The sequence below is a fragment of the Impatiens glandulifera genome, chromosome 2, assembly GCF_907164915.1.
Source record: "Impatiens glandulifera chromosome 2, dImpGla2.1, whole genome shotgun sequence".
Lineage (NCBI taxonomy): Eukaryota > Viridiplantae > Streptophyta > Magnoliopsida > Ericales > Balsaminaceae > Impatiens > Impatiens glandulifera.
In genome coordinates, this window is record NC_061863.1 from 43,385,420 (window position 1) to 43,450,102 (window position 64,683).

At 30.5% G+C, this 64,683-nt stretch overlaps 6 protein-coding genes across 8 annotated transcripts; 4 read left to right on the forward strand and 2 right to left on the reverse strand.

The window, feature by feature from the left end:
* The first annotated feature begins 5,227 nt into the window (after positions 1–5,227).
* Positions 5,228–8,452, forward strand: LOC124923665 (4-coumarate--CoA ligase 2-like). Its single transcript, XM_047463630.1, has 6 exons — positions 5,228–6,357; positions 7,313–7,511; positions 7,587–7,732; positions 7,812–7,879; positions 7,946–8,048; positions 8,138–8,452. Exons 1-6 carry the CDS (start codon positions 5,260–5,262, stop codon positions 8,246–8,248), a joined length of 1,725 nt encoding a protein of 574 aa, XP_047319586.1. The 5' UTR covers positions 5,228–5,259; the 3' UTR covers positions 8,249–8,452.
* Positions 8,453–8,512: 60 nt separating this feature from the next.
* On the reverse strand, positions 8,513–11,112 carry LOC124923666 (TOM1-like protein 1). Of its 2 annotated transcripts, none has more exons than XM_047463632.1 (4): positions 11,073–11,112; positions 10,205–10,769; positions 9,800–10,051; positions 8,513–9,123 (listed from the first exon to the last, which is right to left on the reverse strand). In XM_047463632.1, exons 2-4 carry the CDS (start codon positions 10,721–10,723, stop codon positions 8,713–8,715), a joined length of 1,182 nt encoding a protein of 393 aa, XP_047319588.1. In that variant the 5' UTR covers positions 10,724–10,769; positions 11,073–11,112; the 3' UTR covers positions 8,513–8,712. The 2 variants fall into 2 exon arrangements, with proteins under 2 accessions (XP_047319588.1, XP_047319587.1); XM_047463631.1 differs by having other exon boundaries at positions 10,963–11,092.
* Positions 11,113–21,837: 10,725 nt separating this feature from the next.
* On the forward strand, positions 21,838–24,629 carry LOC124924910 (nonsense-mediated mRNA decay factor SMG9-like). The gene is made up of 8 exons (XM_047464892.1): positions 21,838–22,107; positions 22,210–22,318; positions 22,426–22,541; positions 22,666–22,785; positions 22,882–22,971; positions 23,526–23,668; positions 23,950–24,211; positions 24,304–24,629. Exons 1-8 carry the CDS (start codon positions 21,874–21,876, stop codon positions 24,457–24,459), a joined length of 1,230 nt encoding a protein of 409 aa, XP_047320848.1. The 5' UTR covers positions 21,838–21,873; the 3' UTR covers positions 24,460–24,629.
* Positions 24,630–24,726: 97 nt separating this feature from the next.
* On the reverse strand, positions 24,727–30,011 carry LOC124924908 (D-xylose-proton symporter-like 2). Its single transcript, XM_047464891.1, has 14 exons — positions 29,648–30,011; positions 29,474–29,571; positions 28,749–28,827; positions 28,525–28,584; positions 28,280–28,346; positions 28,065–28,189; positions 27,284–27,385; positions 26,800–27,168; positions 26,458–26,505; positions 26,287–26,349; positions 25,599–25,679; positions 25,398–25,496; positions 25,180–25,317; positions 24,727–25,092 (listed from the first exon to the last, which is right to left on the reverse strand). Exons 1-14 carry the CDS (start codon positions 29,699–29,701, stop codon positions 24,961–24,963), a joined length of 1,515 nt encoding a protein of 504 aa, XP_047320847.1. The 5' UTR covers positions 29,702–30,011; the 3' UTR covers positions 24,727–24,960.
* A 2,811-nt stretch (positions 30,012–32,822) lies between these two features.
* On the forward strand, positions 32,823–37,724 carry LOC124927850. The gene is made up of 3 exons (XM_047468337.1): positions 32,823–33,502; positions 35,040–35,575; positions 36,539–37,724. The coding sequence occupies exons 1-3, from the start codon at positions 33,333–33,335 to the stop codon at positions 37,444–37,446; spliced, it is 1,614 nt and encodes a 537-aa protein (XP_047324293.1). The 5' UTR covers positions 32,823–33,332; the 3' UTR covers positions 37,447–37,724.
* A 5,793-nt stretch (positions 37,725–43,517) lies between these two features.
* Positions 43,518–45,870, forward strand: LOC124927020 (gluconokinase). Of its 2 annotated transcripts, none has more exons than XM_047467355.1 (5): positions 43,518–43,615; positions 43,941–44,091; positions 44,190–44,235; positions 45,087–45,166; positions 45,345–45,870. In XM_047467355.1, the coding sequence occupies exons 2-5, from the start codon at positions 44,073–44,075 to the stop codon at positions 45,761–45,763; spliced, it is 564 nt and encodes a 187-aa protein (XP_047323311.1). In that variant the 5' UTR covers positions 43,518–43,615; positions 43,941–44,072; the 3' UTR covers positions 45,764–45,870. The 2 variants fall into 2 exon arrangements, with proteins under 2 accessions (XP_047323311.1, XP_047323312.1); XM_047467356.1 differs by having other exon boundaries at positions 44,193–44,235.
* Positions 45,871–64,683: the final 18,813 nt, after the last annotated feature.

Below are 64,683 nucleotides of genomic sequence, written 5' to 3' on the forward strand. Positions count from 1 at the left end.
CGGAATATTTTTTAAAATTATATAATAGTTTTGTATTATAATTATATTTATATATTTTTTTAGGCTGGTCTTGTACTATTATACCATACATATTGTTCGGATAGTTTGGAAAGCTATCATTGTCAAATTTACTGGAAAATATTGTAGTATACTTAATAAATGAATAAATCACATATCATATGATATCATAATAGTTGGGTTGTTTAATCTATATGATTTAAATTAGAGTTTTAAATTTTAAATATTTTATTTTACAAGATAAAAAGACAATATTGTTTGTTATAAATTTTCATAAATCTAAATGGGCCTAATTAATTTATACATTTAATTGAAATACAAATAAAATGATATATTTGAATTAAAATTTTAATTGAATGAATAATTAAAAAAATATTAATATAAATACAAACTAAGTATTAAAATAAAAAATATAATACTCTTATACTTCGGTAAAACAACTTATCTTATCACATCTTATCACATATTTTTTTCTCGTGACCTTACACTCTCATTTTGGACAATCAAATATTTGATTCATATTTTTTAACATTTAGCATCGTGACCTCACATTTTGACCAATTCATATTTTTTAACCACTTTCAATTGATATTGACCTGTTATTCTTCGACAAACCACGTCTCAATCACACTTGTTTAAATGATTGTACTTGTTTTGTTTTGTTATGTCGCAAATTCGAAAGATACATATAACATTTTTTATTTTATTTTTTAACCGTTTTGTTTATGAATATGACAACTCACAATCCGACCTAAATATCCATTACTTTCACATATATATCCAAATTAACCAAAACTTTCGCCCCGAAAATTCAGACACTTTGAAATTAAGCATTATTATTATTATATATAATGAGAAGTTTTATAATCATATATAGTGGTAATAAATGTATACGAAACATTTCAAATGTAGTTGATGAAAAATGCAATTCGGTAGCATTAAATAATTTTATGCTTACCTTACCAAAAAATAGTTATCTCCTTCAATTATTCAAATAGACATTTAACGTTTTTGATTTTCAACGTTACAATAAACTAGCTACATTTTACTGATCATTTTAATTATGACTTCACAATTTTAATTTGATTCCGATGATAGTTCATATACATTTGTAAAGTTGGTTGTCTTTTGTCAAATTTGTTACATAGTGATTATAGTGCTAAATCACTACTAAATTCATTAGACTTCAGGAGACAATCATCCACGATAAATTCCAGCATAAAATACGGTAAAATTGTTTTAAAGAAGATGCATCGAACATATATCTTGAATCAATCTCTTACTTCATGATTTCATTTTTTTTATTTTTTTATATTTGTATATGATAGTGTATCATACTTTTATATATTTTATATAATTTCAAAATATAATTTCAAGACATTTAAATATTTTTTATAATTTCTAATAAACAAAGTTACTTGTACGGTCATGGATGATTTGAGGCTTAATTTAATTTTTAATTATTTGTTTGCACTTACACACTTTATATGTATTAGAAAAATCACAATCCATAGCAAGAAATGCTATAGAGTACAAATTTGTAGCAACTACAATATTAGGGAAAAATTATAACTCAACTAATAGTAACAAAATTGAATTAAACCATCCTCAACTCCCTCTTTTGAGGTAGTGATAGATGATACAAAGTGAATTGATTAATGTGGAAGAATTATCAAGGTTTTAAGGAATGTTAATTAATATATTATTTTATTCAATATCTTGTAACCATAGATAATTAACTATATTTCTATTATGTGTCCTATATTAAAAAAAAAACAGGGGCGGAGCCACGCATGGGCTAGGGTGGGCTACAGCCCCACCTAAATTAAAATCTTAAAATAAAACATTTTACATACGTCTTTAACATGTGACTTTTAGTCTAGTTGGCTATGTGACCAAACTATGAAAATGAGGTTAGGTGATCTGGCCTCACTTTTAATTTATTATATTTTATGTATAAACTAATTCATAATTATTTTATTTTATATAATAATTATACCTTATTTTTATTTATTTAAATGTAATTAATAATACAAATTATTTATAAGGGTAAAATTAAAATAATGTGTTTTATATTTTTTAATTATAAACTATTTCAAAAAAATTTAAGAAAATATAAATTAATATTAATAAACAAGTTAAAATAGTTACTTTGGTTTGATTCGGTATTTAAATAAAAAATTTGATATCTCTGCTCAAAAATCTAACAAATCTCCTAGAATTGATGTTGATTTAAGTTCTCTTAAACTTGATCCAGCATTACGTATTCCGATATGGAAATATCCTTTTAATCAAAAGGGTGAAATTAGACGAGCTTATATCAAGATGGGTCATATCAACCTATTCAGGATGAGTACCCGCCGACCAAATTTGGAAATCAAAATCGACCGTTCCAAAGTCATTGGTTTAAGAAATTTATTTGGTTAGAAGACTCTTCTTTGAAAGATGCTGCTTTTTGTTTCCCATGTTTCTTGTTTGAACATAAGCAACCCCAAAAACCTACATTTACAATAGATGGATTCAAATATTGAAAGCGAGTTAATGATGGGGATAGATGCTATTTTGTTATGCATATATGATGTAATATTTCACCACATAATAGGGCAGTTGAATATCTTGATAATCTAATGAATATCCTTGTCATATTGACAAAGTACTAAATGCACAGTCTTCAGATGAAAAACAAAATAATAGATTACGGCTTACAACAACTATTGAAAACACTCGGTGACTCACTTTTCAAGCGTGTGCATTGAGAGGGCATGGCGAGTCTCCATCTTCTAATAATCGTGGAAATTTTTTTGAAAAAAAAAAAGCGGAGTATAGAAAGTTAAATTTGAGATGCAAGTTGGAGTCAGTCCCTGGTAATTTTTCATCCTGGCTCCGCCCCTGGGTAAAAACACATAAATCAGAGATAATACAACTAATATAATATTATTATCCTTTTATAAGATTAAAATTTAATAATAAAAAAAAATTACCCTATATACATCATTCTATAAATTAGGATGTTTTCCTTGTATGACATAACTTGTGTGGCCAAACTTTGGATTGCATGATGTGGTACATTAATTTTGGAAGATGAAGGTTGTTAGATTAATTAATGCCCCTTTTATTTGTATTTTAAATTTTGTATTATGAATTGAGATGATATTTTAATTGTTTGGTATGGACTTTGAAATTCCCAAGTCACGTCTCCTTAAAACATTATTAAATATAGTTCAAAATGGTGATTTCATTTTAGCTATCTTAATGAAAAATATATATATATATTTATTTACAAAATTAGATCAAAATTTTTTGTTTTATATGTCAATTTTTCTAATTTTTGTTTGGAAAGAAATTAATTTTTATTAATTAAAAAAAAATTACATATCAAAAATTAAATTGCAAAATAATATCAATAAAATCAAAATAACTAAATAAAAAAATTTATGTGTTAAATAATATGTCATTTTTGCAATAACAAAAACTCTAATGATGAATACCGAACAATCTTGTAATTTTTTTGAAGGCAACTCCAAAGATCTAGATCTGTAACGATGAATGATAATGTACAACAAACTAATTAAATTGTGTCAGAAGAACCTCTACAAAATATTTTAAGTGATATTGAATTTTGTCCTTAATTGAGGGTTGACAGAAAAAATTATTCAAGTGATAATTGATCGTCTACTTATATAGTAAAAAAGTGAGTAATTCGTAGAAATAATGTGAGAATATCTTTAAGAGGGTCTCCGACTGAAAAATCTTATTCGGTGACTCTTTATTGAAAAAATGAAAAACAACTATAGATCTGATAATTTCATTTTCTTTACTACTAAAAAGGAGACGAACATAGACTCGATAAAGCATCACAAACACAATCAGAGGATATAAACAACAAGCGATACACCGAGATACACCGAAGATTGAAAGAATTATTCGAATTACAAAAATTCAAGATAAATAATTCGATCTGAGTAAATAAGATACAGTCGAAAAAGAAAAATATGACCCCTTCTACTCAGGGCCGGCCCCGAGAGTTGGGAGGCCCCATACAAATTCAAATTTTGTGGCCCCATAAAATTAAAATAAATTTAATAATTATACATTTTATAAAAAAAAATTAATATATAACAATATTAACTAGTGTAAAAAAACATTTCAAAATATACATCAAAAATATTAATATAATAAGTTGTAAACAAAAAATACACCATAATAATTTATTAATTAACTAGTATTTGATTCAACAAAAAATATTCCTCCTTGTAATTTTTGATGCAAAATTTTCAATGAAGTCATTATACTCTAAACACTATTTTTCAGTTATATCATAACGAATCCATTCGTGATATATTGTGTATGATGTCTTTATAATAAAAAAAATATAATATATATTTTAAAATAAAAAAAAATTATAAAAATAAACATAAAAATAAGAACAAATAAAAAAATTAATTTAAGAGTATTAAAATATAAATTATTAAAGATGGAAAGCTACTAAAATATAAATAATATAATTATGGTCAGTGATATAAGTGATCGATACAATAAGAATAAATAGGAAATGAGCCTAATATTAAAGAATAAAAAATAATAAAACATTTACCAGAGATAAAAAATTAATATATTACTATATTAGATATTATATGGAGAGAAAAAAAAATATTATATTAAATATATTATAGAGAGATAAAAAATTATTATATTATATATAATAGAGAGAGAAATAAGTAATATATATTATTATATAATATGAAAAAAGAAAAAAATATATTATTATATATAATATGAAATAAAAAATTAGTCATATTATAAGAAAATAAATATAAAAAGAATAAATAAATATAATATTATAAGATAATTAATAATAAATATAATAATATTATATATTAAAATTTTGAAAAATTTGAGAGCCCAAAATGGAGCCTATGCAATTGCTCCTATTATGTTAATGTTAGGTTTAATATTAAAAGAAAGGTATTAATTAAATTGTACATTTGAGAGGTAGATGATATAAAAGAGTTGATGATGAGCGGTAAGTAAAAGACAGCTCACACTCTTTCTTGAACGTGAGATAGACATTCAACGTTGGACATAGTAACCAGCTACCACCGGTCTAACAGTCCACCGGTCCATCCATATCTTATATGATGATGTTTCTCATTTCTCTCATTTTCTTACCTAACCCCCCATCCTTGCCTACTTAAATTACCATTTCTCTTCTCCTTCTTCCCCAATCCACCAAAGAACAAAATGTTGTCAGTTGAAACAAACCAAAAAACAGACATCTCTGTTCCTCCTCAAGATCTTCCTCCTCCTACTTCAGATGAACCCGGTTCCATATCTCTAGATCAAAAAACCCATGTTTTCCGATCAAAACTTCCCGACATACCCATTGTTAACAACATCCCACTCCACTCATACTGTTTCCAAAACCTCTCTGAATTTTCCGACCGACCATGTCTCATCATCGGATCAACCGGAAAAACATTTACTTTCTCCGAAACATATCTCATTTCCGAAAAGACAGCTGCAGGTTTCTCCAAACTGGGTATCAAACAAACCGACGTAGTCTTACTCCTCCTTCAAAACTGCGCCGAATTCGTCTTCTCCTTCTTCGCCGCCTCCATGATCGGCGCAGTCACCACCACCGCCAATCCTTTCTACACCCCAGCCGAAATCTTCAAACAAATGAAAGCATCAAAAGCAAAGGTTATCATCACTCAATCATGTTACGTCGATAAACTCAGAAACTCAAATTCACTGAAACTCGGTGAGGATTTTACAGTAATCACAGTTGATGGCGATGCCGATTCCCCACCTGAAAATTGCATCCATTTCTCTTCTTTACTTTCCAATGAGACTGAATTCCATCCCCCATCAACTCCGATTCATCCCGATGATCCAGTGGCGCTTCCTTTCTCTTCGGGTACAACCGGATTACCGAAAGGCGTGATCTTGACACACAAGAGTTTGATTACAAGCGTAGCACAACAAGTTGATGGAGAAAACCCAAATCTATATTTAAAAGAAGGAGATGTGTTCTTATGTGTACTTCCTCTGTTTCATATTTTCTCGTTGAACTCTGTTTTACTCTGTTCATTAAGGGCGGGAGTGGCGGTTCTGATAATGCATAAATTTGAAATTACTTCATTGTTGGAGCTGATTCAAAAACACAAAGTGACTGTGGCGGCGGTGGTGCCGCCGTTGGTATTGGCGTTGGCGAAGAATCCTGTTGTTGTTGATTATGATCTGAGCTCGATAAGAATTGTACTTTCCGGCGCCGCTCCTTTGGGGAAGGAGCTTCAAGATGCTCTTCTCGCTAGAGTTCCTCACGCCACTTTCGGCCAGGTAAATTTCTTCGTTCATGGTTCGATATTCTGGTGTCCTAGGCGTAGAGGAACCACACCAATCCATCCCGAACTTGGTGGTTATTATAGGTTAAACTAAACTGCATGTTTTAAAAAACTGTTACTATTATTTTGAATAGACAAATATCTAATAGTTTGTAATCTGGTGTATGGATAAGTTCAAGTTTTTAAAATAAATTTGTGACTAATTTATTTATGATTTTTTTTTTTGAAAATTAACCCAAATTACTTTAGGCCCATACATATGCAACTAGTATGTGTGATAATAAATTGAACATAGTTTTAATTTTATTTGAAATATTTTTCCTATCTAGATATGAATTTAGGTATTTGTCTATTTTTCTTTTATATATGAAAGTTAGGTTGGACTGAATACCCTATAAGTGTGTCTCTTTTAAATGTCTATTATTTAATGACCTAGACACACCCACGTGAAAACATGAAAATCCTTAATTGTATCTAGGTTATACCCCCACACGATAACTTGTACTTCATAGTCGAAAGTTTCGATTTTATGAGACCTTCTAATCTTTTAGGTCGACTATTTTCACTGGGCTATATTTTTACTAATAACGTCGGTAAAATCTAAAAAAGTTTATTTTGATTTAAGTTTGTAGTAAGTTTAGTTTGAGTTATTTGAAAATTATTTAAGAGCTTGTTTGATTTTGGGTTATTTTATTATATTTAAAAAAAGAAATAGTTATTTTTTTTTTTATAAATTATAAATTTAAATATCAAATAACATTTTAATAATTTGATTCAATTACATTTATTTGATAAGATCTTAATTTCATAATATAAAGTTTTTTAACTAACTCAACATCAAACCACAATTACATAGTTCAAATTACCAACTAAATATTAACAGATCATGATCTGACTTAAAGCCTCTATTTGATCAATGAATTAGAAAATGGTTTGTTTGAACTTTGAAGGGTTATGGGATGACAGAGGCAGGGCCGGTACTGTCGATGTGCTTGAGTTTTGCGAAGCATCCATTCGAAACCAAATCAGGTTCGTGTGGGACAGTGGTTAGGAACGCTGAGCTGAAGGTGATTGACCCTGAATCTTGTTCTTCTCTCGCCCATAATCAACCTGGTGAGATTTGTATCCGTGGCGCCCAAATCATGAAAGGTATCGTTAACTTATCCACCCCACGATTGAAAACTCTCAAAATGGTTGCATAATGAATGATATAAACACATGCAGGATATTTAAATGATCCTGTAGCAACAGCAGCCACCATTGACGCTGAGGGTTGGCTACACACGGGAGATATAGGTTATGTCGACGACGATGAAGAGGTTTTTATCGTCGACAGGGTTAAGGAGCTCATCAAATTCAAAGGGTTTCAGGCATGCAATAATCAAATCAATTTACATCTATTTGATTTGGCTTTGGTTAAGTTTGGTTTATATATACATATCCATGCAGGTGCCACCGGCAGAACTGGAGGCCCTACTGGTTAGCCATTCCTCTATTACAGATGCAGCTGTTGTCCCGTAAGTAGTATTGATTAGTCGTAATATTGATTGACCGTGTTCTAATGGGATGGAAATTTGGAATAGGCAAAAAGATGAAGCTGCGGGCGAGGTTCCTGTGGCGTTTGTAGTTCGATCTAATGATTCTAATCTTACAGAAGATGCTATCAAGGATTTCATAGCCAAACAGGTAAAATTTGTGTCACATAGGAAACATTTATTCAATGTTAAAGAAATTGTATCTTTTATATTTACTAATAAGCATATAATATAAATTAGGTGGTATTCTACAAGAGGTTGCACAAAGTGTATTTTGTCGAAGTGATTCCCAAGTCTCCTTCAGGCAAGATCTTGAGAAAAGAGCTTCGAGCCAAATTACTTGATTCCTAAATGCGTGATGAAGAAGACGAAGATCAATTCACTTTGTGTTGTATTCACCCTTTTGTTTTAACTATTATGCATCCATCATCATCATATCCATGGTTGGTTCATATTATTTTTTAATTTGATGCATTGAATCTACTATAGCCTTTTAGATGAAACATTTTGTTGTCACTATTTTCTACTAATAAAACTCAGGAAAGAATCTGATATGATATTTTGCTTATTAAAGATGGAATTACATTCCATTATGCCCAAAGTAAATTGCATGTGCAATAATAATGCATTCAATTAATTTGCTTAAAAAATCATATGATGTTGAGTTTCTCCAGCAAGTGCAAGTCAATGTCACATAACAAGTACAATGGAAGCAAACCGATTATAAATTCAAATCATAAAATTAATTCATATGTGAAGTCTGAAAAGGCTTACTATATTTGCATGATTGAAAGGAAGAAGATTCACAACACCATTCAAAATGAGATGAGATCGTTCTTCTTTGCATCATCGGCTCCTTCAGAATTGTTACCCGCCTTCTTACCAAAGATCATCTCATCAAGATCATCCATCATCTCATCATTATTATTATTAACTCCGGCTGCTCTAGAACCAGACGGTTTTCTCACAAGGGTAGTATCGTCTTCTTTCCATTGCAGAGAATCTTCGGGCTCAACTGCAACTGGTATCATTGCAGGTTCAAGCCCCTGTCGAACTATGTCGGGTTTCTTCAAATCTTCATACTTGGAGAGGATTTTCTGCAATTCATCGTTAACATTCAAGGCTTCAAACATCAGAGCCTCGTTTTCCCCTGCTGTCTCGATCATTCTCTGGACAGTGAATTGTGATCGATGGCACTGCTGAACAAGTGCCAGTGTTGCCTCATCCTACCAATATTAGTAAACCAAAGTCAAATGTGAGCTTCATCGTAATCCTACTAACATTGTTTTAATCTTCTAGCCGGATTTCGTAATGAGCTTCTTTGATAATATACCCCTCCATGTACTATTGCAAATTAGTACAGGCTGTTCGTAAAGAATTTACTTATCGATTCGGCCAAAACTTGAATGAAAATAGCTCTTAATAAGAAAAGTTAAGATGCAGTCATATTAGTTCGCTTCCCTTCATAATTAATAATTAATATTGAAAGACATTTTTACAAAAAACATACCAAACAAGATAAATTAACTTAATTTTTTGGTAAGAATAATTATACAGGCTCTTAAATTACGTTTACGAGGTTAAATAATCATCACTTGAACGAATAATGCTCAATCAAGCTCCTGTTTATTACGTACCAACCTGCATATCTAGGTTTGAAGAAGAATTGTAGATGAGACTAAAAATCACCCAAGCATGAGAAAGATAGTACAGATTCAACAACCATTTAATTCATTACTCCAAATATTACCTTATCTACCATTTATAAGCTACTAACTCATTAACCCACTAACTTATTATACTAACTGCCCAAAAAGAATAGAAAAGAAGGTAAAATAAGTAAAGGAAACTAAGAAAATGTAGCCTTTGTGCACTATAAGAGGAAGGAAAAAGAAAAAATACCTCTGAAGCATCTTCGCCAGGCGAAGAGGAGAGAACTGTTGCGAGAAGCTCGGCACTATTACGTGCCACCTCTAATTCTTCCTGTACTTGCTCAACTGAGAAAGTGACAGGTGGCAAAATATCTCTAGATATATGTTGGGCTAAATTATCACTCGTTTCAGAAGATGTGATGATTGAAGGGGTGGGAGTGAATATAGGAGCCAAACTTTCATTATCTCGACCAGGGAAACGTATACCCCTTGATTTCAAACTCTAACATTAACAAACAAAACATAAGTTGGCAATAACATAGACCACACTATTAACTCAGAACTTCAACAAATTATTGAAAACCCTACTCGTAATAACAATATCTTTTCATATGGAGTATTGCAAGATTTGTAGAAAATAAACTATATAAATCACCTTGTAAGTTTCCTCAAAAACAGGCAAGTATCGAAGTTCATCAGTAGATTCTCCCCAAGCTTCAATCAAAATAAGGGCTTTGTTCCTGCTATTGATCACAGTCTGAGGATCATCAATCAACTTCACCATCTCATCAAGAACCCTCTCAGCCGCAACTTCAGAGAAAGCCTTCTCACAATTCTTAACAACTGTTTCAAGCAATACCAAAGCCAAGAACTGAACCCTGGGATTCTTCAACATTATCCGTTTCTTCAATCCACGAATCAATTCCACACTATTGATCTTATCCAGATTAACCATGTCACAAAGTTCGAGATTTGTAGCCCAATCTGGCTCATCTAATGTCTCTGCTGTAGCTTCCTCCACAAGCTTATCAGTTTGATTAGGACCCTGAAAGAGCTCCTTCACCTTATCACTCATGGAACTCATACCAGCAGTCATTTTACGACTAACCTCTGCTCCACCGATCATCAACTTCTCACTAAAGGAGCTAACTTTTTCCAACAAATTGTCACTCATCTTTATCTCTCTTTGCAGATGAAAACACCCAACTAAACGAGTTAACCTATCAACGAGTCAAAACACGAAAACCCTAATTAAACAAAACGGTCAGCGATCATCTATGATCATTGATCAGTGCAATATAACAACGAATATCGTAATATGCATATGATATCAGTTCCGATCACATAAAACATGAAAAAAAATCCAATAATCAAAGAGAAAACAATATAGAATTGAAAGACTGAGATGAAAACCTTCGATCACGAATACCCAATTGATCAGATCTAAGAACAATCAATCAATCGTTGTTCTTTCACGAATTTCTGAACGCTTTAACAAATTTAAAGGAAAGATCTGTGAATACCTTCAGAGGTAAGATTGGACTTTAATCAACTCTTGACTTCCCTTTACAGAGTAAACGACGATTTTCTTTATAAATCAATATTTTTAAATTGTTTCTTAAAATGTAATATCAATTTTATTTATTTATTTATTTTTAAACTCATAAATTATATTTTAATTATTTATTTTTATCTTTTCTAATTACAAGTTAAAACATCTAAATAAAAATAAAAATGAAAATAGAGAATATCTTAGCAATCTTAAAATTATTTTAGGATACTCAAAATACAGACTCGTTTGAGTTCTATAAAATGAGTAAAGAAATAGATTAATTCGAACAAATTAATTATATGGGGTGTCGGACTATCTTTACCAAAAATATAAATAATGAAAGACAATTAAATTTGTTATTTTCTATGAGTTGTTAAACAATGTCGAAAAAATTATATCCTGAACATCTACCTATCAAAATAAAAAAAAAAATTATAAATCAAGGGAATGATATATATAAGAGTATTCGAATCATCTGATACGAAATCGTCTTTGTGCCCTCTCACAAGAGGGAGCTAATAATTAAAATAATAATAATAATAATATATAAATATTATATTTTTACCCCCACCACAAGAGCAATTCATAATAGAGGATCTCCCAACTATTATATATTTGGGATCCTTTGTTACAAAACCATTTTTGTGCCCATGTGCCCTCTCACTCTCACGGGAAGAGGATAATGATTATAAATATATATATATATATTACATTTTTATCCTTCCTTGGACATAGTGATAGTTTTGTAATAGAGGATCCCTGCTAAGGACGGTAATTTAAAACCGTTCCGCGAAAACCGAACCGAATTGCCCTGTTTGAGACAGTTTTTTCCCGAAACCGAACGGAGATGGGACGGGAATGGTATTTGGGTCTCCTGCCCCGATTATGCCCCAAACAATATAACACATAATTAAATATATTAAATCACCAATATATTTATTTATTCACTATATTTTATAAGAGTTATAAGTTTATTTTTTTATAATAATATAAAGTTTTAATATATTACAATATATATTGTATTAAAAAATCCGTTAATATAATATTATTTTATAAATTTTTTTATTTTTTAAAAAATATTTTATTAACGGTGTCACGCGGGGATTCTTCAAAACTGAACAAAACAGAACGGGGCAGGAATGGTAAATGCATTCCCCGCTTCGAACCGCCTTATTTCCATCCCTAATCTCTACTATAAGGAGAAATTTGATGAAATGGCCCTGATAAAGGGTCTAATTCCAAAAAAGATCAACGCCTAATAAACCTTGCAAAAAAGGCCTTTTCGCTCTACGAAATGTTCGTCCTACCCCTCGCACGCCCACTTTATCGTTTATTGACGCGAATTACCACTCTCACGTTTTCCTCTAAAATGTGTTTATGAACTCACACGATAATGATAATTCACGTTAATGGAAATACACGATTTACAACTATCGTGTTTTATTGTAAAACACATTTATTAACTCACGCGTTTTACAATAAAACGCGGTAGTTATAAATCGCATCTTTCATCGCATATATACATAATTTCCCCCCCCCCTCATTTTAAAAAAAAAACTTTCACGACTTTTGACTCTCTCGACTTTCCATTCACGACTCTCGACTCTCTCGACTTTCCATTCACGACTTTCCATTCCAACTTCCAACTTCGTTCAAATCAGTTCAACATCATCATCGATCAACTCTCATCATCGTTCCTCGTCCGTCTCTTCGACCATACGTTTATGTGAGTTTATGGTTTAGGGTTTAAGTTTAATCTGTAATGTTCTTATTATTCTGTCGTTTATATTGATGGATATTGATGTATAATCCTTAGTTGTTAAGGTTTATGTAGTTTTTAGAGTTTATGTGTGTATATGATGTTTCCTATCCAATGTTCTTCACTCACGAGTATTATATCAGCGTATTGTAATGTTCTTATTCTGCATGCATGCATGGTTTAGGGTTTATAATAACCGTGAATTGTTATTCACGAACATTGTACCTATATTTATTGTATGTTTGTACTTTATTTGAACTGTTTGTTAATGTTTTATCCAATTTCCTCATATTCTTTGATGTTGCTTACTTGAGTTGTTATGTTCTATAGTTTAGGTAATTATAATGTTCTATATTGTAGGTAATTATAATGTTCTGGAGTTGTTATGTTTAATCCAATGTTGTTCCTTTTTTCTGTAGATGAAGTTTACCATAATTCCTGAGTTTGTTGGTAGGGTCTCATGGAAAACCAATATCTCAAACATTTCCACCAAGTTTGTTGCAATGGATCTAATGGAAAGGGTAGAACAAACTTAATTCCGATTTTTATTCAAAAGATCCACGTCACTGCGGTTCTCAAGAACGATAATTCATCAAATGCTCCTAAGGAAGAGAAACTCAAATTCATTATCAGTCACAAGTTGAACAACATTGTCAATACCAGTCCACTCAACAATCTTAGAAAACAAGTTGCACAATGTTGAAGCATCTGAGATGAAACCCGATGCATCAACAAACTTGACAAATATAATCCCTTTAGGACAAGAGACTAAAAAATTGATCAAAGACCTTTGTCTATCATCCATCCAACCATCTGTCATAATTGTGCATCCCGTGTCCTTCCAACATTTCCTATAATCCTCAACAATCAACTCCATTGATTTTTTGGCATCTCTCAACAATCCAACACGTAGAGCATGATATGTTGGATGTGTATATCCATGACTCATTGTAATACTCTTATTAATCACTATTTGAAAATAAGGCGAGTTCAAAGCATTAAATAGAATTCCAACATCATAAAATCACATTGCCCAAGCTAAATTAGTGTCATGCCATTTTTCCTAACTTTGTAATGCAATTTTAATACTTGGTTGAGAATGATCAGAAACACCATGTTTGAAAAACTTTTGAAAAGCTTTGTCAACACCTTTTTTCTTTGAAGATGACATTGGCATTGTAACTTCTTCACTATCAAAACTCTCTAAATTTATCGACTTCTCCTTCAACTTTTTGAGATTCTCATAATTTAAGCCTATAAGCTTTTCCCGTACTTCATTTGAAACTTGTTTGTATTTCGCAACATCTCCTTTAATTCCCATTAAGTGTTGCTCGAACCGAGAAATCCATCCACTAGAAATAGTTTTTTCACAAAATGTGCATTGAATTGATCTCTTACCCATATGCTCGAGTATAATTGCATATTCTCAAGCTGCATTCGACTTAGATCTGACATTTGGAATAACGTTTGATTGTGTTGTTGGAGTTTCAACTTCTGATTCAGGACGAGTAACTCCCGAGTTAGACATTCCTAATAAGTTAAACAATTACCTATCAATAATTAAACAAACAAATTAATAAATAATTAACATATATTACAGATTTGAAAAACAGTTATAAATAATTAATAAACTGAAGCCAATAATGTTAGGTGCAGTTCAAAGTCAGATGGAGTTGTTGAGTCAAGTTATAAAGAAATCTCAAACATATTTGACACTAGAGGTGGTGCAAAAGGGTTAACAAGAGATTTAGTGGAAAATATCCTGAAAATCACAATAGAAAATTGTAACATTGCCATGGATGCATCTAGAGAAAGAACTTCTTTTTCAGGATTTTCAGGTTGGAGAAACAATAAGATGTTTGCCTCATTGTCATCATATGTCATTTTTCAATCTTTCCGACTTAGATGATTAATAATTAATAATTAACATATATTCGACTTAGATCTATCATCTAGATTACTAAATTGAAGCAGTCAACAATCAACAAATCAGTAAAGAGTAAGCAAATGAGTAAACTCACACATCAAATTGAAGAACCCTAATTATACACTACCTAAATTGAAAAATCCTAATTGAAGAATCCTAATTCTTAGCACTTATTCTCTTATAAACCCAAATACACCAGTCATATATTGATTTGTTTGTTGCTCATAAATGATAAACCAACCCATTATCGGAAATACTACAAAAATTGATAAACTTACTTATGAGTTCCAGTTGAAGAACAACCGTAAATTTGACGAACAACCGTAGATCTGAAGAACATCCGAAGATCTGAAGAATAGTTGTGATCTAAGGTGAGTTAAGGAAAAAAATTAGATAGATCTGAGGAAAGTCGTCTTTTTTCTTTCGTTTTCGAGCTTCTCTATTTCAAAAATGAAAGAAAGAGTTAAGAAAGATGGTATAATCCTAAACTGTAAAAGTAAAACTAATGAAAGAAATAAATTAAATAATATTATAATAATAGTTTATATAATAATATTTCCAATCGGAAAAATCTGGTTTGATTTTCTGGTTAAACCGGACAGTCGGACCAGATTTTGACCGGTACGAAATGTGACCGTTTTGAAGACAAAATCCGAACCGCTCAATAAACCGTTTCGCGATTGGACCTCGTATTTTAAAACTTTGATAAATATTATATTTTTACCCACTCATTGTAAGAGGGCACAAGAGCGGTTCATAACAGAGAATCTCTCGACTATTGTATATTTAGGATCCTTTGTTACAAAATCATTTCTGTTTCCATGTGTCCTCTCACGAGGAGAGGATAATGATTATAAATATATATATATATATATATTACATTTTTATCCCTCCTTGGGCACAATGACGGTTTCATAATAGAGGATCCCTAAGGATGATAATTTAAAACTGTTCCGTAAAAACCGAACCAAATTGCCATATTTGGGATGGTTTTTCCCCGAAACCGAACGAGGATGGGGCAGGGATGGTATTTGGGTCCCTTGCCTTGATCTCACCCCGATTGTGCCCCGAACAATATAAAAAATAATTAATTATATTAAATCACCAATATATTTATTTATTCACTATATTTTATAAAAGTTGTAAGTTTATTTCTTTATAATAATATAAAATTTTAATATATTACAATATATATTATATTAAAAAAATCGTTTATATAATATTATTTTATAAATTTTTTATTTTTTTTAAAAATTATTTTATTAACGGTGCCCCGCGGGGATTCACCGAAATCGAACAAAACCGAACGGGGCAGGGATGGTAAATGTATTTCCCGCCCCGAACCGCCCCATTGTCATCCCTGATATAAAAGGAAATTTGATGAAATGACCCTGATAAATGCTCTAATTCCAAAAAAGGCACACGCTTGATAAACCTTGCAAAAAGGTCTTTTTGCCCTGCGAAATGTCCGTATTGCCCCTCGCGCGCCCACTTTACCGCTCATTAACGCGAATTACCACTATCACATTTTTCTCTAAAACGTGTTTATGAACTCACGCGATAGTTATAAATCATGTCTTTCATCGCATATATACATAATTTGCCCCCCTCATTTAAAAAAAAAAACCTTTCACGACTCTCGACTCTCTCGACTTTCTATTCACGAATCTTGACTCTCTTGAGTTTCCATTCACGACTTTCCATTCCAACTTCCAATTTCGTTCAAATCAGTTCAACATCATCATTGATCAACTCTCATCATCGTTCGTCGTACGTCTCTTCGATCATATATTCAAGTGAGTTTAGGGTTTAAGGTTTAAGTTTATTCTGTAATGTTCTTATTATTCTTTCGTTTATATTGATGGAAATTGATGTATAATCCTTAGCTTTTAGGGTTTATTTTGCTTTTAGGGTTTTATGTGTGTATATGATGTTTCTTATTTAATGTTCTTCATTCACGAGTATTATATCAGCGTATTGTAATATTCTTATTCTGCATGCATGCATGGTTTACGGTTTATAATAATTGTGAATTGATATTCACAAACATTGTACCTATATGTATTGTATGTTTGTACTTTATTTGAATTGTTTGTTAATGTTTTATCCAATTTCCTCGTATTCTTTGATGTTGCTTACCAAGTTTGCTGCAATGGATCTAATGGAAAAGGTAGAGCAAACCCAATTCCGATTTTTATTCAAATGATCCACGTCACTACAGTTCTTAGGAACGATAATCCATCAAATGCTCCTCAAGAAGAACATCTCTAATTCTATGGAGATGAAGTTCATCGTGAATGGAGAGGAGTTGTGCTTTGGAATGAAGGAGTTTTCCTTGGTCACAGGCCTCAATTTTAGGAGATTCCCTGCGGTGAAAACCATTTTCAATCAAGTTGAAGAATGTCCATCTTTAGTTGTCAAATATTTTAAAAGTAATATATTGTTAGAACATGAGACATTCACTCAAAATTTGTGTCCTGCTCTGATAAGGAATATGCATAGAAATTGGGGTTGGTATACCTGGTTTGTCATTATCTCTTTGTCCTTGACCCAAAGTGGATAATAAATATCAAACTCCCCAGCATGGTCGAGGGCATCGACACTTTCCTCCAATTTCCATGGGGAAAGTTGTCATTTAGAGCAACCCTAAAGAGTTTGAACAAGGACTTGGAACACGTTAGGTCGCTATATCTGGAGAAGAAGAAAGCCATGGGGAAGAAGAACAAAGACAAGAATGTCGATATTTATTATACCGTATATGGGTTCGCACTAGCCTTACAAGTGTGGACCTATGGGGTTATCAAAACGTTTGTCCCCAAACTTTCCAGAAATACGATGCTTCAAGCACATGAGCCTGTCTTCCCATGTCCAAGGATAATATAGTACAAATCTAGTAGGAAAAGCACCGCCTCTAATCTACACATTGCCCTGCAAAACAAGGTTGTCAAGAAGGTGGAATTGTCTGAAGAGGAAAAGTTCTTATATACTAGGGAGGACTTTGAAGATATGAGGGTAATTTTTATGATTGCTTATTTGAACTTGATTGTAGAATGAGGAAATTTAGAGATATTCAAGATGTAGTTCCTCCCAAACCTGATATGAGGAAGAAAAGACAAATTAATCACCCTAGCATCTCTCATTCTATTCATGTCAAACCTTCCATGAGAAGAAGAACCCTCATCCCCAGCCCTAGCAGCTCTTATTCTGTCGAGAGCGCCACCGGGACTCAAGAAGATGACGTTGTCTCTCAAATGACTCCAACAATAACTCCCTATGATAGATGTAGATTGAATCAATTGACGAATGAGCTAAATGAACTAAAAACTGAAATGAGAATTGAAATAAATCTCATAAAAGAGATGCTAAACCAACTACAATAACAATTTGACATATATATTATCAGTCACACTAGGGGAGAAACATAGAAGGAGAAGATTGAATGAGGAATATGTGGATGTGCTTGTGGAGAAAAAGAAGGTGAATGAGGAAGACAAGGATGAGGAGGATTTGGAAGAGACGAATGAATAATATTTGGAGGAGGTGAATGAGGAAGATTTGGAGGAGGTGAATGTGTTGATTGAGGATCTGGTGAATGAGAATATTGAGGTGTGTCTAATTCAAGCATTTGGTTTAATTCAAGCATTTTGTCTAATTCAAGCATTTTGCCTTTTTTTAGAATGTGGTGGATAAGTTGAATGATAAAGACAAGGATGGGCTTATGGAGCTGAAGAATGAGGATGTGGTGGAGAAGAAGAATGAGGATATGGTGGAGGATGTGGTGAATGAGGATGTGGTGGAAAATGTGGTGAATGAGGATGTACTGAAGAATGAGGATGTAGTGGAGAATGTGGTGAAGAATGAGGATGTAGTGATGTAGAAGGAAGACAAGCAGAAGAATGATGTATGTATAATTTAAACATTTTGTATAATTCAAGCATTTTGTCTAATTCAAGGATGAGATTGATGATGTGGAGAAGGTGAATGTGAATGATAAAGACAAGGTGGTGATGAGAAGGTGAATGTGAATGAGGAGGAGGAGGATGTGTTTGTGGAGAAGGTTGAGAAGAAGGAAGACAATGTGTAGAAGAAGAAGGTGGTGCAGAAGAAGATGGTGGAGGATGATGTGTTTGCGGACAAGAAGGAAGACAAGGTGTAGAATAAGGTGGTGAAGAAGGCGAAGGATGATGTGTTTGTGGACAAGAAGAAAGACAAGGTGCAGAATAAGAAGGTGAATGTGGTGGTGTAGAAGAAGGACAATTAGAAGGTGGAGGAGGATGTGGTGGAAGTGGACAATTCAATCCATGTCCAATTTAAGAGAAAGAGGTCGAGGTCAAGAATACTACTTAGTCCCTACACCGACCTTGTTGGAAAAAAATGAGGGTCAAAGATCCATTCATGGACGATCATATGGTAAATTTGATCTGAAAGTACTGAAAGAGTTGATGAAATAGTTGGGAAAAAAAGTAAATGTAAACAGTTGGAGCTTAGTACTATCACTGCAGGCTATAAATTCTTTGATACAATGCTGAGGACAACTAAGTGGCTCACTAATGAGAAAATAAATATCAGATGTGCTCTGCTAAGAAAAAGAGCAATCACGTACCCTAAGACTTACAAGAAGGATTTCACATTCGTAGATTGTCATCTTGCCCCTTTATTTTAATCACAATATGACCAATTTGTTGCTGATAATGATCCAAAAGGCTATGATTTTGATGTATCTTTTTATGACTACTACTGGGGTAAGGAGGAAATAGATATGCTGATGTGGAGCACGGTTGATGACATTTACGTGCCCCTCAACCTCGAAATTATTGTCACGGGCTCAGTATTTTCACTGACGATCCGTGCGGCACTAGTTACGATCTTCTCAAGAACGAGTAACTAGTCAGCCTTACTCGACGCAACACTCGGCGTTTAATAGAATTGACACAAGAATTCTAGAGAGAGAGTAACTCTTACAAAGAATAGTAGTATATTACTCGAATACTTGATGATTTACAATGTAATACTTCACAGGTATTTATAGGACTAATTCTAGTTGTTACATTGATTGTGCACTAATTTAGGGATTCCTTATAATTATCAATCAAGGACATTCCTTTTATATGTCAATTAGTGATGCACTAATCAAGGAATTCCTTTTAACTCTCAATTAGGTGCGCTAATCAAGGACCTTCCTTTCAGCTTCCTTCCAGTCTAGAATCTTCTTTGGGTTGGGCTTAAAAGGGCTCAAGCCTCCCCCTCTTCTTGGGCCAGGAGGATTGAGTCATGACATTCTCCTTAAGCCTCCTCTTTTTGGGCCAGGAAGATTGGGCTGTGACATTATACACTGGGTATTATGTGTTGTGCGAATTAAAGAATGGAGAATTAACGTTTATGATTGCGATTAGTCAATTTTCAAGGACGACAAATTTGCAGAATTCATGATACCCATGTGTGAAATGATGTCGCTCTTTCTTCATAAAACAATGTCTCTATTTGAAATTTCCAAGTATCCTAAGATGACCATGGACACTTTAACATTTCGTAGAATCCCACATCCAGAAGTACCAAAAGCAAAATTAAGTGGGTACTGTGGCGTTTTTGTATTAATGTATATAGAGTACATGACTATTAAACTTGGTCTAAAGAATTGCATATCAGATAACATGAAATGTTTTAGAGAAAAGTGAGCAGTCAGGTTATTCCACCAAATTTTAGAGCCATGAAGTGTTATTCTTGTAATATTTTAGAGCTATGTGATGATAGTTGTAATATGTTCACATTATTGTAATATGTTGAAACAATTCACATTATTGTTGTAATATGTTTATATTGTTGTAATATTATTATAATATGTTGAAACAATTCACATCAATAAGAGATATCAATGTTTGTGACAATATTCGTGAGTGAGTTATGTTGTAAACTGTGTAAGTTGATGATACACCATATTACAACATAACTCACAAATATTACAATATTCGTGAGTGAGTTATGTTGTAAACTGCATGAGTTGATGATACACTATATTACAACATAACTCACTCACGTATATTACAATATTCGTGAGTGAGTTATGTTGTAATATGCGTGAGTTGATGACACACCATATTACAACAACATAATTCACGAATATTGTAATATTCGTGAGTTGATGATACACCATATTACAATATTCGTGAGTTTAAATATGAAGTTGGAAGTTGGAGAGTCGAGAGTCGTGAATGGAAAGTCGAGAGAGTCGAGAGTCGTGAAAGAGTGTTTTTAAAATGAGGGGGTCAAATTATGTACATATGCGATGAAAGACGCGATTTACAACTACCGCGTTTTATTGTAAAATGCGTGAGTTAATAAACGCATTTTACAATAAAATGCGATAGTTGTAAATCGTGTATTTCCATTAACGCAAATTACCACTATCGCGTTTCATCTAAAACGCGATGGTTGTAAATCACGTATTTCTGTTAACGCGAATTACCACTATCGCGTTTCATCTAAAACGCGTGAGTTCATAAACACGTTTTAAAGGAAAACGTGACAGTGGTAATTCGCGTTAATGAGCGATAAAGTGGGCACGCGAGGGGCAAGACAGACATTTCGCAGAGCAAAAATGCATTTTTTGCAAGGTTTATCAGGCGTGGACCTTTTTTTAAATTAGACCTTTTATCAGGGCCATTTCATCAAATTTCCCGCTATAGGAGGGTCTCCAAATAAAATATCAATTTCAAAAAAAATTATTGAACAAAAAAGAAACAACTCAAAATTTAGAACTTATCGCTATTAAAAGGTAGATGCACACAAAATTTTGAAAACATCACCAAAACATTTGATAGACATGTAAGAGTAGCAAACAACCCATCAAAAATTGAAATTATTATTGAAGTTATAAAAATTCGGAATGCAAACTAACTAGTATATCAAATCCAACAAATACAACACTCAAGTGGTGATAAGGAAAACGAGACACTCTCCATACTAAAAAAAACCATCAAAAGGCCTAAAACAATATTACTTTTGACATTACCGCAGATCAAACAGGCCCTTGGTATAAAGTTGGAGATTCAGTGAAGGCCGGAAGACCAGAAGCTGCAGGGGAGATCAATGGCGGGCACGGGGGTTAGCGGTTCTTCTTCTTCATACAACGCCGCTGCAGCGCCAAAAATCCTATTAGCTAAGCCGACACTTGCTAATGCCGGTAAATTCATGCGAGGCGGCGGCTCCGAAGAGGAGTCGTCATCATCGTCATCAGCTTCCCTTCGTTCTCGCCTTCATTCCGTCGGTTCTCTTAACCTTCTTTCTGATTCTTGGGACTTTCAGATCGACCGATTCCTTCCGGTAATCCTATCACTCATAACACTTAAATTTGTTGTTGTTTTCAACTGTAAAAACAAATTGAAGCATTTTTTCTTCTTCTTTTGATAATTGATTGATTTGTAGTTTCTGACGGACAATACGGATTTTACTGTGGTTGGTGTTATCGGGGCAGCTGGTGTAGGAAAATCGACGATAATGAACGAGCTTTATGGTTTTGATGGCACTTCTCCTGGTATGATATGCTTATTTGTCCTTATAAAAGTTTCTAAAATGTGAGAGAGTTCATCTCTTTAACAGTAACACTTCAATTGAGTTTCAGTGATATGTTAACTGCTGCAGGAATGTTGCCTCCTTTCCAATTGCAGACTGATGAAATAAGAGCTATAGCTAAGCATTGCAGCACTGGCATCGAACCAAGAGTTTCTGCCGAACGTATTATCCTTCTTGATACACAGGTTCTCATCTGAATGTGTTTTACTTCCGGTTTAGAATTTGTCCTTACTTGTGTAATTTGAAGCATTACCTGCCATTTTGTTCCTTTGTATTTTTTTGTTCTAACTGTTCAATAATGACTCTTAGCCCGTCTTCAGTCCTTCCTTGTTATCTGAGATAATTAGACCTGATGGGTCATCAACTATCTCAGTTTTGAGTGGCGAGGTTCTGTCTGCTGAATTGGCCCATGAGTTGATGAATATACAGGTAATATTCTGCACCATTTTTCATGGAAAGATAGAAGCATGACACTTCAAATGTCTAATGATTTTTTTTTTCTATGCACTGCAAGAGATCTTATAGCTGGGTGTTCTCTTGGCATCTATTTGTCACATAGTATTGGTGGTCTCAGATAGTGTTCATGATTTGAACATGTGGCATCTAATGTTGACGGTAATACTTCTATAATCCACTATTCTTTTTTGGTTCTATGTGAAAATGTTTTGAAATTCAATAGGATCCGGAGATTAAAAGTGAATTGTGTTGTCTATTATTCCCCATATGTATGGCTTTGTAACCACTACTATGGAGCAATTACTCATAGCTTGTAGATTTATCTGGTATGCAGTGATGGCAGATCACTATACTTACATCTATCCTACTTTGGATTAAATGTTGATTTGTATATACACGTTATGCTCTTATGAGTTGATAATTACCTTGGATAGAATTAGCGGTTGCTTGTTTGGGGGAGAAGCGCTTTTGTGATTGGTTGAAATTTATACAATTGAAATATATAATATTTAGAAAAGTAGTGTAATAAGGTTAATGATTCCATAATTAACGGAATATGTGTCAAAGAAACATCATTTGATAAAATAGTAAAGTTTTTAGAGATGGATTATAAGGAGAATCCAGTTCTTCCCAAACAAGGCACTGATAACATATGAATGATTCTTTCATCCACATAAGATCATAACCTACCATACTGTTCCTGGTACATACAGGTGGACCTGTTGAAACATGGGATACCTGACCCATCTTCTCCAACTCTTACTCATTCAAATTTGGGTGCTGAAAAGGAGAACAAAGATAAGCTTCATGATGCTGGTGAAGAGTATATTGCATCACCTATATTCGTGCATACAAGGTGAGTTATTTATGCCAAGGTTTGCAATGTTCTTTAAAGGCAGAGGAGGGGAACAATGGTTTCGGCCTATTCTTCTTTCTTACCTTAATTATCTTATTCTAAACTTTGTTGTTTATGATTTTGTACATAGTGCATTCATTCTTCTAGCGGAGTGTGAAATGACATTAGGCTACATAGGCTAAGATGAAATTTCTTAAGTATCATGGTTCGATGTAGGCTAGGAGAGTAAACTTCAATAAAAGGTGTATGACATTATTTTAACATTTCTTGTTATTGTATAGATTACATGGTGAAGATCTCACTCTGCACAACATCAGGAAGATGAAGAAAGCACTTGCAAAGTGCTTCAGCTCTTCATCTTTCAACATCGATAAAAATCAAATGACATCCAGAAGTTCTCAGTCTCCTTCTACCTGTCCCAATGCTCAAAGCAAGAATGAAGATATACCAAAACTATTTCTAATACCGCTAAAGAATAAGGATGATTCGACAATAGCTTTGCATGATAGCTTTGTATTGATATTGCAAAAACTAAGAGATCAGGTAAACCTAATACACTGCCAGTCTAAATGTCAATTGGCTTATATTTTCTGAAAGTTGGGTGACTAAAAAGTTGTATTCCTTGATTTCGACAGGTCTTATCATCCATGGATAGCTCATTATTTGGTAGGACAGTCTCTGAACGTGATTGGTTGAGGAACTCAGCAAAGATTTGGGAACTAGTTAAGAACTCTCCTATTATCGCAGAGTATGCTAGAGGACTTCAAAACTCGGGCATGTTCAAGAGATAGCTTTGCTGTTAAAGGTAGTTTTCTGATGTTGGGAAGGAAAGGATTAAAAGTTAAATCTTACATTTTGAGTTTTGGTTCAAGTTGTGATTACCTGAATTGATTTTTAGATTGTGTAAAAAAATCCATCTCTTTTATTTATGATTTTAAATCTACTTTTTTCTTTTATAGAAGAAGCCATTTATATTTCATATGCAATACCAAAGTATTTTACATTACAAACACATTCTGGATAGTTCAGATTTGATTAAACACGAGTTGACTCTAAAAAACAACAATTTTCATCATAAACAATCTTTTATTAGAAACAAATGACCTTACAAATGTTCATATGCCTTATACAAAACACGTACTAATAACTCTTACAACTTGTACACTGTATTCTTATGGCTTATACCAAACACACACTAATTACACAATTTAGGCATGAAAATGGAATAGAGATGAGCATCATCTCTATATCAGAACCAAACTTGAATATTTTGAGGTACCAAAAAAACACCGCTAAAGGATTTTAGCTTCTATCTCCTCCAGAGTAAGCCCTTTAGTCTCTGGTATCATGAAATATATAAAAACGACAGAAATTGCAGCTATTACAGCAAACCCATAGAATAAGATTCCAGCCCCGAGCAAGGCCTGTAAAAAGGATCAGTTACTAAATAAATTGAATGGCATAATTGATAAGTATATATGAAAATGCATTTTAGAGGAGGGTTTAATTACCTTCAAAGGAGAAAAGGCAAATGTTACAACTGCATTAGATCCAAAATTCACAAGCACAGCTATGCTTAACCCACGTCCTCTTAGTCGCAATGGAAAAATCTCAGAAATCATCAGCCAACCAATTGGGCCAAACGATAGCTGCAAAACCATATGCCAATAGTAGCGTAAATTTTCATTGTCTAACCACACATACAAAAGATAAACTTAAAATATAGTACCTGATAACAGCCTACATATAGTAGGAGTGCTACTACTGCTATAGCTGGTTTACCATCCAGGAAAGTGTAATATGACCCAAGGAGGATCAATGTTATTGTCTGCAACATAATTGAAATGGATCGTTTTATTAGATAGTCTCGTAATTTTGCCACAATATTTGTTTTACCAATCCTGGTATAATATGGAAATGGTTGAATTACCATGACAGAAACACCTCCAAGTAGTAGAGGCCTTCTTCCAAGTTTATCAATAACCAAAACTGCTACTCCAGTCATGACCAACTAAAAAAATTGCAGTCAGATATATAAGAAACTTAATAACACTGCCAAATGAAAATTAATAGAAAATATTGAAGAGAATGGGATGTTATGCCCCTATCAATGGAAGATTTTTTTTAATTTAAGTGTTATCATCTTACGAATACTGAGAAGAAGAAATCATCATTGACATTACAATGTTTAAATAAAGTGGATGGATTCTTACACCATTGCCAACAAACTAAAGTGACATAGTAGCGAAAAGAAATGTAAAAATACACATGTTTTTTTAATAGAAAAAAAATTATACATGTAATTATTCACAAAAGATAAAAAGTTGAAACTGTAATTCGTTATTCTTTTAACCTAGTAGCATCCTTTATTCTTCCATTTAGACCCCTTCATCATCAACAATTTTAGTCTCCTCTTTGATCTTTAATAGTTAAAAAAACAATTACGAAAGGAAGACTAAAAGGGTTCATGAATCATTTGTCTTTCAGGGACTAATTGGTCAATTAAAACCTTTTAGATGTGTGGAGCATATCAGAATAAGTCCACTATCATATCTAAAGCAAATAATAAAATATCTTATTAGGATAAAAAAAAAGGTTGTGAAGGTTGAGCACTGCACCTTCAGCAAAGCAAGAAGAATTGAGACCCTTGTTGCATCAGATGTCGCAGAAAAACCTGCACTCTACAATTTTCCAGGAAATCAAAACCAGAAAATTCCCCATTGTTGCATTCCAAGTAATATGTTAAATCGTAAGACGGTTTTGAAGCATAGAAATGCAATCAAGTCTACCTGAAAGATGGATGCAGCATAATACAGTACACTGGGCTGCCCAGTAATCTGCCACCAAATAAAGAAACTCAAATATAAGCTTCTACATTTGACAAGTATGGTATTTCGATGTGGACTCATATGGAAACACTGTCTGGAGCTGGATTTAGATTTGGACGAGAAAACATAAATAAATTTATTTGGAAACACTTTTTTTTGTCAAGTATCACATCCGGATGTTGATTTAGATGAGATAATAATATGGAACATAACTTAACTAAACATATATTAATAAATTTGGTGACGTTTTCTCATCCAGCTCCAGAAAGTATTTCCAAATGGGAGCACGAGTACAAAACATACCTGCTGAAACAAGACTAACCCACAACCGATAATTAGAGCTTTCAAACATTTTCCATGGAACATCTCAGCTAAGGTGATCTCTTTCTCTCCACCAGTATAGGAAAGCTCAGTCAGAATTTCATCTACTTGTGCTGGAGCTGAGTCGCCAATAGATTCACCCCGTAGTCTACATAAGCAGAATATGGCTTTCTCTCTTAGTTCCGGCATACTTCCCTTTCCCTGTATAGCACATAGAAGTATCCATCTTGGGGATGCTGGCAACCACCACATTCCTACCCCCATAATCAATACAAAGGGAGTACTAGCTACATAAATGTAGCGCCACCCACCCACTATGTTAACTAAAAAGCTACCCAGGGTGTAACCTATCTGCAATTGACTCCAGAGGGTTAACCAATGAACAAAATTGATTGCAAATATTGATCATAGAGCTCAAAACATCATTAATTTGCAAATATTCATTAAATTGTTATATGGTACTTACAAGCATCCCTATAACTATGAAGCATTCTTTCAAAGAGATAAGTTGGCCTCGAATCTTACTTGGAGCTGTCTCAGCAATATACATGGGAGCAGCATGCATTGCCTGTCACCCAAAACGTTAAAGAAAATAGAAAGAAAGCAACATCAGATACCAGAAAAAAAAAAGGACAATCACTTTAATCTATAAATAGGAAGCATTTTAGGAAAATAGTTCTGTTTTTTGCCATCCAACTGAATTATTGCCTTTTCCCCGCACACTTTATTTTAGGAGGTTTTAACCATTGTAATGAGGGCATATAGCCTGCCTCAGAAGAAATGCAATGTTGACAGCTAGAGACTACACTTTGCATATACGCAAAATCAAATGATTGATAAAACTTAATATGCAGACAAGATTATGTGTTACACTCTCTCTTACATCCTTCTGTCTGTTGTGAGACTACAGTATATAAGTACAGATCCAAGGTGTGAAACATACATAAAACCCACTTCTATATCTCTTGTGTATTTACAATCTTGTCTGAATAACTTAAGATGACTAAATCAAAGACTTTCAAGTTAAAAGAAATTACATGGCAAATGTGGACTTGATCTAGTTAATTAAGAAACAACTCATGCAAACCATTCATGTTCTGCAGTAGCAGTTCTCTTAGCTTGATATGAAAAAAAAAAGTTATATATATGCTATGATGTTCTGGAACTGAGTCTTGAGAATTTGCATCTATTGCGTGTTCTTCCTGCAAATCTTGCATCATACAGTAAATATTGCAACTCCGTCTTACCAGTCCAATTCCTATACCAAAAATGAAGCGCCCAATCACCATAATCACAAAGTTTGGCGCCAAACCAGTTACTAGAGCACCAATAAAATATAATATGGAAGCCAAAACCAACTCTCTCCTCCTTCCTGTAAAACCAAAATAATGTCCAGTAGAAACATAAGGACAGAACATCCTCTAAACAACAAAGAAACTTGGAAGATGCTGAATAAGCTAACCCAGAAAGTCAGCAACAACGAAAGCCACCATAGAACCAATCAAAGCTCCAAAGAGTGACCCACTAGTCTGCAAAGAAAAAGTCCATAATTGCTGAACATAATAGTTAACCTATCAAGAGATTCTTTCAGCATGTCTTAATAATCACCAGAAACTGAATTCATGGAAAGGGTGAAAATCATGAAAAACGAATAACAAACACCACAGACATTATAAACATAATACATGATGAGGAAAATAGACTTACTATTAGACCAATTTGCACTGCATTGAGATCATACCAAGAAACACCACTAAGTGTAGATGACTGCAAAAAACAGAGCTCAAATAACTATTGATTTTTTTTAAGTCTCACCAAAATGTTGTAACATTAAGTCTAAATCCAATTTTACCACCTCCCCTGATGACAAGACCAAGAGTTATATTGATGAACACTCATATTTATGTTACAGTATTCCCCAAAAATCGTACCTCTATAGATATTGTAGCACAAGAAGTTGCACCAATATCATAACCATAGGTTAATCCACCTAATGCTGGGAAGAGAAATCTGAAATCATAGATTCACTTGTTACAAAAGAAAAGCTGCAGTACCATTTCTCCAGGAGAGAAAACAAGTACCAGCATCTAATGACAAGCTAAAAGAACAAAGGTACGTGAACTTCAAGTACAAGTCATTAACACTTCATACACTTTGCAGACAACCCCAAATAAACTTGTTGATTTTTTATCGTTTTTTAAAAGAGGGTAATCTTGTATTAGAGGAAATTAAAGAGAGTAATAAAGATTAGATTGCTATCCAGTCAAAATAGTCTCACATAAACTTGTTGATGTACCTAAGTTCAGAGAAAGAATGTCAGGGACAAAATGGATGGACACAAAGAAGCACCTAAAGTATATGCAATAGAAGATAAAACTATAAACATATTTTGAAAAACAGTAATAAGGTTTTGCTCATTGGTGGTGGAAGAAACGTCAAATGTGAGAGTTTGCAAATGGATACTTAGATTAAACACAAGACAGTACAATTGAGAAAGAGGTTCTCGCAGTTCTAAAGTACTCAACACAATCAAAATACATTTTCTAAACTAAAACCATCTCGATGTGAATAATGCATCCAAATTCGAATGAAGTAGAGAACAAAATAGTATCCCTTGCTTAAGCTAACAATATGATTCTACAAAACATATACTCACGGCAGAATTGCAGAAATAACAGAATAGTTTTCTGAATGCTGATGACCATTAACAATAAGGGGTTCTTGGAGTTGGCCGCCATCAATCTCACCCGAAATCTTCAACAAGTAGAAAACTTTTAGAACCTCAACAAACAAAAGAAGGCATAATAAGTAAAGATTATGAGAAAGATACATTCCCAAATGAGGAAAGAACTGGCTCATCAAGATCAGATGAGTGTAACGCCATGATTGCAAAATAGATTGAAGTGGGTAATAAGTGATTGAAGTTAAAGGAGGAAAGGAACGGAAAATAGTTGGGTTTTGAGATTCAGTTTTGGAATGGAAGAGGTGGTCTTAAAGATGTTCATTCAAAGGTGCTTTGTCTCATGCAAAGACTATTAGGTAGAACCAGAAAACAAGTGAAAGCCATTAATGAGATGAAGAAGATAAGATCGATGAAATAGTAAAGAGATTCACAGTTTGATTCAACTGTATCTTCTTCAAGATGGAATTGCGGCGAAGAGGATAGCTACGTAACAAACAAGCTCAAGATCAAGTTTTCAACCAGACATATCTTTTTCACTATATTTCTCAAATTTTAATTTTATATAGTTAACCTTCCAAACTATGGTTAACAAATAGAGTGAGTGATTTGAAGAGGAGATCAAAATTTATGTTTTTTATTTTAAGTAATAAATTTACAAAAATTTGACTATGTTCGATTTGTTTAGTATGATTTTTTTTATTTCTCTCATGGCTCAATGTAACGGGCTCCGTCTTTCCACCAACAATATGTGCGGAACTAGTTACGACATTCGCAAAAACGAGTAAAACACAAGAATTCTATAGAGAGTAAATAATATTATATCACTTAAATACTTGGTAATTTTTAAAGTTCTACAAGTATTTATATGTCCTTGAGTAAATTACAAGTAAAACAACTACGACAAGGAAAACATTAAATGTAATAGGTTGAGCGTGGGAAAAATTTGATTGTGACAGTGGTAATATATTGTTTTGAAGCGTACTATGACAACAAGTGGTAGGGCACTTTAGAGATTCGTGACCTTATTTTCGTTCTCAATTTTGTTATCCTATCACGATTTTATTTAAAATCAATTTTTTTTTAATTATAAATTAATAAATTTGAGACTTTATTTGAAATATTAATGTTTACTTTAAAATAATAATATTATTATTTCATGGATTCAATTTCAAACCCTTTAAGTTTGGATTGAATATTATTTTTTTACTTAATAAAATATTATTATTATTATTATTTTTATATATAATTAAGTATTTTATATATTTAACACTATCAAAATTATATTTATAAAATTTATTATATTAATTTATCTATTTGAATAAATAATATTTTTTTAAATATATATATTCTCTATTTTCTTGTTTTTATTTTATAAAATAGTAAGAATTTGTATAATTAAAAAATTTATAGTAAATTAAAAGTAAGCTAATGTTTTTATTAATATGGCCCATAGGGCCTTGAACGATTCTTCCTTCTTCATAGGACAAATCTTCATAGTACAAAGTACAAACAACCTTTCAACTTTGGCCTATTTGAAAACATTTAATGGCTTGTAGTTGTAGCACTGAATTTCAGTTTGATTTAAAAATAAATATTTATGAATATATGTTTATTTCATATAAATCATTATTTTAACAACAACAACAACAACAAAAGTTTTGTTTATAATAAAATTTATGAACTTTTCTTTTACCAAACATTAATCCAGATAATGTTTTTCCAAATGAACTAGGTCCACTTTTTCTCATTGTAAAAAAAATCATGAATGAAACAATGATATTGCTAACAACCTAGTCAGAAGTATGTTTGTTCTCATTTGGATAATAGTTATTTTTTCAATTAATTTTATAAAGTGGGTGGTTACTTAGGTAAAAAAATTGTTGATCAATGATAGTATAATCATATAATAATTTTTTTAAGAGATGATATTTTGATTAATAATTTTGAGTATATAAAAAAATTGATAATTACATAACAAGGTCTAATATAGAAAGAAAAAAAGTGATAATAATTCATTTCCATGTTAAGTTCCTTTATAAGATTTGTCTAGGGTAATTTGTTTTTCTCTCACAATTAGGTAAGCTTGTAAAGGAGTTAAGTAAATGTTGGTGAACTGAAAAATAATTGATATTAATAAATAAAAAAATGATGGATTTTTTGTTTTATTTATATCTTTAAATCAAAGTTACTTCAAAATTCATTACTCTTCTAAACAACTAGTTTATTTAGTAACAAAAATCATGCTTATAAAAACATATGTAACTAGTTGAATTTTCATTTATGACTTAGATGTTAAAATCAACAATAATCATTTTTAATTTTTTTAATTATCCAAATGTTTATAAATTGAATGAATTTGAGGTTATTAGTCAAATCAAAAATTTAGGGTCATTTCTAACATGCAAAAAGGAGATTGTTTGATGTTGTTATGTAAAGGTGTTTTTTTATAAAGTAAGAAATGAAATTGGAATTAAACCCTAAAACTGAAATTATAAACTAACCATAATTCTATTATTATCCAAATGTATTTAATATATTTTTTTTTCAAACAAAATATATTATTATTTTATCATTTTATATCATGATTCACAATTAAGAGCGGATCTATGCTAGGGTTGAGTTAGACTCAAACTCTTTTCGTAACGTTAAAAACGTGACATAATCCCTTAATTTTTTATTTTTTAAAATTTAATTCATAATTTATTTTTCTAATTATTAAAATAGATAAAAACTACACTAATATACTAGTTTCATTTATAAATTTCTCATTTTTTAAAATGTACTCAAACTTCAAATTTTGGATCCGTCCCTAACGTGTTTAAAAATAATATTTTTGTTTGTATTTACAGGTTAATATATTGAGAATCAATATTATTTTTCTTAATAAGTATAGAATCTTATACCAACCCTCTTATACTTAATTTATATAATCATATTTGTGAAATCAATATTTTTATAATATATATTTAAATTATTTTTATTATATTTTTTATAATATAAAAATTAAAATTAAATTAGAATTTTATATTTTTCCTAAATATAAATATTGAATTGAATAAGAAATGTTGTAGAATTGGTCCAAATTCAGCCAAATGAATTTAATGGGTTTTTATTATTTTATTTTTTTTGTTGTTGTTGAAAAATAATAAGTTATTTGAATTTTTAATTAGTTAATTATAATATAAAATTATAAAAATAGAGTAAATTATTTTTGAGTTAGTTAAAAAAAAAAAAAAACTTGAAAGGAAAGTTGAGACTGGTACGTCCGGTTAATGGAACGGCTCAATACCAACGGTTCAGGGCCGTCAACAACGAAAACAGAGAAGAGAAGAGAGGAAGAAGAAGAAGAAGAAGACTACGAATGTAGAAAAACCAGAGTGATAGAGAGAAGTTGCGAATCCGCCTATAATCGCTTTCAGATTACTTACAAAGAAGAAACCCTAATCACAACCCTTCTTCTTCTTCTTCGAGTAACTTGTTCCATCTGGATCCGTTCTAGCTAGATAGATAGAGTCTATGAAATTCGTTTTGTCCAAAACACCACTGATCAGTCTATGAAATTCTCCCAAAAAAACCCATAAATGAGACATCATCCATCTCTCACCCCTTTTTCGATCTTCAAAACTGCTCCATTTCCTCTCCTACGGAACCACTCCCGATTCTCTCTCGTCTTTTCTGCTGGTTGAATTGATTCATTCATTCTATGTGCTTTTACTTCATTCTTGTTTCCGATTTAGGAGAGCCTGCAGCAGGTACGATCAATCATATATAAATAGATAGATAGAAACCGCATTTGAGAATAATAAATAAATCAAAGTTCATCAAGAGAGATATGGAAAGTTCAGATAAGGTAACCATCGGAAGTATCGTCTGGGTTCGGCGACGAAATGGCTCTTGGTGGCCTGGGAAGATACTTGGGCCTGATGAGCTTTCTGCATCTAATATCATGTCTCCTAGATCGGGAACTCCTGTTAAACTCCTAGGAAGGGAGGATGCAAGTGTGTAAGTCTTCTTTTTTCCACAATCATCAGATTAAACTAAGAGTTTGATTGCATCTGTTTTTTGCCTGCTATATTTGTTCATGCTTGAGTTAGTTGAGTGTAGCTGGTGCCTTTTGTTTCATGAACTTGGAGGAGAGATGCTATTCTATTATCCTTACTTGTTCTATCCATTATATGTTCTTAATGTTTGCTTCCAACTATTAATCTTCTCATTCTTGCTCTTACTTAGACTTGTCTCTATTCTGATCATTGTTAATACATTCGCAAAGTATTCAACTTATGCACTAAAATAGCTATTCAATCAGATGGTAAATCATCTTAGAAACAAACCATTAATTGAAAATTGAAGAAAGATTGAGTAATTTCTATCAAATCTTGAACAATCCATCAATTCAATTCGAGGGATTATACTTACTAAGATTTTCTCATACCCCTTACAGTAATTTTAAACTCCAAGCCTAAGACATGTTTCATACTTACATAAGCGTAATAAAACTCATAACTTTGACATTCTTTCACAGCATATTTACATCCAATTACTTATGTGAAATATGAATCTTCCGATGTTTAAGTGCTATTTGAACATATCTCATCTCTTTTCTTGATTCCAATTATCAAGTTTCTTCAGACTAACTCTAGCATGAAGGCAAATCTATACTCCAACCACTGATGACTAGTCATCAAATGAATATAATCAGATGCTTTTGGTTATATTTTGATAAATATTTACCTTAAACCATTCTTATCAACAATGAAAGAAAAAGTAGGACCTGTTAATTGTTGACTCATCATCCTTCCATTAGAAGCTTATAACATACTTTAATTAATATGCTCACCTTAAATAATACTCCCATTGATTGTTAGCCATCAACTTCATCACATTATTCATTGATCCCATTTGATTCAACTTTACTCACATCAAATAATCAACCTAATTTGGATTCTATTTTTCATGCTTTGGGTCCCATCGATCATTTAAGCATGACATCAATGTTGGACAGTTTTCATTGAAAAGAAATGCATTTGATTTGATAGATAGTAAACAGTTTCAATGTAATCACATAATATAAAATTGACGTAAACAAAACTTTACTTAGTCTTGGTAATACCAAAACCTTGCAACACTTCTAATTCTAACTGTTTCTTTCTTATATTCTTGCCACTATTTCCAGCCAGTCTGTTAGGACTCAGAAGTAGAAATAGTAATTAGTCTAGAGAACACATATAAACAGCCTTAGATGATTGTGCATCACATATGTTGAATGAATTGAAAGTCTGGTAACACATTAATCTAGTCTTTTTTCAAAGGTTAAAGTTTGTATTAATATAGAGTTTGTTCCTAATCTAGTACCATTTTGGTATTGAGAAAAGTTCAAACTTGTGCCGAAAAATAGCTATTCACTCATATGTATAACTAACTCTGTATAAGTGAATCCTGTATTAGATCAAAGAAGGTTTAATGACTTTCAAGCTGTAGCTCTGCAGATTCCTTTCTTATGTGTAAGTAGGATAAATTTTCTTTTGGATTATATTTTCAGTGATTGGTATAACTTAGAGAAGTCCAAGCGTGTGAAGGAATTCCGGTGTGTTGAGTTTGAAAATTGCATTCTAAAGGTCGAAGCTTCCCTGGGATTGCCTCCTAAGAAGAGAGAGAAATATGCACGTCGTGAAGATGCTATTCTTCATGCTCTTGAGCTTGAGAAGGATCTAATGGAAAAGAAACATGTAAGGGATTCAATATTGCCTTTAGAAAGTATGGACAATGGGAGAGGAGAAAATCCATTGGCCCACGAGTCTAGTGATGGTATGATCTCAAAGCCTTTCTATGGTGAGGCACAAAGTGTAGCTGTATGCGATACTAACAGGGACAGATTTGTTTCCTTGCGCGGAAAATCTGGTGATTTAATTGATAATGATCATCCTGGTTCAAGGAAATCTATATCTGTATCTGCTTCTCAAATGGGTAACTATGGTCCGGCTGGTTTTAGCAGGGAGGCTGCTGCTGTCTCTGGTTCTGTGGAAGATACTGAAACAGATACAGCTGGGACTGATGAGGACAGTGCAAGAATCCCAGGTTTTAATTGCTTCTATAATAGTCATTTTTAAGCTAACTGTCATTGATGGTTTGTTTAATCATGTTGTTCATTGGCTAGTAGTGTGCCAGAAATCTTTCATTTTTTTAAAACAAAGTCCAGTACTTCTGATAATGATTTATGAACTTTATTATTATGCCTGTCTTGGGGCTTGTTTGATGTGGGTTACTTGAATTAAATTAATCAAACATTCCATCAAATCATCAATTGAAATACCAAATACCCTTAGATTTGGTATAAAGAATAAAAATAGGGTATTTTGGTATTTCAAATGAGGAGTTGATGGAATGTTGAACTATTTTTATTTAATCCAAGTAACCCCATCAAACAAGCCCTAGTTGGTGTGCCCCAAACTCCATTATAAAGAAGTGTTAAACAAACAAATTAAAGAATAACAAATAGCCTCCTGAATTTGTAGTTAATGATCAAAAACGATGAAAGGATCATCTAAGCCCTAATATAATATTTAAAAGCTGTCTCTGATGGTTTGTTTATACATGTTCATTTTGGTTAGTAGTGTTCCAGAAAATCTTCCCTCTTTTATTTTTTAAAGTCAAGTACTTTTGATGCACTTTATTATTATGCCTGTCTTGGGGCTTGTTCAGATTGCTTCACATCTTGATCTCTGAGAATGTGGATTATTTGGGTCAAATTACCGAATTGTCCTTAGATTTGCTATTTTGAAATATGTCATAAAGAATAAAAATAAGGGTATTTTGGGATTTCAATTGACGATTTCAGGGAATATGTCTGATTATTTGGATTTAATCATCAACCAAGCCCTTGTTGTCATTCCCAAGACTTCAAGAAGAAGGGTTAAAAATACAAAGTAAAATTGTAGTTAAAGATCAAATAAGCTCCCAACTTTTAGAAAAAAAGATCATCTAATATTGAATCTAATACTTCTTGATGCCTGATTCTTTTTCCTTGTTTGATTAATGCAGAAGATGGTATAATCACTGTACTAGAACCAAAATCTTCAAGATCCTCAGAATTACAATGGAAGCATGAAATCACAAGCAACGATGAACATGATGATTTTGCATCTGGCGGTGGCAATACTCCTATTGTATCAAAATGGAAACTTAAGAGGAAAAGAAACAGTCGTGGCATTGTTAAAAGGTCGATCCACCACACAAGAGACAATAATAACAACATCCTCTCAAAAAGTCCCATTTCTGGAACAAATTTCACTGGAGACGAGAGGAATCACAGGTCCCAAAGTGTCTTAAACAACAAAAGGCAATCTGTAACTGCAAATTCTATATTAATAGATACAGAATATTCCGACCATGATATGATTGATTGGGAAGAATTGAGTTGGAATCACCAAGAGAGGAGATTGTTGCTGGACGTTGATGTTAAGGTCCAGGCAAGCTATAAAAGACGACAGGATGTACCAATGATATCATTAATAAGCAAGTTGAATGGTCATGCAATAGTTGGGCATCATATTCCAGTTGAATCTATAGAGAATTGTAAATTTTTAGTCAATAACGAAAAAAGTGTTCCTCTCACAAAGAGGACAACTGTAATTCCTCGCCCAGATGAAGTTATACATGCAGATATTGAAGGAAAACATAAGAAGTTGTCGGGTGGAGGAGGTTATAAGGCGACAACTGTGCCAAAGAAGAAGAAGAAGAAGAAAATAAGCTTATTATCTTCGTCTAGCCAAAAGATAAAAACGCTTTCTTCAATTGGCAGGTATGGTGGCATTGTGAGTTATAAAGAAGATGATGAAGAAGGGGCGATGAAAGGGGAAACAACAACAGGTTTGACTGCTGTAGCTTGTATTCCTGTTAAGTTGGTGTTTAGCCGGTTACATGAGAAGTTGGTTAGCCGCCATCATTGAAGGAGATCATCGAAATAGTAATTAAACTACAAAGGAGGTCTATATAGTAGTGTATGTATATATATTATTGCGACATTCGCAATTTTATCGCAATTTAACTGATGCTAGAATTATATTATTGTTATTATTAAGATTTTAGCAAATGGTTGCAGACTAAATGCTGGGAAGAATAGAGATAATGATGTATATGTTCATGAGATGCTTCAATCATAATAATTCATCAACTGAATGTAGATTGTTTATTGCAAAAATTCAATAAAAATATATATTATTTGAGATTTTTTGACTTTTGAGTTTAGTATTTTTTCTTTAGAATTTTTTTTTATAGAGTATTTTTTTTTTTCCAAATTAGTTGGGATTTTTAGATTATTAAGAACATCTCAAATAATTTTTTATCAAACCAAGCACTCATTTGTTTTAAAGGGTATTTTGTAGTTCTTTTTCTTTTAGAGTTTGTAATTATTTAGTTTTATATTTATTTGAGTTACTTTGAATTTTAGATTATTTATAAATTCTAGCTATGTGTTTTTGTGATGCTTGATTTTCAATAATAATAAGTGTTTGATGTTCTTAATTTAAATTTCTTCATTTTAACCGTTGATAGGAAATCGTGTTGATAACTATTTTTTTTTAATTATCTTTTTTTTTGTTTCTTTAAACATGAAAATTTGATATACCTATTTTATAAATAATATTATTACAATATAATAATATTAAAATAATATTTTAAAATTTTAAATTTAAAATAACTTAAAAAGAGATTAAAGGTCAAATTAGGGTTAATTATTAAGATATTTAAACTATATTTAGAAAATTTAATAAAAAATTAAAAATAATTTGAGGTTAAAATATTATATTTATTTTATCCAAATTAAACCCAATAAGGGGTTGAAATTATTTAATTATAATTTTAAGCATAAATTATGTATAATGCCTTAAAACAATTAAATAAATATCCCAAAATAAAAATAATGAACATAATTTTTATTATGTTTCCAAAAATATTTTTTGTAAAATTTTTGGTGAAGAAAAACGTAAGAAATGAATTAAAATTCGATTTCAAATAACCATTTTATTACAAATATAAACTGATAATCCTGTGTAGCCAAAATTATGTTTAATTGTTACAGCAGAATTCAGGGCCATCGGATTAACGGTGTATTTTCATCCAATACCTAGGAAGACGCCACACATCCGGATGTAACAGAACACGCGCGCACGCGGGGCCACACTCGATCAACTAATGGGACGTCAACCTCGTTAGTCTAATCGTCCAAACGCAGACGGATCTCCAACGGAAGGCAACAATGTATTTCAGTTAAACGAAACGACGTCGTTTTGTTCGTCTTTCCCGGTCGAACAGGGCGATTGATGGAGATCGCGTCGACGCCGTTGTCCCTCCATTTTTTTCATCATGTGCATGTCTTCTCATCGCAATCATTACCCCAAGATAAGATTATGAATCTTATCTTGAATTGGGCTGGCAAGGACAAAACAAAATCCTCGAAGATGAACTTCAGTCGACAAATCAGAGTTGAATTCGATTTCCTTAACCGACCTAACTTGGTATAAATACCCTTTAGACGATCCTTTTCCAATCCATCAAATAATCATCACATCTTACAACCTAAATCAAAGAATGAAGATTCCAGCAAGAACTGAATTTTTGTAAAATCCTCTCCGACAATCAAAGCTTTGATCTAGGCTTCGGAAAAATTTATAACACTTCATTGGAGTGTTCTCCAACTGTTAGTAAGCATTCAGAACCATTGTAATTTAAATTGTGATTGAAAATTGATTTTTTTCAAGTTTGATCGACTTGATCTGTTCTAAAGTTCAATTATGTGTTTTTTTTGTGTAGAATCATTCTCTAGATGATATATGAACTTTCTGTTGAAAGAGATTTTATCAAATCAACCTTGAACGAAAAAACAAAAAATTAGTTTGAAAATCTGGATTGTTTGAATTTGATGTTTTTGAGCTTTAAGTTTGAATTTTTGATTCAAATAGTTGCCTAGCATGTTTATAAACATGTTAGGATGATTTTCAGATTATTGTAACAACATCTCGATCATTTTGATCCAATTAAATTTAAAAAAAATGAGTTTGAATTTCGTTTTCAAAAGTTGTTACAGAGTTTGAATAATGTTCTTATTTTGGTTGTGTTCAACTATGTTCATCATTTAAAAGTTAATAGTACAAGAATTAGGCCTTAAGATGACCTAATTCGAAAGATCCCAAAATTTGACCTAAAAACGGTTTTGAGAAATTGATCTTTGTAGAGATCGATTGATCGTGATTGGGGTTAGGACTTTTAATACCTTCAATCATATGAGTTGATTGCAACTTATAGATCTTGATTTCATGATATGTATCAAAAGATACAAGACTTGAAATTCTTGACCAATTCAAGAACACTCGGTACTCTTGAACCAAGGCAAAGGACCGAGGTTCTTAGCTTGGGACCGAGAACTAGGTCTAAGGATCCTCGGTCCAGATTAAGACCAATGATCGATGTTTTTTAGTTAGGGGCGAGACCTAAGACCGACGTTCTTGAGCAATGATCGAGGAATCCGACCGAGGTTTCTAACCTCCGACCAAAAGGTCTGACTTGGAACCAAGCCTCCCAGGTCCACGAACGAGAAAGCTAAACTTGGGACCGAGCCTCCTAGACATAGGATCAAGCCTCCTGAACCCTAGAACCGAGCCTTCCGATCTTCGACCAAGCATTCCGAGTTCGAGACTAAGCCTCCCGAACTCATGACCGAGCCCGTTTGAGCCTATATTGGCAAAATGAGACCCAGACCCTAGGACACTGGTCCTAAGGCATGTTTAGTTCCACTTTTCAAAATCTAAAATTATTTTGGTAATTTTGGAACCACAATCCATTTTCAAATAATTCCGAAAGGTCAGATGATGATATTTAAATATTTTGGGATATTTCCTAAACAAATATTTTTGCTAAGGCCCCGTTTGGAATTTATTTTTAAATTATAACATTTTTCTCATATTTTTTTTAAGTTTTATATCAACGCAATCGCAAGTACGCCCTTTTAAATAATTTTGTATAATTATATAGGTAATTCAAACATATCCTTTTTAGGACCCATGCTACTAATTAAATGAAATAAATGCTATAAATAAATCTTGTAATAGCCAGACTTTTGTTTTAAAAAATAAAACCGTCATTTGACGAGCGCGGAGGATATAACGGGAAAGCCTTTTCACGAATGTAACAAAAAACTGAACCCCTTATAGAAATTCTAGTATAAAGTACGTTTATAAATGTACATTTTACTGATTTTCTAAAATTATTTCGCGACTCTATTTTTTCAAATAAATAATATTTTAAATTAGTTATGTTTGATTAATTTAAACCGAGTTTTGGTTAAATTTTTATTTGACCCCATCTTGTTAAAAATTTGAATAAAATTAATTATTTTTATATAATTAATTTCTAAATCTCCAAGTATTTTTCAAAATCTTTTAAAATAATGTTTTCTTTTAAAAGATACCTAATACACAAACCAATGTTGAAACGTATCGAACTTTGAGCCACCCCGCGATCTCCCGTATTGCTACATGTCATCCAGATTAGGGTTGCAAATGAGCCGAGCCGAACTCAAGCGTATTGAAGCTCGAACTCGACTCGATTAAGTATTTATTAGCTCGACTCGAACTCGAGCTCGAACGAGCTTATAAACTGGAGCTCGAGTTCGACTCGACTATATTACCTACAAGCTCGGCTCGACTCGAAAGCTTGAACAAAAATTTAATTTTCAAGCTCAAACTCGAGCTCGAGCTCGATTCGAACTCGATTCGAGCTCGAACCAAATTTATTTATATAATTAAAATATCAAACTTTCATACATATTAATAATTTAAAACATGATATTTCAAAATTAAAATATGAAACAATCATAGCAATTTAAAATTCTAAAACACAATAATCCAAAACATTAAATCACCATTACTAATTAAAATTCTAAAACATAAAATTCAAAAATTAAAGTACAAAACTATAAAAATTCTTTGAACATTCAATATATTAATCATTTTAACTTATGTTCTTCAATCATAGCACATGTACAACTACCTGCATTTAATAATATGAAATGTTTAATCTTAAAAATAATTAATATAAAAAATAAATGTTAAAACAAATAACTAAAATTTAACTTACTTTAAGAGGTAGATATCGACAACAAAATTTCTTGATATGTCTTCTTTTTCTGAAAAAGTGAAAAATTATTTAAATATATGATAAAATTCAATACGTAACCTAATAAAAAAAATTCAGTATGTAACATCTAATATAAAAAGAATTAATTAATCTAGATATAAACTAATTAACAAATCATTTTCAATTTATTAACTCGATACGTTTTCTATTAGATATTATTATATATATTTGAATTATTTTGGTGCAAATATAACAAAATTCAAACTAGGAAGAATCTAACTTATAACAATAATTTTTTTTTTTTATATATTATTAATCTTATAAATTATTTTTTTCTCTAAACATATTATATATAATATATATATCCCTTTATTCTCTCCATATTATATATAATAAATATATTAACTTTTTTTTCTTTAAATATTATATATATTATACTTTTATTATATAATATATTAATATTTTTTTATCTCTTTCAATATTATATATAATAAACATTTTTTTACATATAATATATTATCTATTTTTATCTGTAAATAATTATATATTATAATATACTAATTATTATATCCATAATATTTATTTTTATTATATATAATATATTAACATTTTTTTTTATCTCTTTTCAATATAAAATATAATATACTTTTATTATAAATAAAATATTAACTATTTTTATTTCTTTTTATACTAAAATAATTATTATATCTTAATATTATTTTATTATATATAATATATTAACCATTTTTTATCTCTTTCAATATTATATATAATATACTTTTATTTTTTTAATTTATTATATAATGTTAATCGAAGTCTAAGTTTATCGTAATACATGAAAAAAAATATATATAAACATAAATTTCTTTTAAATAAATTTCTTTTAATACATGAAAAAAAGATGAACAAAACTTACCTTGTTCATCAGTAAAATAGTTTTTTCCTTCTTTTGTTGCTGGATTTAAGGTAAAAAAAAATCAAAATTAAATAAAAAATAAAAACAATAGTTATCATAAAAGTGAAAATAAATTTAATTAATTGTAAGTCTCTTAAGTGTAGACAAAAAAGAAGAAAATGAATAGATGAAGACTAAAAAATAAGAGATTAAGAACTAAAGAAATAGTGAAGAAATGGTGAAGAATGAATGAAGAAAAGATTAAGAGTAAAAGAACGAAATGATTAAGAGTGAAAGAACGGTGAAGAGTGAGCGAAAGAAATGGTGAAGATGGAAGAAAAAATGAAAGAAGAAGGAAGAATGAAAGAAGAGACGATTAGATGAAGAAGATTAGGTTAGATGAAAAGTCATAGATATGTTAGAAACTAGGGTTTTACTTATGGATTGTGGGCCTTCGACTTTGAAAAGAAAGAGAGGGAAAAAATATATTATTTGAGTTTTAATATTAAATAAAAAAATTATATATTATATACTTAAGCTCGAAAAAGCTCGACAAGCCATCGGGCAAACATTATATGAGCTCGAGCTCGACTCGAATTTTAAACGAGCCGGCTCGAGCTCGGTCAAAGTCAAGCTCAAGCCGAGTTTTGACCGAGCGGCTACTCACGAGTAGCTCGACTCATTTGCAGCCCTAGTCCAGAGACGTGCTAAGCTACAGAAGAGAATTCATGGGAATTAAATTTGTTTAAAAAAATTCTTTTATATTTAAAAAATATATTTTTTTTTTTGTTGTGAAAAAAAACACTTATAATTAACAGTTGTATTTTGTCCAACTAACAGTTGTATTTTTTTTTTTTATTATTTGGAAAGCTAATATCCTTATCATGTCTAACTTTTCTTATACATTTTAAAAAAAATGGTTTAGTAAATATAATTACTTTCTTAATTATTTTATTTAAATTTGTGATATTACCCATCGTCGTCAACTTCTGTTTAAAGTGGACGCCACGTCCTGAATCATCTCTCTTCTTCTTCTTCCTCTGTTCATGGCGGCATCGATTATCAAGTTAGCTTCATTCCAGAACTCTTAGGTATGTTTCTCTGTGTACACAGACACGTTCAATTCTTCTTCCGTGTTCATAGATAGATGATTTGCATTGGTTGGTGATTTCACTCAAACGATTCCGAATTGATCCTCCTCTCCCTCTTACAGTCTTACTATACATATATATATACTCAGATTCCTTCTTATTTTGAAAGATCAATTTGAATATCTTTACTCAATAGTTTCAACCCTAATTTTGCCATTTTGGAAGCTAACTCTAGTTAGTCTCTATGTTCATGTAAAGACTGGATTATTAATTAACCTACTATAACTTCTGATTTCTATAAACATTGATTAATGATCAATTGCAGGGACATACATCAACTTATCAACAACAGACAAAGAAGAACTCATTCATATTTATTACCTCAGAAGCCACAAACAACACTATCTATCTATCTTCTTCTTCATTTCCTTGATTTATATCAGATTTGCACTCAACCATGGCATCAGAAGCTCAAGGTGGATTTTGGCTAATTCCCTGTATGCTAGTTAGTGCTTGTAAACACAATGTTAGACTTTTCATTGACTAATAATAATGATGTGTCTTTTGGGTGCAGCAGGAATTGCTCTCATACTCATGGGTGTCAGTGGTGCTGGCAAATCGTAAGTCTTGATTCTAACATTCCATTCAAATTTCATTTGTTATCCAGCTTGTGATTCAACTTCAAATTCAATGTTAATTCAATATTTAGAAATTTGGGATCATGCACTGAAATAATGTTTCCTTTTTGTCCCAATCAAATGAAATAATCAAATCTTGGCTTGGTGCCTTCTATGCTTTAACTATTAATAGTTAATTCCATAAGCCAGACAATCCAGATAAAACTAAGGATAAATAGTTAATTCCAGTTTTATAGGAGTTAGTTAGTTACTTAAACCATGTGAATTTTCTGTTCTTGATTTGTAAGAGCAGGGGATGCTCTCTGGTAGATTTGGAGTTTAGGTTAGATGATTAATGGAACTGAACATCCTGCCTGACATGTATTGTTGTATTGAATCAAACCTTCTTGTAATTTACAATGTTTAAATAGAGTTAAAGGGGGCTGTCTAATTAATTCCTATAAAACTGGAATGAACTAATTAGAAGAAGATAATTACTAACTCCATAAAATTGGAATTAACAAATCATCCTTTTCTAGATCTGGATTGTCTGGCTTAATACAAGTGGACTATTTGGTGGGAGCATATAATCTCTTAAAAGAGTATCAATGGATTATTACATAAAATAAACACTTCTTGTCATCACAATCATATGAAGCTCACATTTATACCCCATTTCAACCTCTTATGCTTTGATTTAGAAATAGATATATTTCCGTTTGATAAAGAAAATGTAGATGGATTTAGATTACATATAAACAAACTGATACCAAAAGGCAGGCCCATGTTTCAGAAGAAGGGTCACCGCACTTAATATACATATTATTTATATAATTTGATCTTTGCTTTGGTAGGACAATTGGTGAAATGCTGGGAAAATCAATGGGTTGCACTTTTCTTGATGCAGACGATTTCCACCCAGAATCAAACAAAGGTAGATCCTTAATTCACTTATCTTAGGGTGTGATTGATTAGAGGTGAATTTGCATTGGAATTGGAAAGGGCAATTCTCACTCACAGTTGTATAATCTCCAACATTTAATAAATGAGTTTTTATTTGTGAAATTAAGTTAATAATCTTGGAACATATTTATATATGGAGGATACAAAAGAGAAGATGAAGAAAGGAATTCCTCTATCGGAGGAGGACCGCATACCATGGCTAGAAATGCTTAGAGATACTTTGAAGGAGAAGTTAATAATGACGGGGGAGAAGGTAATAATACTAGGTTGTTCTGCTCTTCAGAAACACTACAGAGATATTCTAAGATCGGCTGATCCCAATTACAAAGCGGGGATTTATGAGCGTTGTATGGTGAGGTTTGTGTTGTTGGAAGTGGGGGAAGAAGTGCTTATTTCTCGGCTAGAGAGGAGAGCCGGGGAAGGAAAGCATTTCATGCCTGCTGCACTTTTGAATTCTCAGCTGGCTTTACTAGAGATTGATGATGATGAAGGAATATTGAAGATCGACGCTACACTAAACCCTCTTGTAATTGTCGAAACCATTATGACAAAACACAATCAAATGTAAAATGCTACCCCTATATGCATAATACAATAATTCTTTCATCTCTTCTTGTAAGAAGGAAGAAGAGGACTGCTAAATTGTTTGAATTGAAACTGGAATTCTATTTCTTTTAATCAAAACCTTCAAATTAACCAAATGATAAGACATTTGTATTAACTATTCAAATTTCTCTGCATATATATGCTATGTGTTATGCTTGTTATTTCACTGTCAAAATAACTAATTAATTTTATGTTCTTAGAAAGAAAATAAAATAATATATAAAATGTTAAGACCTTGGGAAATATTCTCAATGTGGTCCAGTTTTTGGGGATACAGCCTTTTATGAAGGAAATTAAAATGTTCTTATATTACTATTATTTTTTGAAATAATCAAACTTTTTTCATTAAATCAGTAGATATTGTATTAACAAAGTTGAATTAGAACTTTGAAAATGATTAAAATAAAAAACGATTTTCATTCTCAAACTATTCTTAATATCTATTTACGCATTATTTAATTTTATAAATATAATATATATAATTAAAATTAAATAATTAAAATAAACTTAAATATTATATTATATAATGAAATATATAAAATAAACAATAAAATAAAAATATTGCAACCTTTACATTATAAAATGAATACATAACACATAAATAAGGCGGAGGTGATATATTTTTTATTTTCATATATTAGCATGCAATATATTGAATAATTTCACAAATATTGTAAAAATACGAATATAACTCAACAATGAATCAAACATAATTAACAAATAATTAGAAGATTACATGAGAAAAAAAATGCTCTATTTTAACTAAAATAAACCGGTCTTAAAGAGTAATAGTTTGTTGGTTGATGCTCACGTTACCCTAACTATGATCATTAATATTTAATAATATATTTTATTTTCTACCTAATAATGTACATTTAATTTTAATTATATATATATATATATATATATATATACTATATTTATAAAATAAATAGTTTGTGAAATTAAAGTGATTAAAATGAAGAAGTGAATAAAATTATTGAATACTAACAGATTTTCGTACGATTCACACACGAATAAAAATATTTAAAAAATAAATTACTAAAAAAAACTATAATAATATATATTTTAATGTTTAAAATTCTTAATAAATCACGAATAATATATTAAAATAAAAAATAAAACACTCTCATTTACCCACTCACAAATTTCATCGTAAATTTTAACCAATATCATTCAAATACAACCCGACCTTTTTTATCCTCAATTCGGCTAACTATCTATCTCATTCTATATTTATCCACCTCAATAATCGACCTCTAATATGTGACCTTACATTCTTACTTCTATCAAAAAAAATATATATATAATATTTTTAATTTAAATTTTAACCGTTATAAATTTATGGGGGTCAACCCACAATCCGACCGAAGTATCAATTTATTTTCACATACATTTCAAATTAGCTAAAGATCTCAACCCGGCAATTCGGACACTTTTGAAATTAAGTATCATATTATATTATATATATATATATATATATATATATATATATATATATATATATATATATATATATATATATATATATATAGATTCCCCATACATTTAGGTCTTGTTCGGTTTTAAGTTATTTAAATAACTCACAAAAATTAAACATCATTTTACTCCCCATCTTATTTATCAAATCACTCGATTCATTAACTAAAATACTAAAATATAAAATATTTTATTTATATATATCAATACCATTTAAGTATTTTTACCAAAAAAAAAATTACACTTTCTCAAAATAATTACCAATCATCATTTTTCTATCCATCGAGATTATTAAAATAACTCTTACCGATCCCCTCTTCTAGCCTAGTGATAATAAGAGGTGGATATTCACCCTAATGTCCTGAGTTTGAGCCCGTTAGACGCCAAGTTTCGCGCCTAGTTAAATGGTTAAGTGTGTTTGCGGATTACATACTTAATCCGTTGTTCCATTTTAATAACTCCCACCGAACAAGCTCTTATATAGCAAACAAAAACTATATATGTTTTTTTAAATAATGATACAATAAAATTGTATTTATAAATATATATGAGAAATGATACAGGGAGTGACTCCCCCGTGATTCTCAATGTGGCTGCCACGGTGGGAAAAAATAGAAGCGCACAAATCTTTTTTTCTTTTTTATCAAATCATAGCCTTCTCTATATGAAGAACAACTCACATCAAAAGGTTTGACCGAGTTCTAAATTTCTCTCTCTATGAAAAAACCCGAAGCGAAGAAAATTGGCACATTTCCTCAGACACCGAGTTCTTGAACGAGTTTGTAAAGGCGGATTATCAGACAACTTTCCTACGAACTCGAGTACCTCCAAATACTGAATATGTTAATTAACAGGTATGTCGGAAACTAAAATGTAATGTTCTTAAAACTGAAGTGTAATATTTTAAACTGAATTGTAATATGGTTTAAACTGAAATATAATGTCTTATAAATTGAAATATAATGTCTTATAAACTAAATTATAACGTCTTATAAACCAAAATATAATATTATTAAAACTGAAATATAATATTATTTAAATTAAACTAAAACTGAACTATAATGTGTTTTAAACTGAAATGTAAAGTTTTTAAAACTGAACTGTAATAATTTATAAACTGAAATGTAATGTTTTTTAACTGAAATGTAAATTTATAAAATGAACTGTAATATTTTATAAAATAAAATGTAATGTCTTTTAAACTGAAATGTAATGTTAATTAAAACTGAAATGCAATGTCTTATAAATTGAAATGTAATGTTATTAAAATTGAAATGTAATTTCTTATAAACTGAAATGTAATATTATTAAAATTGAAATGTAATGTGTTTTAAACTAAAATGTAATGTTATTTAAACTTATAAACTAAAATGTAATATCTTATAAACTAAAATGTAATATTTTTAAGATGTTTTCTCTCTTATTCTTTAACTTCATTGATGAACCATCCCCCACCCCCTCTCGTTGTTCAAATCCCAACTATTGGAATGTCGATTGTTTCCTAAAATGAGCTTCATGAGTATTATAAGGCTTATGTCCAGACAAAAGGTTTTGACATTTGTAAGTTAGGAACATGAAATGGTCAAGATGACAAGCAAAAGTAGTTCTCCATTACATGTGCCAAAAGTGGTATATTTACTTCAAAGGTTAAAAATATTTTACAATCTAGACTTTGTTAGTTTCTTTAATCTAAATCTTTAATCCTTAAGTCTATAATCTATACACTCTATGTCGATAAATTGAGATAAACTGTAATTGCGGAAACATACCTGGATCTTGAATGAAGAACGGTCCATTAAGTCGTTCTTCGTTATTCTCTTCTTCTCGATCTTCTCTAGATCTTGGATCTTCTTGTTCTGAATCTGGACCTAGATCGGAATGTGGATCTTCTTGTTCTATATCTGGACCTGGATCGGAATGTCTGATGTGGGTGAGGTTTAAGTCTTCCAACCCTATATCGATAACCCTTTAGTGTTCTTGAGAGATGAACTTAAAACCTTATTGTTCGATGAGAGAAACAAATTAGGTAGGCTATCTATATGGGTTGAGGACCTAGCCCTAATATACTCATTTATTATTCGGCCCATCAACGAAATAATAAATGGTATTTTTGCTTCTACACAAATATGTCCCCATATTTATTATAGATGTCTAAATAAGCCCATAATTTTTATACTTTAATAGATTACTTTAATTGGGCTTTAATCTTTATTATGGTAACAACTAATATACAATTATTAAATAATATATGTACCCAAATATTAGAAATAATTCCAACAATCTCCCACTTGGGTCATATAATATTTTCTTCAATTGTATATTATAACCTTAAGAGCTCAATATATTGTTATCATTTCCAAATACATCTATATCAATCTCGTTCATCAATTATATCAACATAGGATTAAAACGATTTTTGTTACATTAGTTCGTAACTAAACCCTCAATAGTCACATATGTTAATACAATCAAATGACATAGATTAAACATGGGTGTGTAGTGTGGATTAACATGTAGTGTGATCTTTAACATGTCTAATACCAACCGGTCCTCCTTTATTCCTTATAGAGATCAATCTGAATAACTTTATAATCTTGATTTCTTTAAAAACTAAATCTTTAATTTCTTTAGAAACTGATTCTTTAATGTGCACATAAATTTCAAATTTTATCTATACAAGCATCACAATATAAACTCCTACTAAAACTGTATATCATCTAAATATGCAATATCCATATGAACAATATGTTCATGAAAGACCTCAGATAGCAAATATTTAGAGAACTGGTCCGTAATTTTAGAGTTTGTCCAAATATGCTCAATAGATAAGTAAACATTATGAATTCTTTATTTTCCAAATAGTTCGACTTAGTCGAACTCATATTACTCTTAAAGTAAAAGAACTACAAATTATTGTCACGTAATATCTTTAGTGGTCTTTCTATATCATTCATAATTTGCAACCCCGTGACAAAATTTTGCAGTCAGATTCTTTAATTGGATGTCACAAAACACCTAATAAATTATGCCATCAACTTGAAATAATTCGAGTGTCTACTTAACACTTTTCCAAAAATTAATTCTTTAAACTAAAATGATGTGGCACAAATTTTCGATTGTTTTAGTATCCAACAAAATTCGAATCAATATACCAAATGATCTCTATCCGATTCAATTTCACTATATGAGTATGTAATGTTTTGTTCTTAAAATATCACATTAGTTGTTTGGTTGCTTTCTTAATGATCCAAACCAGGATCCTTCAAGTATTTGTCCAACATCATAAATGTACTTAATTTCTTGATTCATATAATCTAGAGCATACATTAGACTCTTGTTTAAGGAGTATTATGTATATATTTATTTTCAAGGCTAATCTTGAAGTACTTGTGAGACTAATTTTGTCTCTAAACCTTTTAGAATATCTAACAATTAACAATTCTTTAGTCCAATTTATTTTCTTTAGGCCGGTAAAGCCTAACCTTAACTAGACAACCCCAAAAGAATTTATTAGTTATTTTAATTGAAATGTATTCCATATATAAGTTGTAGTTATTTAATTATTCTCTCCAAATAAATTTATTATATGGAGATATGTCTTAAATTTTGTTTCTAAATAAAGAGTTTCTGAAATTGTTCCTTAATTCTTTATCTTTAATTTGAATTGTCATTGTTCGCGTCAATGTTTCTTTCACCATCAATTGATTTTTAACAACTAACTCAACCATACATTAACACACTCACTTTAGATAGTAACACCCAAGTTCCAATCAAATGTGTCTGAGTACTATAGTTAAATTACTCTTGAATAAACAAAACAAACTTATAATATGTATTCTTTTATGCATCATTTTCTTTAGTAGTTTTCTTTTAGGTGCAATATCTGCAATTTTTACAGCCTCATTTCTTTATTATCGTTTAAGGTATTTGTTAAGTGAACATTATTTATGTTTTTTTTTTCAATCTTTTATTTTCTTATACACAATTTATGTGAGTTCATATAGAGACCAAGTCTCCCTTTAGACAACTACAATTCACATCAATTAACTTAAGTGTGAATAAGAAAATCCAAATTAGATGCATGAGAATACATTAGTGCAATTCTAACTTTAATGCATTTAATTTTGAAACAAAATAAAACATATATTATGGTGTATTTCTTATGATATCTTTAGTCTAAAAATATCCTTAGTAATTTTAACCCTTTTAAATATAATTCTTAAAAATAAAAATTCAGATACGCCTTAAAACTTTATCATATAAAATGAACTTAAGATGTTGACAAGAAAAATCCGTATAAGTAGAAGTGTTAACTTAATTAGATAACAAAACAAATGAACAACCATACTCACAAAATTTTAATAATCACGTAAATTCAAAATACTGGTATGTCTCATCATAAGATACCAAACGCAACATTAATATTTAAGTCTTTAGACATTAAATATTAACTTGCAAACGATATTCTTTTGTAGTAATCAAATATTAATAATAAGTCCTGTAAAACAATTGGTTATCTTTGGATAATCCAATTATTCACATGGCACACCGAATAATTGTTACATATTTATTACCACATGTGCATAACGTTATTCTGACCAATTATTTATCTTCCTTTGGGCTGATTAAATAACCGCATGAATTACATATACACTACCTTCTTAATTTATAAAACATATTAACCTACACAAGAGAGCCTACTTTGGTAGGATGTTGCTTCAACTAATTGATTTAATAAATTAATAACTCATGTACAAACTTTAAGTGTGTAACTCGACCAATTATTAAACTTCCTTTTGTCCGATTAATAATCGCATAATTACAAACACAACCGTCTTAATCTTATAAAACAAATATGTTCTATAAATTAATAATTTGTACATTCTTTAAATTTGCAATCCGGCCAATTATTAACCTTCCTTTGGGCCGATTAACAACCGCATAATTACAAATTTAAGTGGGCATAAAATTGTACCAAATTTTGAATGTCTTATTAATACCGAAAATCTGAATATTGTTTTATGTATCAAAATCACATAAATTCTATATGCGTGTAACATAAAACAAATAATTGTGATTTTATTTATCACCCAAATACTTCTAAAATATGTAAATATATATCCAAATATGTAATATAACATGATTGATTATTCATTCAAATATAATAATAAAATAAAATAATGAAATAATCAATTACATACGGATAAAATAATGAAATAATCTAAAATTCTAAATTTATCAATTATTAGGTTAATTGATTTCCTTAATTTTTGATAAATAACTTAATTTTTCTAAATAAGTTATTGATATTTTTTATTTATTAAATTATTATTAATAATAAAATAATAATATTACTTTATTTTCTTTCTCTTATTTTCTCTCTCTTTATTTTTTCTTAACTTTTTTTCTTTTCTTGTCAATACATTAACTAAGTGATAAATAAATGTATGTATTCATCCGTTTTTATATTAATTCATTAAATATATTTTAATATATAATTTTTAATATGTTAATCAATATTTATAAAATATTATAAATATATTAAACAAATATAAAAATGTATATTTTTCTTTACTTAATTCTCAAATCATAACATATATCATAGCTATATATATATATTAAAATTTTAAAATTCTAGAATTTCATAATATATTTTACTTTATTGTTAATTGTATATAAATGTATTAATACATTAACAATTATTTCAGGAATAAATATTTCTTCAATCTTTAACTAATTAAAATAATATTATCATTATTTTAATTCCTTAAATTAATTATAATAAGTATAATAATTAATTATTATTCTAAAACTGAATTTCTTAATTCTTTACATAATTATATAATTAGAATGATAATAAATTATTATCCAAAAAAATTCTTTACATAATTATATAATTAGAATGATAATAAATTATTATTCTAAAATTCAAATTTTCTTAATTAATTCGGTTATAATTATCATTAAATTCATACACAAAATATATATCAAAAATATATATATATATATATATAACCGAAATATATATAATATATTAATTAATATCTTCTTAATTATCTAATTAATAATAAAAAGATATTAACTTGATCAATTCTTAAAATAAAAAATAAAAATCAACTTCTTTACCAATAGATTTCTCTCAATATATCCTTAATTAATAATTAATTATAATTAATTAATTATTATTCTAAAATCTAAAATTCCATATATATATATATATATATAATTATTATTTACCATAAATTTCTCTTATTTGTAATTAATTATTTAAATAATAATTAAATATAAATATATAACTTCCTCAAAATATAATATAAATGAAAACATAAATTCTTCTTACATATTAATAATATATAATTAATTAATATTACAATAATTGATATACTTACTTTCTTAAGTATTATTAATAATATTAGCACGAATTCTTTAAAACAAAATAATTAATTAGATATATATTATATCTAATTAGAGAATGTAAATATTCTTTAATTATAATTCTTTAAAGAGAAGAAGGTAAATTATTCTTTAATTATAATTCTTTAAACAAAATTTATTCATATTCTTGAATGTTCATCTTTTTCTTCTTGAATGAATATCTAAAACTATTTAGATATTTGATGTCTTGTTCCTTTATTTTAATTTAATCCAAAAGTTTAGATCAATATATACATCAAATATTGTTATTATTTTTCATTAATTCATTCTATCATTATCCGTTCTAGCCAAATTAGATCATGAACATAACTAGCCAAATCAGATCAAGAACATAAAAAAAATGTCTAATCATATTCTTATAAATTCTTATAAATTTAAATCTCAATAGATCGACATAGAGAAGGCTCTGATACCACTTGTTAGTTTCTTTAATCTAAATCTTTAATCCTTAAGTCTATAATCTATATACTCTATGTCGATAAATTAAGATAAACTGTAATTGCGGAAATATACCTGAAACTGTAATTGCGGAAACATACCTGGATCTTGAATGAAGAACGGTCCATTAAGTCGTTCTTCGTTATTCTCTTCTTCTTGATCTTCTCTAGATCTTGGATCTTCTTGTTCTGAATCTGGACCTAGATTGGAATGTGGATCTTCTTGTTCTATATCTGGACCTGGATCGGAATGTCTGATGTGGGTGGGGTTTAAGTCTTCCAACCCTATATCGATAGCCCTTTAGTGTTCCTGAGAGATGAACCTAAAACCTTATTGTTCGATGAGAGAAACAAATTAGGTAGGCTATCTATATGGGTTGGGGACCTAGCCCTAATATACCCATTTATTATTCGGCCCATCAACAAAATAATAAATGGTATTTTTGCTTCTACACAAATATGTCCCCATATTTATTATAGATGTCTAAATAAGCCCATAACTTTTATACTTTAATAGATTACTTTAATTGGGCTTTAATCTTTATTATGATAACAACTAATATACAATTATTAAATAATATATGTACCCAAATATTGGAAATAATTCCAACAGACTTTCCACCAAGACAAAATGTAAGACTAAGATTAACGTTGCTGTTAGGAATGAATGTGAAGTTAAGATTACTAGTGACTGCCTTGAGCATAAGCATATTTTGAGCACGGAAAAGTCGAAACATCTTAGATCTCACAAAGTTCTAGATCAAACTACAAAGAGAATATTACAATTAAACGATTGATGTTTTGTGACACCTCCATAGTTGAAGACGATGGGACAACTACTATATTTAAAGTAAAGAATACCATTTTGGGAACTGATGGAGAAAATTTGAGAGACATTTCAATCAAGGTACATTTCACCCTAGAAAGTTTTGTAAACTGTTAATGTCAAATATTTGAGTTTAGAGGACTTTGTGTAGGCATATTTTGGCATTTTGAGAAGAATGAAAGTGAATCAGGTCCCTATAAATTCTACATTGGATAGTTAGCGCAAAGATTTTAAAAGAGGTTATCAAAATATCATTAACATTTATGATTCAAATGTGTGTGACAATAAAAGAAATTGTTATAACTATTTAACTCCAATGATGCAAGATGTCCAACAGCTTGCAACAAAATCTAAAGATAAACTTTTTTGTTCTAGTTGAAGTGTTGAAAGCATGAAGGAAAAAATTATTGTAGATCCAACAACACCAACTTCTACACCGACAACTCCTACACCAACATAAAAATTGATTCACTCTCCTATGAGAGTAAGAGTTTGAGGTCGATCACCAACAAAACTTAAACAACCTGTCGTTGAAAAAGTTATGAACAAATCGGCTGCAAGGGTCAAAATAAGGTTAGTTTATGCGTTGTGATATTATTTAGATATTTATAAAGTGTTATAAATACTACATTTCAGGCAATATCCATTATTTTATTTTAGGTAAATTCGGTGACAACAACTGCAATAATGCATGATTTAATATCAACACAACAACAATGAAATAATTTAGTCTCGACTCAACTTTCCTTCGCATCACTTTTGTCTTCTCAACTTTCTAATGTAGCTGATAAATTATTTCCCAGAGATAATACTTGTGGAGACAATATTCAACGAAGATAATAGTTGTATGAACATGTTGCATGTTGTAATATATTTAGATATTTGTAAACTGTTATAAATACTACATTTCAGTTTATAAAACACAATACATTTTAGTTTATAAGTTCATAGAGCGTTGGTTTATTTATTAAGTAGAAAGTCACAAATTAGATATTATTTTTGCGTGTATTAATATTTTTTTATATTAAAAATATAGTGTCCATTGTCATCAAAATGATATGCATAAAAAGAGATCAAATCAGCTGTTCTAGATTTGGTGTTCCAATTTGTACTACCTTCACAAAATATGTTGACTTTTCATTATTTTTGACTCATTCTATAAAATGACCAATTTTTGTGATGGGGTACCAAGGGCAGATCTAGGGCTGCAAATGAGTCAAGCTACTTGTGAGCCGCTCGGTCAAAGCTCGACTTGAGCTTGATTTTAACCGAGCTCGAGCCGACTCGTTTAAAATTCGAGTCGAGCTCGAGCTCATATAATGCTTGCTCGATGGCTTGTCGAGTTTTTTCGAGCCTAAGTATATAATATATATATATATTATTTATTTAATATTAAAACTTAAATAATATATTTTTTCACTCTCTTTCTTTTCAAAGCAAGGCCCACAATCCATAAGTAAAACCCTAATTTCTAACATATCTACGACTCTTCATCTAACCTAATCTTTTTCATCTAATCGCATCTTCTTTCATTCTCATCTAACCTAATCTTCTTCATCTAATTCTTTCATTCTTAATTTTTTCTTCATTCATTCTACACCATTTTTTTAGCTCTTAATCTCTTATTCTTTAGTTTCACATATTTTTCACTCTTCATCTATTAATGTTCTTCTCTTTTTCGTCTTCACATCGATCTCATTATACAAGTAATTAAATTTATTTTCACTTTTATGATATATATTGTTTTTGCTTTTTATTTAAATTTGATTTTTTTTTACCTTAAGGAAATCCGAAATCCAGCAACAAAGAAAGAAAAAAACTATTTTATTGGTGAACTCAATGGTAAGGTAAGTCTTGTTCATTTATCTTTTTTTCATGTATTAAAAGAAATTTATGCTTATATATCATTTTTTCATGTATTAGGATAAACTTAGACTTAATAGATTATTCTATACATAAGTTGGATGAATATATATAATAACACTGGTTATAAAAAAAAAGATGGAAATAAAAAAGTGTAATAAATTATATATAATAAAAGTATATTATATATAATATTTAAAGAGATAAAAAAAGGATTAATATATTATATATAATAAAAAGAAATAAAAATGATTAAAATTTTATTTATAATAAAAGTATATTATATATAATATTTATATTTTATTTATAATATATTACTATTTAAAGTGAAAATTTAATATATTTATTATATATAATATAGAGAGGAAAAAAGGATTATATATATTATATATAATATGTTTAGAGAAAAAAAATAATTTATAAAATTAATAATATATAAAAAAAAACAATAAATTATTGTTATAAGTTAGATTCTTCCTATAATGTTACATATTGAATTTTATCACTTATTTAATTAATTTTTCACTTTTTTAGAAAGAAAAGACATATCAAAGAAATTTTGTTATTACCTCTTAAAGTAAGTTAAATTTTAGTTATTTGTTTTAATATTTATTTTTTATATTAATTATTTTTAAGATTAAACATTTCATATTATTGAATGCAGGTAGTTGTACGTGTGCTACGATTGAAGAATATGAGTTAAAAAGATTAATATATTGAATGTTCAAACAATTTTTATAGTTTTATACTTTAATTTTTGCATTTTATGTTTAGAATTTTGATTAGTAATGGTGATTTAATGTTTTCGATTATTATGTTTTAAAATTTTGAATAGTTATGATTGTTTCATATTTTAGTTTTGAAATATCATGTTTTAAATTATTAATATGTATGAAAGTTTGATATTTTAATTTTATAAATAAATTTGGTTCGAGTTCGAGCTCAAATCGATATAGTCGAGTCGAATTCGAGCTCAAATTTATAAGCTCGTTCGAGTCGAGCTAATAAATACTTAATCGAGTCGAGCTCGAGTTTCAACAAGTTTGAGCTCGGCTCGGCTCATTTGCAGCCCTAGGTAGAGCCATAATTTAAAATTTACCGGGCTAAAATAGTTTTCATACAAACCAATATAACACAATTTTTTTTTAAATAGTAATGAAATATTAAAAAATAAGAATCATTTAAACACAACTAAACAAATCATGACATCAGAAAAATAAAAATAGTGAAGAGAAAAATAAAGATTTAGGCCAAAGATACAAAAATAAAATTAACGTGTCTCGATAATCTTCCCAACCGACTCCACAATAATATACATTTACTATGGAAGCCATACTAAAAGCTTTGCGAGTAATAATTAATAAGCATATCTCTAAAAGCTGTGTATGTATACATTTACTATTGAAGTTGGTTTAAAAAAAGTAAGAATATTATTTTTTTCTCTTTCTCTCTGAATTTAAAATTAAAAAATTATTGAATTTCAAAATTCTCAACCTGTATATATATTAGATACTAAAAAAATTATCATCGAGACATGAATAATATAAAAACGATTCACGTATACACAAATGACTATAAATTTGAAATTATACAAACCTGTTAAGAGAATGAATTTCAATCTAAGTCGTCAGAATACGATTATCCGATTTAGCTTTACAAATTATAGAGAAAGAAAAATTTTCAATCTTTCAAACTAGTACAAACTATTATTGTTAGGGACATATATTTTTTTAATTAAGCGGAATAAATTATATATAGTTTAATGGTAGACAATGAGTTTAAATAGGAAGGAATAAATTATGAACTTTTTAATTAGGAATGGATATATTATATATTATGGAGAAAGAAAAAAAATCAAATTTGTCAATCTAGTACAAACTATTATGATAGGATCGATGTAACCAATAGAGACGAGGATCTGACTATTGATAACAACTCACGATACACGATTCAATTTTAACTCTGTTAGAAGTTAAAATATATTTCTATTCTTCACAAATTCTTCGAACTCTTGAAACAGATTCCAGTGCGAAAGTGTTCATCGGATTTAAAGCTTGAACCAATGAAAGATGGAAGACAGAAAGTAAAGAACACAACAGGTTGTTTATGGATGTTCGGAGCAAACTCTCCTATGTCACCCCTTCTTACACAACCGGAAGGATTTCACTAAACTTCTTTGAATCAAATACAACTTACTGAATAACTAACACTCTGTTGAACAGAACAAACTCTATTCAACTTACAATATGATCAATAATAACTCTCATCTAGACAGTGTTTTTGATTCTCTCTTGAACTTTAAAAAATGATGTACAATCAGTAAGTGCTAGAGAAATATAGAGATTATGAATCAGATAACTAGTGTGACCGGTGATTCATCTGTTGTCCTTGAGCATCTATAAATAGTGGAAGAACACCAACGGTCGAATCTTCTTCATAGACACGTGGCAAGCATCCATTGGAAAGCCGCCCATAGTGCAAGAGTACAGCAGACTCTGTGCACATGGATCGTGGCCATACAGAACGGGTAGTGCGCAAAATATTCTTCTGATCTTGTCTGGTACTGGACAAACCGTTAGAAGGACAAATGCGTACGTCACGTTCTTTCATTGGATGCAATTAGCTGGCTGTCAGACTGCATAAGAGAGAGTGGAGTAGAGTAATAGACAACTAGTTGATCGTGGTAGACGTATGCTAACTTCAAACGGCTGCTGAAGCGAGGCATTAGACATGCTCCATTAGACTACCAAGTTTAAGGGAGTTATATGTCAACGTCTAATAACGTGTTCCATTAGACCACTAAGTCTAATAGAGTTAGACTGTACGTCTAACTACGCATCTGTTAGACTGCATGTCTAACTATGTATCTGTTAGACTACACGTCTAACTACGTATTTGTTAGACTACACGTCTAACTACGTATCTATTAGACTGCACGTCTAATTACGTATCTGTTAGACTACACGTTTAACTACGCATCTCTTAGACTGCACGTCTAACTACGTATCTATTAGACTGCACGTCTAACTACGCATCTATTATACTACATATCTAACTACGTATCTGTTAGACTACACGTCTAACTACGTATATGTTAGACTGCACGTCTAACTACAATTAGACCTTGACATCTAACTTCGCAACACGTCTAATTCAACATAGATAGATGCTCCTGCACAAAAACAATTAGACGACTTAGCTTCATTCTCATTTGACTTTTAATCATAGTTAAGTTTTACTCATACATCATTAAAATAATGTTGATCAAACTTATTTGACCCAACATATTATTAGGGACATATTTTTTTAATTAAGCAGAATATATTATATATAACTTAATAGTAGGTGAATGCGTTTAATTAAGAATGAATAAGTTATGAGTTTTTTAATTAGGAATTAATAGATTATATATTATTGAGTTGGGTTATTTATTTATGAATGAATAAATTATGATATTGTTTAATTATAAATAAATATATTATATAATATAATACATTAGAAGTTGTTTACTTTTATATATATATGTGTGAGAGTAAATGCATACTTGGGTCGGATTGTGGATTGACCCGCCCATAAATTTAAAACGGATAAAAATAAAATAAAAAATGCTATATGTATGTTTCGAACTTGCAATCTAACCAAATAAATACAGTCCTTTAACCAACTAGGCAAATAAGACTTTATATTTTAAATTCAACACCAAATTTGATGAACGTGGGACATTTTACAATATAAGTTCAACTTTTTAACTAACTAATATATATATATAATGATGTTTAGTTTCAAGTGTTCGAGTCGAGAGCTATGATTAATTTGGATATATATGCGAGAGTAATGAATACTTGGGTCGAATTGTGGGTTGACCCGCCCATAAACTTAAAACGGTTAAAAATAAAATTAAAAATCCTATATGTATGTTTAGAACTTGCAACCTAACAAAACAAGTACAACCCTTTAACCAACTAATCTAATAAGATTTTATATTTTAAATTTAATACCAAATTTGATGAACGCGAAATATTTTAACAATATAAGTTTAACTTTTTAACTAACTAATATATATATATATATTATATATATATAATGATGCTTAATTTAAAAGTGTTCGGATTGATGAGTCAAAAGTTGTTGTTAATTTGGATATATATTCGAAAGTAAATGTATATTTGGGTCGGATTGTGAGTTGACCCGCCCATAAACTTAAAACGGTTAAAAATAAAATTAAAAATGATATATGTATGTTTCAAACTTGAAACCTAACCAAACAAGTATAACCCTTTAACCAACTAGGCTAATAAGATTTTTTATTTAAAAATTCAACACCAAATATGATGAATGCGAGACATTTTAACAATATAAGTTCAACTTTTTAACTAACTAATATATATATATATATATACATATATATATATTAAATGTTCAAATTTCTATGCATTTATATGCTATGTGTTATGCTATGTTTTTGACCCTCTCCCACTTTGGGGATTTTTAATGAAATAGCGCTAAGTTGTTTTCCCAATATATATATATATATATATATATATATATATATATATATATATATATATATATATATATATATATATATATATATATATATATATAAAATGATACTTAATTTTAAATTGTCTGAATTGCCGGGTCGAGAGCTGTGGTTAATTTGGATATATATGTGAGAGTAAATTGATACTTAAGTCGGATTGTGCGTTAACCCGCTCATAAACTTAAAACGGTTAAAAATAAAATTAAAAATGTTATATGTATGTTTTGAACTTGCAACTTAACCAAAATAAGTACAACCCTTTAACCAACTAGCCTAATAAGATTTTATATTTTAAATTCAATTCCAAATTTAATGAACGTGAGACATTTTAACAATATAAGTTCAACTTTTTAACTAACTAATATATATAATGATGCTTAATTTTAAATTGTCTGAATTGTCGGGTCGAGAGCCGTGGTTAATTTGGATATATATGTGAGAGTAAATGGATATTTGAGTCGGATTGTGGGTTGACCCACCCATAAATTTAAAATAGTCAAAAATAAAATTAAAAATGTTATATGTATGTTTCGAACTTGCAACTTAACCAAAATAAGTACAACCCTTTGACCAACTAGCCTAATAAGATTTTATATTTTAAATTCAATTCCAAATTTAATGAACGTGAGACATTTTAACAATATAAGTTCAACTTTTTAACTAACTAATATATATAATGATGCTTAATTTTAAATTGTCTGGATTGTCGGGTCGAGAGCCGTGGTTAATTTGGATATTTTTTTATTTTTTTTTTATTTTGGGGAAAAAAGACTTAGCGTCATTTCATTAAAAATTCCCCAAAACGGGAAAAAAAACCACGAGTTTAAGAGATCATTCTAGACAGGCCTAGAATTATTTTAAAGTCGTAACATTCTAAATAAAAGCTAAAAAGCTAAAAACGTAAATGAATTATCTATTTACAATGCTTTCAATTCTAGTGAGTTTAAAAAAAGGTAAATTCCAGTTCCTGCAGATATTCCAGTTCTACTCCGTGCTTGAAATTCTTCTCCACGTTCCCGCGAGGGCACTGCAATCCGATACAATATCTTTCCATAACTCGTTAATGCTCCTGCGGGTTCTGTCATATACCCTTGCATTCCGTTCTTGCCAAATGTTATACACCACTACTCCAAAGCCGCACTTGAACACGCTTGTTGCAAATCTATTTCCCTTGGCTTTGAGTAGTGCTGCTTCTTTGATTTCATTCCATTCGCTCGGGAAACTGATCAGTTCCAGACTTTTATAGAATCTGTCCCAAAGCTCCGAAGCAATACAGCAGCTCCCGAATAGGTGATCTATGGTTTCTTCATTTCCTATGCATAGAAGACAGCTCGCGTCCGGGATGCTCATATACTTACTGATACGATCACGAGTGCTGAGTCTTTCCCAGAAGGCGAGCCATAGGATGAACTGGTGTCGATGGATAATCTTCGTTGACCATACAAGAGGATCCCATTCTACTTTCTGCGCTTTTTCCCGGATTACCTCCCATATTTTCTTTAATATCAGCTTCCCATTGTCCTCATCTTTCCATTCATGAATATCCGGTCTTTCGTGTAGTTGTATGTTACTTATATGATCAAGTATCCTCTTTCCTTCTAGAATTCTTCTCAAAAGCAAGTTCCAATTTCCGTCTTTGATGTCTCTGATTTTCGCTTTTGCACAGTCCCTTCTGATACGAGTATTTTGAAACTCCTCATTGTCGATGATAGGCTGGTTTTCAAACCAAGGGTCGTGCCAGAATAGAGTGCATTTCCCGTCCCCTAGTCGGATGTCATAAAGATCTGCAATATCGCTTCTTAGTTTAAGAATCTTTTTCAGAGACCAGCTCATACCTTCGTGAATTTTGCAGGTCCAAATGCTGGTTTCGTGTTTCATAAACCTCGTATGCACCCATTTGATCCATAGTGACTCCTGATTGCGCTCCAAAGCCCACAGATTCTTGAAGGTTAGAGCCTGGTTAATTTGGATATATATGTGATAGTAAATGGATATTTGAGTCGGATTGTGGGTTGACCCACCCATAAATTTAAAATAGTCAAAAATAAAATTAAAAATGCTATATGTATGTTTCGAACTTGCAACATAATAAAACAAATACAACTCTTTAACCAAGTGTGATTGGGATGTAATTTGTTGAGGGATAATAGACCGATATCAATTGAAAGTGATTAAAAATTATGAATCAAGCATTTGATTGACCAAAGTATGAAGTCCAAATGCTAAATATTAAAAAATATGAATCAAATATATAATTGACCAAAGTGAAAATATAATGTCACGAGATGATAAGTTCATTCAGAAAAATATATGATGAGATATGTGAGAAGATAAGTTGTTTTATCGAAGTGAATAAAATATGGAATGAGAGTGTTCTATTTTTTATTTTAATATATTATTCATGATTTATTAAAAATTTAAATATTGAATACATATTATTATTATTTATTTTATTAATATTTTTATCCGTTGTACATTGTACGTGAATTTTAATAGTTTGTTATATTATATAATAGTATGGTTGGTGGAGCCACGTTCTACACAAAATCTAAAACAACAGATTTGAACCCGCATAAAAATAACCATGACAACAAATAAAAATGTTTGGAATTGTTTCTCATTTGTTTACTTTGGTTCATATTTGCATATTTTTTATTATTTTAAAATTTTGATATATTATTTGCTCGTATGTATTGTTGTCTAACTTATATTTTTTTATATTATGTTTTTATAGAATTCATGATTTCCACTTAAATTATGATAATATTAATGAGAATAAAATACTAAATATCTTACCTTTTTTTTAAGGAAAATATGAAGTTTAAGAAATCTAACTTAACAGGTAGCGATATAGCTCAGTGTATAGAGTGTTTGATTTTTAAGCAGAAAGTCGTAGATATAACCATATCTTAGTGTTTGACAATATTGTTTTTATAATGTGAAAGTTCTAAAATACAAAACCATAGCTTTAACCATTTTTTTACCATCTTTACTCTCTACTTAAACATTGCCAATGATAATGAGAAAGTTAACTCTAAATATAGTTAATTGAATTGAGCAATTTTTTTCTAAGAAAATTATCTTTGATGTTCTATATATGGCGTGCGTTAGATTTCTTTAACATCATGTATCGCCTGTAACTAGATTTCTTTAACATCATGTATCGCCTATAACTCAGTTGATAGAGCGTCTGTTTCCTAAGTAGAAAGTCATACTCAACTCTATCTATTGCGTTTGACAACTTTGGCTCTTTTGGTTTAAAAAAATGTGAAAGTTTTTTCAAAATACAAAACCATAAT

What these genes read in the sequence shown, in the direction of transcription:
- LOC124923665 (XM_047463630.1), top strand. Translation starts at nt 5,260, where the DNA reads ATGTTGTCAGTTGAAACAAACCAAAAAACAGACATCTCTGTTCCTCCT. An exon ending in CTCACGCCACTTTCGGCCAG is followed by an intron (nt 6,358 to 7,312) that starts GTAAATTTCTTC and finishes TGAACTTTGAAG; the next exon opens with GGTTATGGGATGACAGAGGC. An exon ending in TCAAATTCAAAGGGTTTCAG is followed by an intron (nt 7,733 to 7,811) that starts GCATGCAATAAT and finishes ATATCCATGCAG; the next exon opens with GTGCCACCGGCAGAACTGGA.
- LOC124923666 (XM_047463632.1), bottom strand. Translation starts at nt 10,723, where the DNA reads ATGAGTGACAATTTGTTGGAAAAAGTTAGCTCCTTTAGTGAGAAGTTG. An exon ending in TTTTTGAGGAAACTTACAAG is followed by an intron (nt 10,052 to 10,204) that starts GTGATTTATATA and finishes TGTTAATGTTAG; the next exon opens with AGTTTGAAATCAAGGGGTAT. An exon ending in CTGGCGAAGATGCTTCAGAG is followed by an intron (nt 9,124 to 9,799) that starts GTATTTTTTCTT and finishes TAATATTGGTAG; the next exon opens with GATGAGGCAACACTGGCACT.
- LOC124924910 (XM_047464892.1), top strand. Translation starts at nt 21,874, where the DNA reads ATGGCGGGCACGGGGGTTAGCGGTTCTTCTTCTTCATACAACGCCGCT. An exon ending in TTATCCTTCTTGATACACAG is followed by an intron (nt 22,542 to 22,665) that starts GTTCTCATCTGA and finishes AATGACTCTTAG; the next exon opens with CCCGTCTTCAGTCCTTCCTT. An exon ending in ATGAGTTGATGAATATACAG is followed by an intron (nt 22,786 to 22,881) that starts GTAATATTCTGC and finishes GAGATCTTATAG; the next exon opens with CTGGGTGTTCTCTTGGCATC.
- LOC124924908 (XM_047464891.1), bottom strand. Translation starts at nt 29,701, where the DNA reads ATGGCGTTACACTCATCTGATCTTGATGAGCCAGTTCTTTCCTCATTT. An exon ending in GTTATTTCTGCAATTCTGCC is followed by an intron (nt 28,828 to 29,473) that starts GTGAGTATATGT and finishes CTATGATTTCAG; the next exon opens with ATTTCTCTTCCCAGCATTAG. An exon ending in TTGGTATAGGAATTGGACTG is followed by an intron (nt 27,386 to 28,064) that starts GTAAGACGGAGT and finishes TTTGGGTGACAG; the next exon opens with GCAATGCATGCTGCTCCCAT.
- LOC124927850 (XM_047468337.1), top strand. Translation starts at nt 33,333, where the DNA reads ATGGAAAGTTCAGATAAGGTAACCATCGGAAGTATCGTCTGGGTTCGG. An exon ending in GGAAGGGAGGATGCAAGTGT is followed by an intron (nt 33,503 to 35,039) that starts GTAAGTCTTCTT and finishes TTATATTTTCAG; the next exon opens with TGATTGGTATAACTTAGAGA. An exon ending in GGACAGTGCAAGAATCCCAG is followed by an intron (nt 35,576 to 36,538) that starts GTTTTAATTGCT and finishes TGATTAATGCAG; the next exon opens with AAGATGGTATAATCACTGTA.
- LOC124927020 (XM_047467355.1), top strand. An exon ending in GTCAGTGGTGCTGGCAAATC is followed by an intron (nt 44,236 to 45,086) that starts GTAAGTCTTGAT and finishes TTGCTTTGGTAG; the next exon opens with GACAATTGGTGAAATGCTGG. An exon ending in CCACCCAGAATCAAACAAAG is followed by an intron (nt 45,167 to 45,344) that starts GTAGATCCTTAA and finishes AGGATACAAAAG; the next exon opens with AGAAGATGAAGAAAGGAATT.